The sequence below is a fragment of the Lagenorhynchus albirostris genome, chromosome 2 (genome assembly GCF_949774975.1).
Source record: "Lagenorhynchus albirostris chromosome 2, mLagAlb1.1, whole genome shotgun sequence".
Taxonomy (NCBI): Eukaryota; Metazoa; Chordata; class Mammalia; order Artiodactyla; family Delphinidae; genus Lagenorhynchus; species Lagenorhynchus albirostris.
The window spans coordinates 133,448-194,395 of record NC_083096.1 but is presented as its reverse complement, the minus strand read 5'-3'; the positions used below and the strand labels follow the sequence as shown (position 1 = coordinate 194,395).

Here is a 60,948-nt window from a genome sequence, read left to right as displayed (position 1 = left end):
GGAAAACCTGCAGCGGTAATGACTTCCTGCTGGTAGAGCTCAGGAAGACAAAGTTAGGGTCACCCACCAGTGCCCCTGGATTCCTGCACCTGTTTACCCACAAGACACTAGCCATGTCATTTGAAAGTATCCTGAAATATTTTAAAACTAAATGCCCAGGGGGCTTCCCACACGCCGCGGAGTGGCTAGGCCCGTGAGCCATGGCCACTGAGCCTGCGCGTCCCGAGCCTGTGCTCTGCAACGGGAGAGGCCACAACAGTGAGAGGCCCACGTACCACAAAAAGAATAAAATAAAAATTAAAAAAATAAATGCCCAGGCTTCCCTGGTGATGCAGTGGTTAAGAATCCGCCTGCCAATGCAGGGGACATGGGTTTGAGCCCTGGCCTGGGAAGATCCCACGTGCCACGGAGCAACTGAGCCCGTGTGCCACAACTACTGAGCCTGAGCTCTAGAGCCCTCAAGCCACAACTACTGAGCCCACGTGCCACAACTACTGAAGCCTGCGCGCCCAGAGCCCGTGCTCTGCAACAAGAGAAGCCACCGCAATGAGAAGCCCGCGCACTGCAACGAAGAGTAGCCCCCACTCGCCACAACTAGAGAAAGCCCGCTTGTAGCAACGAAGACCCAATGCAGCCAAAAATAAATAAATTAATTAATTTTAAAAAACCCAAAAAACTAAATGCCCAGGTGTCTCAGGTGGCTTAAGTCCAGGGTGCCCAGCTGAACCTGGAACTCTGAAAAGTGTCATTTGGTCTCAACTGTGGGGTTTTCTGAGGCTGCCAACTCTAAAGTGGATGTTCCGGTCAAGGGATAAGGGGAGAATGTGTGGGTGGACATTCAAGTGAGTGCTTTGAAACCTCACGTGTACAAAGCTCAGATGTAACCTATTGCCTGTCACTGCCTTGAACAAAACAATTTTCACGGGGTGTCCTGCTGAAGGTGGGCACTTCAATGATCAGAGTGAAGCTGCCTGGCCATGAACTCAACACCATCGTCTCTGCCTTTGCCTCTTTGGCATTCATCCCACCCGCTGGCAGAGTCACCCAGTTACAGTCCTTCCATCCCCCAACTGGATAGAGCCCCTCCGACCCAGGGATTATAAATACATTTGAAACAGTGACATCCTCAGTGTTACTTGTGGAAATGACACCGCCCCCTTGACACCATGCTTCTTTACATCACACCAATTAAAATTAGTCCTTTTTACAAGGTATTTGGATTTATTTCTACTATCTAGACTATTTCCAAGTTTAGACTTTTATTTCTGACTTTTCCTCCTCCCTTTCTCTATATCTCCTGTTAACCTGAAAAATAAAAGAGGCAGTTATTTTACCAGCAAAATGGGTTTACTCAGGAATGGCAGAGAATTTAGACTTGGGACAGGCAAGCTGTGGTGAATCGCAGGTAAGCTGGGAGAGCGCGGAGGGACGTGCTTTCACCAGGTTTAGAAGGAGCTTGGGGACATGTGTTCTGAACAGGACACAGGGGAAGAACAGGGGTCCAAGGCTGTGAGGCTTCTCATTGGCTGCCAGGGGTGGTCAGAGTGGGACCACCACTGGGCAGGGAGGGACTTTCCTTCCCTTTTTTTTTAAGCAGGAGATAAACTGCCTATGTGAAAAATGCCCTCCCTTGTACCAGAGGGAAAAAAGCAACATCTTATCTTCCCTCTTCCTGCTGGTGATGCAGGCACGAGCGTGAAAGGCCCCCCTTCTGGCCTCCCCACTCCATGTAAGATGAGGTTCCTTGATTTCTTCTCACACACACCCCACACACACACACACTCATCTCAGCTCCAGGAATTTAAAATACTCCCAAGGTTGGAGGGGAAGGCCCACGGTCAACTCTAGTTTTCAAGCCATCTTAAGAATCCTGACAAGTCTGCATCCTTTTCCTCTCGGCACCCCTGCCCCATGCTCCCCCATCACGTAGCAACAAAATGACATGTAACTGAAATGACAAACATGGTGAGCCTGGGCAGGGGAGGGGCAAAGGAAGAGGGAGAGTCTTTGTGGGAACAAGATTATCCTCTTGGTGAACAATCAGGGTACCAGGGAGACACCAGGGCCATGCCCAGGCTCATCATTCTTGAGCCAGTGACAAGGCTGTGCAGGTGGTTCCTGCTTTCAAATGACTGAATTGCTTACAAAAGTGGGCTCTGTATAGGACCATTAGTTACTTTCTTTTAAAAATCTTTTTATTATGAAAATATAACGTGTTCAGAAAAGCACACAAAAGATGTACAGCTTAATTTATGACATAACCACTATGCAGATATTTAAAAATTAGAACGTTACCAACCTTGCAGAAGCCCTCCTGACCCTGCCCTTCCAGATCACGACCCCCATCTTTGTCATAAATCAAGTATCCATATGCATGGTGCTGTTTCTGGGAGATTTTGTTTTACCCTTGTGACAAACTGTGGTGTCTCTTCAAAGGAGAAACTCTCCCATCTGGTTGTCTCTCCAAAGGAGAAACTCTCCCGTCTGGTTGTCTCCCCAAAGGAGAAACTCTCCCGTCTGGTTGTCTCTCCAAAGGAGAAACTCTCCCGTCTGGTTGTCTCTCCAAAGGAGAAACTCTCGCATCTGCTTTTTCTCCTTGACCGTCTTGGCTAGTCTTAGTCCTCTGCACTTACATATAACTTTTATTTTATTTTATTACTTTATTTAAAAAAAATTTATCTATTTATTTGGCTGTGCCAGGTCTTAGTTGCAGCACTCGGGATCTCCATTGCTGAGTGCGGGATCTTTAGTTGTGGCATGCGTGTGGGATCTATTTCCCTGACCCGGGATCAAACCTGGGTCCCCTGCATTGGGAGCTCGGGGTCTTAGCCACTGGATCATCAGGGAAGTCCCCTTACATATAACTTTTAGACTCAGTTTGTTGAATTTCACACACACAAAACCTGTTGGGTTTTTGATTGGGATTTTATTAAATTTATATACATCAGTTTGGGGAAAAGTCAACATCTTTACAATTAGTCACGAATTGGCAAAATTTTTCTTTAAGGACCAGATAAATATTTTAGGCTTTGTGGGCTAAGAGGCAAAACTGAGAGTTTTATGTAGGCAAAAACCATCCTTAATTCACAGGCTCTCGAATCTCAATAAATCAGATGTCAGCTTGAATGGATCTGGGCTGTGGTTATCTGGCCCTGTGAATTTGCTTGTTTTCCTTCAACTTCTCTGGGTAACGCCGTATGAGGTCTTGCGTTGCGGGCTTGCAAATCTACTGGCAGCTCCCAGTTGCCTAGTTCTCTCTCCAGCTATGTCTAATCTTCTATTAAAACCTTCCAGTGAATTCTCACTTCTGGTTTCGGATTTTTTTAGATTCTAGAATTCACTTTTTTTTTTTCTCACACGTCTGGTATCTCCTTTGCAGAGTAAGCAGTTACTTTACCGTCTACCTCTGAAAGCTCCTGTTTCCCCAGCCTCAGTGGGCCTGTTCCCATGGCCTTTTGTTTTACTGGTTTTATCATCTTGTCTCATATGCTTGGTTACATTTTATTATATTCAGTATATTGTCTTAGCAAAATTGTTTGCAGAAAGAATTTGAAGTTTAGGATGGTGACATCTTCCTCTAGAGAGGGTTTTTGTTTGCTCATGCCAAAGGCCTGGGGCAACGACCACTTGGGATCACCTTAATCCAATTTCAAGGGCTGAGATTTTGAGGCTGAGCTGCAATCCATCTTAGAAACTTTCTACTCCCCACCCTGCCTCGCCCTGCTTCCGGGGGCAAAGGACCGAGGGCACCAACCCGAAGTGAAGGCAGGCCGCCTGGTCCACACCCTGTGACAGGCCCTGTCCCTGCCTTCTGCAAGGCCGTCAGGACCACCCATCACCCTCCGAACTGCCTCCTCTAAGCTGGGAAACACCAGCAGGAGGAGAGCGTCCATCACGCTAAGCCCACTGCCCGGGGCCTCCATCTTCTCCGTGGTCCAGATCCAGTAATTCTCCAAACTTGTGTTAGCGCCCTGATGCCTCCGGACTTTTAAAGTACGTAACCAGCCTTTCGAGCTGCCCTCACTGGGATGGTCAGTCCACCAGTACTGGGAGCAGAGGTCCTCATAGCCACATGGCGGAGTTCTGAGGAGCCTCATACAGTGCGCTAACAGCAGTAAAGTGTCAGTACACCGCTGTCCACCTTTAATTCTGTGTCAAAACAGGAAGGCCCTGGAAAAATCAACTGCTCCCCCACTGCAGCTGCAGCCTCGATACTCACAGCCGCGGTCGTGGGCTCCCCCTTGTGCCCCGGCGCACACAGCGACCTGACTCACAAGGCTTTCCCCAGAGCCCACCATGTGTGGGGGGCAGGGAGACGACCTTCATTCCACAACAGACACCGAAGGGCTGATTCCTCAGCCGACAGACCCCAGGGTAAATCCTAAGGCGCAGGTTTCAGCCCTCATCTCTGTTTCCAATTATACATTCTTCCCAAGGACGTGCAAGAATCTAATTGTCACTGTTTAAATGCCTTTATTTCTTTCAAATCAAGCTGAAAAGGCAGAATAACAACTTGATATTTTGGCTACTGGAGGAACAAAGTTTGGGAATTCTCAAGAAACGAAACACAAGTGACCAGTAAGTATATAAAAATTTCATTAGAAATAAAATAAATGCAAATTAAAACAATGAGACACTATTTTTCCTACTATTAAAGTATCAACATATTCATTTAAGACAATAAATACCCAGTGTTAGGAACTGCTGGGGAGGAGGGTAAAGCCGCTGTGCGCGTCAGTCAGCAGAGCCGTGAAGACGCACACACCCTGCAAGCCCGCTGCTGCTGACGCAGCCGGGGAAACAGTAGAAAAGCCTGGACAGATTCAGCCACAAGGTTGCACCTTATATCACATGGTTTAGGAGAGGCTGGAGACAATCTAACAGTGGACTGTAAAATAAATTACAGTACAGAAATACAACGGCGGAGATGGATGTCACCTACGTGGGAAGTCAGTATTTTGTTAAATGGAAAAAGCAAGTTATGAGAGTACCACATGATCTCATATTTGTTTTAAAAACCCTACGTTTATTTATACACTACATACTGAAAAACACTGAGAAGAACGTAACACCACACTACCGTCGGCAATCTCTGCATGGTGAAAATATGAATGATTAAAAACATTTTTATACCTACTTTTTTTTTTAACATCTTGGTTGGAGCATAATTGCTTTACAATGGTGTGTTAGTTTCTGCCCTACAACACAGTGAATCAGCTATACATATACACATATCCCCGTATACCTACTTTTGTATTTATCTGCTATTTCTGTGATTAAAAAAGGAAAGAAAAGTAAAAGTCTAATTTAAAAAACGCCTTGCCCAGGTTTTGGCTCATGATATGAGGGGCCACACGTCCCCAGAGGCATCTACGTGGTTTTGTTCCTTCTGACCTGAGTGGATATTCTCACAGTTTTTCTGCAAATGCCATAATCATGGACATCTGACCATCCGTCTAGAAAACAGTTCTCTCATTTTCTACCAGAGTTCGTGAGGCTACGGCCGGGGACGGAAGCCACCTTTCTAGGGGAGGAGGTTGGTGGCAAAACTGTGCCCAAGGCCCGCACTTTAGTTGGGGGGCCCTTAGACCAAGTTCTGGGGAGAAGGAGGGAGGAAGCAACTGGAAAACAGGTCCGAAGGAATGCCTGTAAGGTCTCCACTTAGCCCTCATTTGCATTCTAGGTCTCCTGAGCCTTAGAGGCACGGAAGATGGGAGGATGCCTGGAACCTGGTTTCACAGATTCCTTCTGAGATGGTGAGTCATTCCAGAAGAGAAATGACAGAACTGAGAATCAATCGTACTGAACATCAAACTGTCAGAGCAACCCCACAGCTACAAAGAGAGGCATCTGGATGGAAAGTCTGTATTCTGGGTTAGTCTAGAGATTCCAACTGAATCAGAAATCTGTGAGGACCACGCCCAGCGCATGCAGTAATGATGCCACCATCCACTTAAGAAGTCTGTCCTAGGAGCAAAGAGAGAGTTATATGAGAGTCTTATGAGTCCACGTAAGACAAACCAATGAAGTCATGTATGATGCGGCAAAGGCCCGCCCCCTACGTCCTGCTCTCTCCGCTGACTCCAGGAGATCTTGGGAACACAGCCAGGCCTGAGTTTTCCTCGGGGTAGCTGACAGATGGGGTTGGAAATCTGACTTTCAGCTTACAGGCTATATATAGCAGTGCGGAGCTAACACAAAGAAAAACTACATCAAGATTTGAAGGGAAGAGTGGCCACACCCACCTTGACAATAAAGTCGCTGTCAGCCTAGAGGAGAGGCCCCTAAACGTGGTCTTAGAGGCATGTCCAAAGGAATGTATTTCTGATTAGTGGTTTAAATACTGCAGTTGGGAAATGTTTTACTTTTAGAAAGAATAAATTACTGTAAAGTTAGCCACACAGCAGACGTCCGTGTACTTTCCTGAATGAGAAAAAGGCGGGTTTCAACCGTCAGCACCTCATGAGCACCATCCGTCACGTGTCATCACGGCTAAAAGTTTGCATAACTGCTCGGAGGGTGAGAGTCCCAGGGTACAGGACAGCAGGAGGCTGGGAGGGGAGCAGATCTGTGGAAGCGCCCCGTGTCCTAAACCCGGGGGGAAAGGGGGCTGAGCAAAGGCGGTAACGCCTGTGAACTAAGCAGGAGGCCGGCGCTGAGGCCGTGAGGAAGCACGTGGACGCGTGCTGGACGGGGCGGGCTGACGCCCGTGACTGACGTTAGTGCAGAGAAGGCGACGCGGCCGTCCTTGTGGGGAGTAGATTTTATAGTGGGGGTGGAGCTGAGTCCCCTCCCCTCAGTCACTCATGGGAAACCCGTTCCAAGGCCACATAGAAACTGTTCTTGTCGTCCAGGCAGTGCCAGCCGATGGGGCCGATCTCGCAGTCTGCGCAGACCAGGAACTTGATGTTGCCCACGTCCTTGGTGAAGCCCACGTTCTCGAAAGTGAACATGTCCTCCACCAGCCAGTGGTCCTGCAGAAGGTCGCCCTCAGGGCTGCCGCCGTCGGCCAGCGCCGGCTTCTTCCTCATGGGCGGGAGGCAGAGCTGCGTGGACAGAACACAGCAGAGCCCTGCTCACTCCGCACGGCCGGCCCCCGAAGCTCCCCCAGCCCAGGCGCCCTGGCAGTAAGCCCCAGGCTGCCCCGGTCCTCGCCCGCCTCTCAGGAGAAGGGGGAGAGGCGCTGCCTGGTTGCCGCGGTAACCGGGACGCCCTGGGTCCTCAGGACCAGCCTGTTCCTCCCCGCCCCCGCCCCCGGACCCTCCAGGGCCAGCTCCTCCCGGACACTCGGCTCCCACGTGGCCTCCTCAGGGTCCCCCCCAACCGGACAACCTGCACGAGCTTCCCATGCTGCCCACTGCATGTGTATTCTTCAAAGTGGCTCGGCTGAGGCATAGCTGACGCACACTGCACAGATCCAAAGTGGACATCTGACACATTCTGGCACCCGTATACCGCACACCAACAAAGCTCTACCACGATCAAGAGAACGAGCATATTCGTCACCCCCAAATTTCCTCATGCTGCTCCATTTCCTACTCGTTGTTTCTGAAATCATCAGTTTACTGGCTCAGTTACTTACCAGGGGGCTCCCTCCACCAGCTCACTTTTCCTGTTCATTACCACATCCCCACTGCCTGGAACAGCAAGAGACACAGAGCAGAACGCAAATATCTGGGACAAGGGTAAACACAGGATGTCTGGCTTCACGCTATTCCACCACTGTTGTTACGAAGATACTGGGTTTATCTTATAAAAGGAACATTAAAAAGGAAAATCTAGTTCTAGAATTTGCAATATTCTCTCTAGGACCCTTGCATCTCCCATTCACGAGGAGAAAGCATGCGCACACACGCACGCACGCATGCAATCCCTTTGACTTCTTCCACGTGGTTAGCGGACGCCTCAGCTGCCGCTCACTGAAGGCCACGTCAGCCAAGCTCCTTCCCTGCTCCACACTATGGCTGCCGCCAAGGCGCGGAGTATTTCCCACCCCTTAATTCACTTCCAACGCACCCCCAAACGCTAATAAAATAGGACGGCCTTAATGTGCTAGCCTGGCATTGGCAATGAGGACAAAAGCAAACAATTTAAAAAGTTTTTTAAAAATTCGACTGACATCAATGCTCTGGTGGGGATGAGAACGTCAGGAAGGCCACAAGAGCCGCCAGTGTGTGAAACACCCTGGAGCCCGCACTTCTGAACTCCAGGCCTGCAGACGCTGGTAGGGTATCCCTGGCAGGGAGGAGGGAGCTCTGATCCAGAACATTCCCCCTCCCTGTCCTCCAAGCACTCGGCTTGTTAAAACACATCTGTGCATTTCCCTTTGCTGTGTCACCTGAGGCTTCATCTGAGGACATCATAAAATATGATAGTCCCTCTTCCTGTTATATTGTCATTCCAGCCACTCTTCTTGCCTCATCTGATGGTTAAATGAGTCCCTAATGCTTTGTTTTACCCTGAGTGAAAATGGGAACAGGCAGAGGCAAAGAGAGGTAGGAATCAAAATTCAGGAACCAGAAAACCTGAATTCCAGTCCTATGAGTAATTTTCTGTGGGCCTAAACGTCCCTAGGTACATTTCCAGCCTACCTCCTATACCATCGGTGTGAAATCACATCTTAACTAAATGCAAGAGGAGTGAAATGTGAGGGGAGAAAATCAAAGACTATATAAGCGTTAGCCCTCAGGACATGTCTAGCAAAGGAGCACGAATCCCCCACACTGTCCCCGTTTGCAGTGCATAAGGCCACCTCTGCTGTCTCCCATTTGATTAGTGACTAAAGGGCAGGACTATTACTACCCATTCATTCAAGGGGTCAGTCACACTGGGTCCTGTTCCCGCTCTTCCTCAACATGCCCATTTTTACTGAAATCCTGTTAAGTCAGACCCATGTATTTGCACTCGTCTGTGTATCTGTGCCTGGATCTCAACAAAGTAGAGGACAACGCTAGGGTCACGCTGTGGGATGTATCATGTGGGACACAATGAGGCTTTCTGGACAGACTACTGGGGTGGAAATCTAGAAATTAATACCTAATTTGAGGTGGCCAACTCGGCTGTCTGGGGGCCAAAGTCGCCAGACCCCTGACGAGGTGGGTTAGCTGTGCGGCCAGGGCCCCGGCCAGCACCCCTGATCCCGGCCAGCTCTCTGAGACGCATCAAACACCACGACGCTGAGATTCTGCTGATGTCTCACTGAAACTTCTTTTGCTTTCTTCAAGAACTATTAACAGTACCCGTTAAAAAATAAAATATTTTCTTTCTCTTTGTAAAAATACATTCTCATTATAGAGAACTTGGCAAGCATGCTGTACTATAGATGAGAATAAAAACTGTCACAGTACAAAGTAAACTTCTGTTAACCTTTTTTGTAATTTTTCCCCCTTCAGTGAGTACATGTGGTGGTTTTATTATTTTTTATTATTATTTTTTTAAAAATACTGACATGGGGAAAGAACCCGTCTCATATATATATATATATATTTATATATTTATTTATTTATTTATTTATCACTGCATTGGGTCTTCGTTGCCACGCGTGGTTTTCTCTAGTTGCAGTGAGTGGGGGCTACTCTTCGTTGGGGTGCGCGGGCTTCTCATTGCAGTGGCTTCTCTTGTTGTGGAGCACGGGCTCTACGCGCACGGGCTTTGGTAGTTGCAGTGTGCGGGCTCAGTACTTGTGGCTCACGGGCTTAGTTGCTCCGCGGCATGTGGGATCTTCCAGGACCAGGGCTCAAACCCGTGTCTCCTGCACTGGCAGGCGGATTCTTAACCACTGCGCCACCAGGGAAGTCCTTTGTAGTGGTTTTAAAACCACACAAATGTCCACAAATTCTCTGACAACCTTTCCAAGATGTGGAGACTATGCCTCTCCCCTTGAGCCTGGGCAGGCCAAGGTGGGTGGGACAGGCTAGGTTAGGGAAGGCTGGGCCACTTTCGCAGGTTGCTCTTGGAACAGTTGCTCTGGGAGCCCTGGTGACCCTGGAAGAACCATGGCTACCCTGCGGCCTCCTGGCGGATACCGGGAGGAGCGGCCCATCACAGCCTGTCCCAGGTGCCTGAATCCTCTCAGTCCACAGGCAGACATGGGAGTGGGCAAGCTTCTGAGATGACCCCTCTAACTGCTGCCCCGTGAAACACCATGAACGAGAGAACTGCCGAGCTGGGCCCTGCCAACCCCCAAATTTGTGAGCAAAATAAACGTTCATGTTTTAAGTCACTGTCTGGGGTGATTTTGTTATGCAGCAATAACTAGAACAACACTGCCCAACACACCTGAGGCATGTTCCATTTTAATTCCTGATTTTTCACTGTGATAAACTATACATAACATAAACTGTACCATTTAAATAATTTTTAAGTGGGCAGTTTGGTGCCATTAAGTACATTCACATTATTGTGCAACCATCACCACCATCCGTCTACCCTTTTATAACCACACTTGCCAACACCCCTGACCCGCCCCCGCTTCCTAAACCCTGGCAATCACTAATCTGTTGACCATTTCTAAAATTCAAAAATGTCATATAAATGGAATGACACAATAGTAATCTTTTGGGACCAGCTTTCTTCACTCAGCATAATTCCCGGGAGATTCATCCTCATCCAAGTTGTGGTGCCCGTGGTGTGGCATCATTCACCAGCAGAATGCCTGCTGGGCTGTTTCTGGTTTTCGGCTCTTAGGAATAAAGGTGCAGTGAACATTTGTGCACAGGTTTGGTGTGAACATGTTTTCATCCCGCCAGGGATAAAGGCCCGGAGAACACTTGCTGGGTCCTATGTTAGGTGCATGCTTAGTTTGAGAATAATGTCTCGGTTTGCTCTCATTCTCACCCAAACAGTGCTCTATCCTTTCTCTCCCACAATCTCATCTTCCACCCCCCTCTCCTGCCCCAACTGCCCTCTCCCTCAAAAGGTAAGAAAGCAACTATTCCCTTCTCTAACTCATCACCCTTTCCCTACATTATCAAGCTCTTTGGTGTTTCTTTCCTCTGTGACTGTAATTTTCTCCTCTGCCCCAGACTGCAGGTGAGATTTCACAAAGGACCGAGTCGGGGGTCTGAACATTTTATAAAGAAACCGTTCACAGGACTTAAAAAAAAGGACACGTCGGGTGATCGATGGCGCCTGCGACACACGGATTCGCTCCGCCTGCTCTAACCCTTAGTCTCACGGACTGAGAACTTCACTCCCTCATTTACTTAATATTCCAAAGTCTGTGTCCTCCCTCACGCGCGCGCAGTCTCGGGGCAGCGGGCGCGGGACACGGGGTCTGTGCAGCGGTGTGAACGACACTCCTAGTGATTCACGACGTCGACGGGGATCACAGACCCGGGAGCGAGCGAGCGCTCTGAGGGTTCGGGCCTCGCCCCCAGGACGGCCCCCGCGTCCCGTCCCTCCCCACCCCGTGCCCACCCGCCCAGTCCCTGCGAACCGCCCCCCAGTTTCCCCGCCCACTCCCCCCCCCCGGGACTCCGCGCCCACTCCCGGGGCGGGGCGTGGCGGCGCAGTGGGAAGGAGGCTGCGGAACGTGACAGCTGGACGAAGGGCACCGACACCTGAGCCTGAGGAAGTAACACTCAGGCTCCCTAGAAGGTCGGTCTGCAGCGGCCCGGCGTCGGGACCCCGCGGTCGGCAGGCGCGGCCCCGGGGCGCCAGTGTCCGGTCGTGTGTCCGGGTCCAAGCCGAACTGGACCCGGTGTCGCCGCCCCTCCCCCCCCCGCGTCCCCTCACCTGCCGGCGGGAGAAGAGCGCCGTGCCCGGCTGCAGCACGCGGGAGCCACAGCGCTGGCACAGCACCGCCTTCCGGTTCCGGCCCTCCGCCGACACCAGGTCGCTCGGCGGCGCCGCGGGCTCCATGGCCTCTACCCGGGCCCTTGGCGGCGACGCGCAGCGCGGTCTCAGGGCGACTTCTTCGCACCGCGCAGGCGCGGTCGCGGCGGCGCTCCTTCAGCGCAGGCGCCGCTTCCCGGCCCTGGACGCCAGTGCGCAGGCGCGGCCGTTCGCCGCCGCCCAGGCGGCCGGCGTGGTTTCGTAACAGATGTCTCCTGGGATGTGACAGAGCTTCTGCCCAGGCTCACCTGGGCGTTGGGCTTCCCTTACACTGAGTGAAACCTGAGCCAGTCCAGGTGTGCGTTTAGTCCCGTGAACGACGGGGACGTCCTGGGGTCAGACCCCCATCAGCAAATCTCAGCCGCAGTGGCTCACACGGGACGCGACCTACAGGGACACCTGCCTTGTGGGCGGAGGCAGGCGCCTGGAAGCTTCAGTTGCTGCTCTCTGTTCTTATCATACGGACCACTAACTACGTGGCAAGACGTGGTGTTGACGCGCTTCCAGAAACGTCTCGAGTCCCAGTTTCCCTATGGGTCGGTCGCAGCGCAGTGAAGCGGTAGAAGTCGGAAAGGCTGCCTTCCAGGGCCCACGGGTCCAGGCATGGCCCTAGAGCCACTGCTGGGTCGTTACGCTGTGTCTCACTCTCTCCGGTTCGCCTTCGGATGTCTTACTAGTTGTAGTGCGGCAGGCGTGGCCTTCCTGAGATGGCAGGGGAGGCAGATAGAAGGGGAGCCAAGCCACCTGAGAAACGTCTCATCTACCCAGCACCCCCTGTCGGCGGCACGTTTTTCTTCTTCCTCTTTGTCCTTCATTAATTCAACATTGGCTGAGCAATTACAGAATATGCTACACCCTGAGGATACTACGACGATAGGCACTTTGTACTGGAGAACACAGTTTAAACAGGAAGACAGACCCAAACCCAAGGACATGTGATAAAGACGATCCAGGGAACAAAGTAAATGGAAGCACAGATCAGGGGTAATTCCACATGGGGAGTCAGAAAAGGCTTTACCTAGGTGACACTTGAATTGGGCATTAAAAGGTGACTAGGATTTTGCCGGGACAGCAAGATTATTTCAGATAGAAGGAACAGTGTAATATATCCCCAAGGGTGAGAACAGATTTAGGAATGGTTAAGACCACTGTGGATGAAGCACGTTGATACCTGGGGGAAGTGAGGGTGGTAGAGGCGGCAAGTTCAGAAAGGTGCCGTGAGTCCAGATCACCATGGGTCTAATGTCATGCTAAGGAATTCAAACCTTATAACATGGACAACGGGAATCTATGGACTTTTAGGCCAGAAATATCTGTTTGATATTTACTGAAAATGTGCTGTATGTTTGGTATTGTAATGGCCCTGTCCGTGCTTTAGCAAGATAACTGATGACAAAATGGAGGGGCTAGACTGGAAAGCAAGAGAAGAGTAGAGGTAAGGGTATCAGGAGACGGTGCTCCATGAGTCTGGGCAAAAGATAGGGAAAAAAAATACAGGAATGGATTTGGAACAGTTAAACTCATGTACAACCTAAAAACTAATCGGATGTCTGTATTGTGGTGGAGGTGACAGGTGACACAAGATGAAGGTAGCTTTAGCTTTCAGAGGTTGCATAACTTAGTGGCTGCCTGCCAGTTAACGGGAGCTAGAAAAACAGGAGGAACCACCAAATAAGGGGTAGTTGTGTGTAGGTCCATGAGCAGGGGAAAGCACAGAAGATTGGGGAAAGAGTGGAAAGGGATGGAGGGGGCTATTCAGCTGTGGCTGCCATCGAAGAACTATTTGGGAATTTGGACTGAAACTCAGAAGTCAGCCGTGAAGACAGCCCAGAGCCCAGAGCCATGGGTTCTTCACCCCCTCCCCTCCTCTGCCTCCCCTGGTCTCTTCCTGAGAGAACAAGTCACATGTCTCACAGTTCGATTTAATCGGCAGGCACAATCCCTCTGCTAGAGAAAGGCCGGCCGGCCTCTTTGCTGAACCTCTCTGGCTCCCCCTTCCCTTTGCTCTGGGAGTATCAAGATTTTTGCATTTCTGCAAGCCTTCCGCATAGCTGTTTGCATCACAAACAGCTGTTTGTGGCACAAATCAAGGCAAACGGAAAAAGGACTGGGGCGACTAAAACCCTAAAATTCAAGTGGTTACAAAATGAGCCCAAGATTGCCTCTTCTTTATCCCCTGTGGTTTCTAAGTAAAGTCCAACTGTGAGAGTCCGTGAATATGCAATTCAGTTAACCTTGTATTGATGGGAGTCTCCAGAGATCTCTTACCTGTCTAACAGAGACACAGCAGAGCTAGTTGGCAAACACACAGGTGAACGGGCTGAAGAGACAGGACCTGCAGCTGATCCCTATGCCTGGTCCCCCAAAATGTCTGCAAGACAGGCACTTGAGACCACTGATTTTCAATATTTTCTTAAAAAAATACAAACAAATGAACTTGAGGTCAGTACAACTCAGGGAAAGAGGAAAAAAAGGAATTTCAGAGCAAAGGGAAAATGCATCCTTCCTTAGGTGATCACGTCCCCACACTCCCAATACCCACAGAGCAGGAATGTCACTGCACAGCACAGGGGAGCCTTGGAGGGACAGCGGGTACCGAAACTAACAAAAGGAGTTTAGTTGTCGTTGATTATTCTGTCCTGGGATGAATAAAATCCACTTTAAAGACAGGGAAGGGGGATTCTAATAGCAAAGAACTACATGTACAAAACACAGCAGTAAAAACCACACCTTAGCAGAAGTATGTTCTTAAAAGAATGAGGGAGTAATGAGGCAGCTGAACTTCTAGGCAGCTGCCCCCCGCCCCTCCCCCACCCCCTCTAAACAGTATGGACGCATAACAGTGGAGTGAGTAGCACTTGCTTCAACAGAGGAAGACCTTCCCCGTATAGATGAGTCACGGCAGGGAGGACTACTGTGAAATCACAGGAACTTCTGGTTTATCCCTGGCCCACTGAAGGCCCATTCTCCTCCACCTCTGCTCACCTAACATGTGCTGGCTCTGTCACTCTCTCAGTCCCCAGGACCCACAAGTACCAGGGGACCACGGAAAGACCCTCAAATAACACTCCCTCCTCAGCCTTCCGGCTGTCGCAGGTTCACTCCCATCCCACCACGTCCAGCTCCCTTCCCACACTCTACACCCAGCTCTGACGCCAACCCTGTCCCCCTGTCCCCAGCCCCCAAAGTTTTGACAGGGCTCTTTCCTCTGTTTCCCTCCAGATCGGAACTGTGTTGCCCCTGCTACCTGTAGACTAGGAAAGATATTTATTGTTGTGAAACAAGAGTTGGTACCCTTCCAATGATCGAGGCTGGATACCGCCCACACCCCGGCGCTGCGCTCATACCTTAATTCTCTGCAACACGCGAGGCACAACTTAAATGTATGTTCTCCCAAGCGCACGCTGAGTCAGAAACAAGGGGAGAGTGCCCCCGCGGCCGGGAGGAGAGGTGGTCTGGCCTCCCACACCCACTCAGTGTGCAGCCTCCTCCCCTGAGGATCTGCAGCCCACCCTCCTCGGGGAAAACCACCAGTGCGAGGGGCGTCAAATAAGCACAATCATCGCGGCACTGGTGCCTGTAATCACCCTGTGCACACAGTGAGAAGCAGACATTCTGGAAAGGATCCTTGGTTCCCTGCAAACTGTGTCGGACCGGTCACTTCTCGCGGAGAACACACACACCAGCGTCGCAGCGCTGGGTTCCCATGGAGGTCACGACCTCCCAGCTGTCGATGATGGGGTCGTAGCACTCGATGCTGCTCAGCAGGGAGTTCCCGTCGTAGCTGAGGGGGAAGAGGCGGGACTGAGCTCTGCAGCCGCATGGCCCCCTCCCGCACAAGGCGTCTCCCTCCCGGACCAAACCCCATCTCCACCCCCGATGCGGCTCGGATCACACCGCTCTAGATGCCTGGTTTAACCCTCACCCTGCAATTGCATAAAGTCTCCCCCGAAGCACCGTGGCCCCGACGTAGCATCGCGGGGTGGTCATGCTAGTGACCGTTGTCCAGGAATCGGTGCGAATGTTGTACGCTTCGACAGAAGAAAGGTGGGCTGTACCATCGAATCCCCCAACCACATAAATATGGTCATTCAGCAGGGCTACTCCCGCACCTGGGGAAGAAAAGGTACAGCAAATGAATACTGCTAAGCTCAGGATCTGAATTCTAGAAACAGAACACTGTCACTGACGGCTAGCTGAATTCCAGAATGGCCGAGGGATGGGGACGGGGCCAGACAGGCCTGGAAGAATCTAGTCCTGCACAGGTTACCCGCCTGTAAACCCTCTTGAACTGGCTGTCATCTTCACCTTCGTTAATTCACAGCCCAACCCTTATCAGCAGAAAAGAAGGAAGTGGAAAAAAGAAGGCAATAAAGGGAGGAAAGGGGTTGTGACTGGCTCTGGAGCACATCTTGCCCAGAGGAAGGGTGCTCTCCTTACCTTACCCCAGCCCGGGGGCTCAGGAAGCCCCTTCGCTGCACACGCACATTCCCTCAGGCAGTGTGCCCACATGCACAGAGCTGGACTGGCTGCTAGGATGCAGGGAGGGGCCCAGATGCAAAAAACGAGTAAGACAGGAAGCCTTCGCCCTCAAACTGTACCCTAGTCAAAGTTTAGGCTGCCTTTAGTCTCACTGTATTTAGAGACAACAGGCTGGAGAAGAATGGACCTGACTCATGTTCCCCTCTGTCTCCAGTGAAGACGGGGCTGCAGCCCTGGTCCGATGCCTGGCCTGTGGCTGCACCCTCACTGCACATACAAGGTTTGGACAGCTCCGTCTGTTGCCCCCCAAGATCTGACTGGTCTTACCAGAGCGCTTGGTGGCCATCGGTGTGACATTAGTCCAGTGTCCTGTATGGGGATCATATTTCTCAACTGAATTTAAGATATTCAAGCCATCATATCCTCCTGAAAGACAAAGCAGACCCCACTCCAGAAAGAATGGTAAGTCCTGATGCCCATTCCCATTCTGCCTTTCTCGAGTGTTTCAACTAAGTCTTTTAGTTCCAGTTCTCCCTCAAGGGTTCCAATAATCCAAAAAGAAATCTGGCAGTACCCTGTTTTCTGCTTCCATGAAAAGGAGAATCCCAGTTAATGAAAAATATACTGTGGCAGACCAGGGTTTTAGTGGAAGGAAGTCTACGAACTTCATTCTGGTAAAAAGGATCCCACCCCGAGGCTGCCGCCCATCAGTTCTCCCCGCGTCCCAGCCCGCACACCTAGGCAGTAGATGACCCCGCTGGCCACCACGAGGCCTGCGCCTTCCCGGGCCGTCTGCATGTCTCCCAGCATGCTCCACTGGTCGATGTTTGGGTCATACCGCTCCATACTGGTGTGACGCCTGCTTCCGTCAAAGCCCCCAGAGACATAGATCATATCTGCTCAGAATGAACAAGTCACAGCTATTAGAGAAGGAGAGCCTTCTAGTAACTCTTTTCTCTACAAATCTCCCACAACTCTTTCCAATGTTTGGGGGCAAAAACAAGTGTTTTTTTAAGGGATAAGTCAATTAAGTCCTTTTTAAAGAGGACAGCACAATCGAGACATGTAAAAAGAATGGGGTAAGATGGAATCTTCAGAAACATCCCAAGACTAGATGGGAATTTGCAAAAATACAACTAGTGCCAATTCCCCACTCAGCACACTGGAACTTGATTTACCAACTCTGTTGTCAGCGTTGAAACACCCATGGGTATTTCTGAAAGCAGAAAGGCGTATCTGATCTTACCAGTAGCCTCCACATTTCATAGAGAGGTATGAACCCCGATCCAGCCACCCCAAAATGCAAACACTGCCCTGTGCACCAGCCTACCTCCTAAGGTGGTGGCTCCGGCCAGGCCTCGTCGGACATTCATAGGGGCCACAGAATACCAGACCCCATCTTCGTCTGCTGTGTAGTCTAGACACTCCACTGAGCTGAGGCGGGAACGGCCATCATAGCCGCCAATCACGTAGATCCGGTCGTGGAGGGACACTGAGGCTACGTAGCGTCTCTTCCGAGTGATGCTCTAGGATTCAGGAGGGAAGAGGTGCCTCTGTCATTTCAGTCATGCCAGTCTTAGGCCTCACCTTTTGCTGTCCTTCCTGTTTTTATCTGCGCACCTCTGCTTCTTCACCTGCCACTGTGAAGCCTTCTGCGCAGAGGTTCATCTGCTGTCTGGATGAAAACCTCTTGCTTGTTGTGATGCTCTTACAGATTAAAGCCTTCTGTACATTTGCCTCCTTCCAAGGCTTCCAAAGGACCTAATCTCCTCCTGTTATCCAGTATCCGATTCCTCTCTATTCCATAAGGCACTGGGCTAAAGACCGGTATCCTTCCATAAAGTAGAAAGCTATTACCACAGTGCTATCTAAGGGCCAGGACCTGAAGACCCGAAAAGTTACGAGAAATGATCAAAAGATTTCCAAGTTTTCTCAGAATTACTATTGTTCATTCAGCACTGAAACAGAGACACACCAAAGGAGAGAGATACAAACTTCCAAGTTCCACTGGATGCCAGTTCAGCTTAGCACAGTTTAACACAGTGTTCAGGTTAACAGGGCACGAGGGTAGCACCCTGCGAGTTGCACAGGCAGCTTGGGAAGGCGCGGGAATGGTGGCGGCCAGCTGAGTGTAACTTGGCACAGGGTCATTAATATTTCTTATGTCTAATTAGTCAATAACTAACTACTGAAACTAACTGCTGTAAGGAACACGATGCTGTTACCAGGCTTTCTACTCTAAGGGCTGGATTCGTTATGATCTGGAGCCAGGGACTGCATTGAAGCTCTTTCCCCAGGCTTGGTTCCACCACTACTTACTGGCAAAAAGCTCCACTCCTGAGTCTTGGGGTCATACTTCTCTACCACGTCGATGGGAGACTGCTGGCTTCCGAAGCCCCCGACCACCAGCAGCACTTCGTTGGCTCCTGAGGACAAGGGAGAAGGAGAGAGGTCACTTCCCCATCGCTGCTGGGTAACTCCTCACAGGGAAGGAGAAGGAGAAACAGGGCTAGGCTACCTTGTTCTCTGCAGCCCAGAGAAGCCATCTGAAATAGGAGATTCATCATAAGGCTGCCTAATAGGAAATTATTTCTTCCTGAGAACCTGAATCTCTGAAATTTAAATTTCTGGACAACATTAAAACTCCGGAAGGCAAGCGTGAACACACCCTGCACCATTTCAACCCATCTAGACAACTCTGGCTGATTTCACAACAGGCTCCAAGTGCAGGCTGGAGGCTGGAGGAGCTCTCTCTGCCCTTCTCACCCCGTAAAACTCAAAAGGGGAGTTTTTTTGCCATGGCAAAGAATGCTCTCCTAACCTTGTCCCCAAAAAGTTGAGAGTTGTGGCTTAGGAACCAAATGATAGATTAAAAAAATCTTTTCCATGACTTTTATTTTTCCAAATTAGCCAACTATACGACCACATTCCCTGCTAATTCGTCAAAACTGCCAGGTAATCATAAGACTAGGCTTTTAAAGGGAGTCTTGTTCTCTACTATTTTCCCAAACAAGGCATTTTGATAGCTTTTGTATCGTCCCCTTTCCCCTAAGGACTTATTTGGTTAATCTTATTCTGATAATATTTCTTTTGAGGAAATCCCCCGTGTATTGTGCTACTGGAGAGAACACTTATCTGGAGCATTTAGGGAAATTCAGTCCCCAGGAGGGCATTTTGTTGACCTGGACTTGAAAGAGCAAATGCAGTACCTTTAAACTGACAAGGAATACAGACCAGCCCCTAATGAAGTCACGGCTGTGACAGTCATCCACAGCGGCTATGACCGTCAGGGGAAAGCTCACATACCGCTTCAGAACACTCAGCAGGAAGCACGCCACCATCACTTATGAAGTATTCTCGCAGAAAAATTGAGGCTGAATCTTGAATCTTATCAAGCGTCTAGTCTAACCACCAGTTTACAGGAAATATAGGGGACAGAAGAATGTGTTAAATGAGACTACTTGGATGCAGTCAACAAAATCTAGACTGTGGGAAATTCTACAGGTTTCTTTAACAGATAAATTGCAAAGGGAAACCAAAGCAGGAGGGAAAAAACTATGGATTAAAAGAGACTAAAGAGGACTTCCCTGGTGGTGCAGCGGTTAAGAATCTGCCTACCAATGCAGGGGACACGGGTTCAAACCCTGGTCCAGGAAGATCCCACATGCCACAGAGCAACTAAGCCCGTGCGCCACAACTACTGAGCCTGCGCTCTAGAGCCTGCGAGCCACAACTACTGAGCCCACGTGCCACAACTACTGAAGCCTGTGCGCCTAGAGCACGGGCTCCGCAACAAGAGAAGCCATCGCAATGAGAAGCCCACGCACCGCAACGAGAAGCCCACGCACCACAACGAAGACTAGCCCCAGCTCGCTGCAACCAGAGAAAGCTCACGCGCAGCAACGAAGACCCAACGCAGCCAAAAATAAATAAATAAAGCCCAACAAAAAATATGTGGAAAAAAATAGTTTCAAAATAAAATAAAAGAGACAAAAGAGTGCTATGAACTCAGTGCAACGTGTGGGCCTTGTCTGGATCCTGATTGGAGCAACTGAAGTATAAAAAACAAAGAAAAATCAATTACGGGAAAACTGAGGAAGTGTGTATGTGTACTTGATATCTGATGAAGATAAATACTTGGCTGTGTGTTTCTTATCTTTTAGAGATACACACAAAAGCATAATATATATGGATGGAAGTTTATCCTGTCTGGGATTTGCTTCAAAATACATAGGCTATGAGTTGATAATTGTTGAAACTGGACAATAGGTATGGGGGAAATCCTTATATTATTCTGTTTTTATACATGTTTGAAATTTTTCTTAAACCCACACATAAAGCACGGACTTTAACCTCCCCCTCTGAGAGGGCACCTGTCTGTGAACTTGCCAAATAAAGTATGTGGCCCCTTCTCCAACGTGAGCAGCCATCTTCTTTTAGAAAACAAAGCATTTGAACAAAGGGCCCTTTTGTATGATGCAGATTTTATTTCTGAAATCCCTCCAAGCTGGGGCAGGCCAGGGCCTGCGTTGGCAGCACTTCCCCGCCATCTGCCCCTTTCTCCCCCTCTGACTTGAGCAGAGGAGGTGAGACAGTGATGAGTCCCGAAAGCACCCACAACAACCGAGGGGATTTTCTATGCTTCGCACATTAAAAAAAATACCATTGATTTTCAGCTTTAATTCAAACTTTAATTCAGCTTTAATTCAAACTCTGGAGGACCAATAGTGCTCCCGTGGCTCCAGCCTTCTCAGTAAACGTCCTGGTAACCTGCATCCACAGAGGAACGTGGGCAGGGTGTCAGCGTAAGTCGCTCAGCGACTTATGGCTCTGAACCCTGGGGCTCCTAGACCACTAGAAGCTGGGGTGTCCAAACCTCTCTGCAAGGAAGGCCTATTTTCATTACTTTCCCTGAAAGATCCTGTGTTTTGAAAGACTGCCTGCCACGTGAGTTTAACTTCCCCACTGCGGCCGGAGTTCATGTCAGTGCCGACAGAGCTTTTGATAAGGACAAGAGGGCCAGTGTTTTAACACTGAAAACGTGTCATTTTAGTCAGTTCTGATGTCTGTTTAGCCTGTGTAGCTTTTTCTAGCACAAAAATGATTTTCTTTTAAAAAGTTTAAAAAATAACTCAAGGGCTAGTATGACTGTCATCCTCACTCACATGTTACCCACCCTTTGGTTCAAAAGATTTAAGAATATTATGTCTTGTGATTATAAAACATATAATATATAAAATACATTTTCACTGTTAAAAAGCTTAAAAAGAAAGTGTTATGAAAAAATTTAGCTATAATTCCACAATACAAAGACACAGCAAAACATAAGATTATTTCCTTCCAGCTTTGTTTCTAAATATTTATAAAACATAAATGGGACCATACTGTAGTGCGTCCTGTTTTTATTTCATTTTCTCAAAATATTAACAAAATCCTTTAATATATGATTTTAATGTTCTTAGGTATTTCAGGAGTTCATGATTTGGGGTTATAAATAATCACATATAATCCTATGATAAACATCCTTGAATATGAAACTTTTCCCAGTCATTTTCTTAACACAGTAATGGGAGGGCTGCCTAGTGAAGAACATGAACCTTAAAGAAGTCTTTGGATGTATATTATAAGATACTGAGGTTGAAACAAATTCCATACCCACCAACACTCTAAAGGCGCCAATCCATTCTACTCTCTGTAGCACTGGTATTGTCTTTTTATTCTTTGATACTTTGGTAGGCAAAAAATTGTATTTATTGTTTTAACTCTTGCCTTAGCACTGCTAAGACTTTATAACTACTTCGGCTGAATCTCGCCCCCTTTATTTAGCAGGACTCCGCTTCTATGAGCCGCACACTCAAGTCTCTAGTGTTTCTTTCCTGTGTGCATCTTTATGAGCTGTTTGCACGCAAATGACTTTAACCTTGTGCTGTGGCTGCAGATTTACTTTCCTCATTTGTCTTACAATGTTGTACATGATTTTTATTTAGTCATGTACACTGGCCTTTTCTTTTGCAACTTCTTCTATTGCTTTGTGCCTAGAAAGTCTTCCTCCCTCAGAGGAACTCCTAGGGTTTCACTGTCTTTGGACCCTCAGCTCGGACCACTACTCCAGCAGACTTACTAATGTGAGAAAGAGCCAGGGGAAGGGCTGACCAGAAGGAAGCCTGTTTGTTCTCTGCCAAGGAATGGGGCACTTGCCAAGTTAGATTTTTATCTTTATGATGAGGAAAATGTGTCTAAAACACCTGGTAAGAGCAGTGTGAAAAGGCACATTACTCACACCGAGGCCTCCCGACAGTGCCAGTCACTGTTTTTTATTGGGGGGGGAGGGGAACGTGTCTGCGCTGGGGTGTTTTGTTGGAGGAAAGTGCAGACAGGCTGCAGGACTGCTAAGAACAGGTTCAGGGACCGACATTTCCACGTGCTCAGAAAAGAAGCCAGTGACAAAGTAGGAACTACAATTTCTATTACATCTTTTATGGGAGAGTAATGGGTAAGATTAACAATTAAAACAAAATCCCCACACATTATCTGGCATGCTATTTTTCCTCAGCTGTATATTTAATTTCCTTATGCTGTACGCAAAGAGCCATCATCCTGGTAACTGACTTAGCAACCTCTACGAATAGAGACGGGCAGAGGACAGGATGGCTGCAACAATTTACTTCTCAGGTACTAACGTGGAGATGCTAAATTAAGAATCTCATAGGGAACAGTTTCATTATTTCCTTCCTAGAACTTTTGAGAAAATGACCTCGAAACTATGAGGGCGTGTAGAGTCATATTCTAATCCCTCAAGGTCAGGACAATAAGCAAGTTCTCCGAGCAAGTAGGAGCTTTCTCCTGCCTGTTCAAAGAAAAGCAGGAAATGCACCCTAAAGGACCTTCTGGGTTTGGTGGTTCACACAAATTTTTATTGGACTTAGTTCGATTTAACAAGCGATTATGTACTGGTTGGGACACTTCTGGCTCTACAAGAAAGAAACACATCTTCTGTATTGGAAAGAACTCTAGTGGCTGAATTTAACTCCTTTCATATGCCGAAGAAGAAATGGTAATCCAGAGAAGCTGAAGGACTTGTCCAAGTTCAAACAGCACGTTAGCAGACTAACAGAACCAGGAGGAAAACATCAAAGTAAGCGAAATGTCTTACCTCCTAGTGCCAGATTCTTTCCTCTACATCACCGGCTCACCTGCTACTTACAGAATATATATCTGTTATCTTCTCTGTCAGCTTATGGTAATAACACGGAGGTATAGAAACAAAACACTAGTAGTTAATATTCCCCCGTAATCTCACTTTATTAAAGGTTTAGTGTTTATCCTGTATACATATCGTTTGTTTACGCTCAGGCAAACACACATATGTAGGAGGTTTTGCTTCCTTCTTTTCCCCCACTCAGCGTGCACAATTAATCTTACGTGTATCTGACTCAATGCTTTTAACAGTTTCGTGACATTCCATGGTACAGCTGTGCTATAATTCAGTCAAGCATTAATCCCCCTTTACTTGGCGTTCAGGCTGTATTCATTCTTTTCTGTACATTAGCAATTTATAGTAAACGTCCTTATGCATATGTCTTTCCTCATATGTGCTTATTTCTGTACTGACACGCTGTTTCTACAGTACAGATTCCCGGAGGTGGGACACACAGGGTGTGCTCATTTTAAACTCCAGTGACTACCTTGTTCTGATCTGTGGTTCCAGACCTCCTAGTGGAGCATCTTTTAAGTGCACGGTGTTCCCTCACGCGTCCTCCTCTGTGTGCTACCTGTGCACCTCCCGTGCCGCCTTCTGTGGGGTCACTGCTCTTTTTCTTGTTGATACATATGGGTTCTTTTTACAGTAGAAATGTTAACCTTTTGTCATACATATTGAGTATATTTTCTCCCAGTCCCCGTCTCTTGACTTTACGTCTTTTGCCATCAATTTAAAAAAAACAAAAACCCCCAAAAAACTGATGCAGTCAAGTAACCTTGAAGAGTTCTAGGTTTCTCTGTTTTAGTTCAAAAAGGGGAGTAGAGAGAAGGGAGGTTGCTCTCTCATGGACACAGAATCTCAGTTTTGTAAGATGAGAAGAGTTCTGGATACGGGTTGTACAACCGTGTGAATGTATTTAACACCGCTCATCTGTACACTTAAAACGGAGAAGATGGTAAATTTTACGTTATGTGTATTTTACCACAGTTAAAAATAGAAAAAAAAGGCTCCCACCCAGAAGTTAATCAAATAATTTTCGTATAATTTCTTCTAATATTTTCATGATTTTTCACTTAGCCCTTCAATCTTTTAAAAAAAATTTCCTTTTGTATTTTTTCCATTTACCTTGTGTTGATTACATATCTCTGTATATAACAAGCGATACAGATCACATTTTGTCATCTCCCAGGAATTAACAGAACAGTATCCCTTTAAAAACAACAATAACAAAAAGTAGTATCTCTGGGTGGTGCAATTATGGATGACTCATTTATTTATTTTTTGCTTCTCTGTATTTCTAAAACTGCTACAGATAGGTACTACTTATGTGATTAAAAAATGAGATAAATCATCATTCTACTTAAATCTATCAATGAAAGGCTTAATTATCAATTAACACCTTAGCACACATGAGTCCACAGTCAGATAAGAGCAAAAATAGGAAGTGATAAAAACAAGATACCACCCCATATACACAGAGTAATTTATAACCTATGAAATGCTATTACATACAGTACCTAGGATCCTGGGACAGTGAAATGGAAATGACGTAACATTTGAGCACAGATTACATGCCAGCTGCAATGTCAGGCATCTTACATGCGTGATGTCATTGGGCCTCCACAATAACCAGTGTGATAAGACATTAGCGTCCTCATTTCAGAGGCGGAAGCATCGGCTCAGACAAGTGGACACCCTGCCCAGGCTCACAACCAGCCAGTCACTGGCTGGGCTGGGATCTGAACCCAGGTCTGTCTGCTGACATGATAGCCTCCGTGCACAGCACTCACGCGTGCCGAGAGCCGTTCTCAGCCTTTCACTTGCTCTTCACGACAACCTTCAAGGGAGGAGCTATGATGGCCCCCATTTTATAGATGAGGCAACTGACACAGAGAGGCTGAGTTTCCTGCCGAACACCTGGCAAGTGGTAAATGGGGACCTGCACCCAACCCACAGTCTGGCTTGAGTCCAGGCCCTTGACCACTGCATGCCATTGCCTCTGACCACCCTGGACTCCTCTGCAGTTCACCACGCTGCTGCTTCCCCTTCCTCTTCACGTGGAGAAGGGCAGAGGTGGGGGAAGCAGACCACTTACTCACTACATGGCATTTGAGATATTTCTAATTCACAGGCTCCAAATATACTGAAATAACAGTGGTAACTTATGTCGCATAATACTTGACAATTTATGAAGTGCTTTCACACACTTTATCTCATGTAATCCTCCAAAGAGTTATGTGAAATAGAAGGGAAGATATCCTTGGTTTATAGGAAAGAAAGCTCCGGGTGGTAAAGGGACTTGTACAAATTGACACAATTAATACAAGATGCCCGCTTACCTAGACGCGCCCTTGTCCTGGGTCCCTGCATCTGACTGCGCAGCTCAGGCCTCAGATGAAACTTCTTTGCTTCATCAACGAGGTCCCTGCACTGTAAACTACAGCGGATGAAAGGCTGAAATACAACAGGTAGGAGAGTGAGCTGCAGGACCACCTCTAATAAAAGCATAAATGGCACATATAAAGAATTAAATTCTTAACACAGAAAACCAGTTTCCAAAGCCCTGTGGTTCCAGGAGGGCTGCTGGTAATAATTATGCTATGGGCTTCCGGAATGATTAAAAAAAGATTTTTTGAATAGACGTTACGTGATTCAAAGGTATGTGTGGGGTATGTGAGTGGACTATTAAGGAAGAAATTACAAACAGGAGGCAAAGAATTTGAGATGTGACACTAAGCACAGGCATCTTTTCTAATGCAAACGACTGCAAAGCTGTGTCTATAATTAACTTCCAAAGAGACCAGGGTTGGGCCAGAAGCAGGCGCCTGTCTGGGCCTCACCTACACATTACAAATCAGCGGCCCCCAGGGTAGCGTCCAGGTAATGTGCATGGTGAAGGTCAGAAAATGCACCACCGAGATCGCAGGCTGGAGAAACACTTATAAACAAACACGATATGATCCAAGCTGATATTATTGGGTTGACCAAAAAGTTCGTTCGGTTTTCTCCTAAGCTGGCTCTAGTAGCACTTAGCTGACTTTAACTTCATTTGAAACAATATTTTTAGATTGTATTGTGACAGCTGTCATAGCGTGCATTAAAAAACACTTATCACAATTGGTGAATTTTTCTGTAGCCATTTTAATACTGAAGATGGAAGAAAAAAAGCAACATTCTTGGCATATCATGCTTTATTATTTCAAGAAAGGTTAAAAACGCAACTGAAACGCAGAAAAAGATTTGTGTAGTGTATGGAGAAGGTGCTGTCACTAATCAAATGTGTCAAAAGTGGCTTGCGAAGTTTCGTGCTGGAGATTTCTCACTGGACAATGCTCCACAGTCTGGGAGACCAGTTGATAGTGATCAAATCGAGACATTCATTGAGAAAATCAACGTTATACCACGCGGGAGGTAGCCGACGTACTGAAAATATCCAAGTCAAGCATTGAAAATCATTTGCGCCAGCCTGGTTACGTGAATTGCTTTGATGTCTGGGCTCAGTATTAAGTGGAAAAAAACCTTCTTGACCGTATTACCGCAAGCGATTCTCTACTGAAAGGTAACAAAAATGTTCCGTTTTTAAATTGTGACGGATGATGAAAAGTGGATAGTGTACAACAATGTGGAACGGAAGAGATCGTGGGGCAAGCGAAATGAAGCACCAGCCAACCACACCAAAGGCCGGTCTTCATCCAAAGAAGGTGATGTTGTGTATATGGTGGGATTGGAAGGGAGTCCTCTATGATGAGCTCCTTCCGGAAAACGAAATTAATTTCAACAAGTACTGCTCCCAATTAGACCAACTGAAAGCAGCACTCGACGAAAAGCATCCAGAATTAGTCAACAGAAAACACATAATCTTCCATCAGGATAACGCAAGACTGCATGTTTCTTTGATGACCAGGCAAAAACTGTTACAGTTTGGCTGGGAAGTTCTGATTCACCTGCCAGACATTGTACCTTCGGATCTCCACTTATTTTGGTCTTTACAAAATTCTCTTAATGGAAAAAATTCCAATTCCCTGGAATACTGTAAAATGCATCTGGAACAGTTCTTTGCTCAAAAATATAAAAAGTTTTGGGAAGATGGAATTATGAAGTTGCCTGAAAAACGGCAGAAGGTAGTGGAACAAAACGGTGAATATGTCTTTCAATAAAGTTCTTGGTGAAAATGAAAAATGTGTCTTTTATTTTTACTTAAAAACTGAAGGAACCTTTTGGCCAACCCAATAAATGCATCAAACTCCTTTCATGCTGGCCTCACCAGAAGTCAAAAATAGAGACTAGGTGAGCAAAGCATCTTTTCCAAGGCAATTTGGAAAAATTTCTGTTTAACAGAGAAGGGGACAAAATTTATCATCCGATGTTGCTTATGCAAAACACTGAGGAGCACGTAAAATGAAAAGACAACAAAGCACAAAATTAAATTAAGCCATAGACTTTCATTTCTGCCAGGAGACTGACCAGCCAAGCGACCGCCTGCAGACTCCCCGCCCCAGGCCCCCCGGGACATGCTTCCCAGGATGCTCGTGCCTCCTCTGAGGTGACCAGTTCTGAGTTCATGACATGAAGCTACAAGAGACGCCCACCGCCCTGGGTCCTGTGTGGCTCACCTCGGCATCTATGACATCCGTGATGTACCTGGGCGTCAGCAGGGGCATACGGACGTACTGCAGCAGGTCCGGCAGAGACTCTTCCCGCCCCTCCCTGGCGTGCTTCACCCAGTTGATGACGGCCTCGAAGACCGGCTCTTCAGAATCCACCTGCGAGTGCGTGACCACATGGTGGGGCTGCTCTGTAACCTCGCTTCCCTTTCCTTCCCGCCCCATTCCCGCCACCGTTATTTCCCATCTCCCAGAAATAAGTAGGCTCTTGGGAAAACAATCATTTCAGACACAACTTGCTGATATCATGAAGAGAGTTATAGTCAGATTCGGTGGAAAAAACCTAAGAGAGAGAGTACCTAATAGACCATCAGTCACAAATAAGCTTTTAATTCAGAATTTTCCCCATTCCTGAATTTTTTTCTGGTCATTTCTGAAACTTCAGCAGGGGAAGGGGGAATCTGCTGCCCTACTTGAAACTGGCTCTTTGTTTTAAAAAGAAAATTTTATTTTTATTTTTGGCTGTGTTGGGTCTTTGTTGCTGCACGCGGGCTTTCTCTAGTTGTGGCGAGCGGGGGGCTAGGCTTCGTTGCGGTGCGTGGGCTTGTCATCGCGGTGGCTTCTCTTGTTGTGGAGCATGGGCTCTAGGCACACGGGCTTCAGTTGTTGTGGCACGCGGGCTCAGCAGTTGTGGCTCGCGGCATCTAGAGCGCAGGCTCAGTAGTGGCACACGGGCTTAGTTGCTCCGCGGCATGTGGGATCTTCCCGGACCAGGGCTCGAACCTGTGCCCCCTGCATTGGCAGGCAGATTCTTAACCACTGCGCCACCAGGGAAGCCCCCGAGACTGGCTCCTAAAATAACTTATATTCATAGGTGTTGTCTAAGGACCTCCGTGCTCACTCTCGGACCCTTCAGCCAAGGCTGTGAGCAGGAACTTCCCTTACGGCATCGTAAAGAGTGCAGGGTCTGCAAAACACTGTCAATTAGTATTTGAGCAACTACTCTGTATTAGTCACCATGCTATTTGAGATGACACATATAATTAATCATTTGGGGAACTTAGGTCTAAGCTACATAGGACAGACTGGATAAGACACACCCTAGAAAACCTACATTACGTCCCTGGACAAGCACAAGGTACAGTAACACCTAGTACCTCCCCGAGACTGACACCTGAGGACTAGGCCTGTGTCCCTCCATCAGCCCCTGGAGTGTGTCTGTTCTGAGATAACTTTCAGAGTGTGACAGTGCCCAGACAAAGACATCACTCTGTGGACTTCTCTCAAGAGCTGAAAATACAGAAAATGTTTCAGAATGTTCATTCATTTGATGGATTTACCAAACACCTACTAGTGCCAGGAATTGTGGAGGGTAATTATGCAATGGTGAACAAATCAGACATGAACCTTCCTCTTAAGTGGGGAGATAATTGTTAAATCAGAAAAACGAACAATCCCATTCTGTCATTATGTACCACATAGGAAAAGTACAGGGGCTATGAGACAGAATAACACGAGATTTCTTCATTTAGGCTGATGGGACAGGGAATGCCTCCCTGCAGGAGCAATAGGTTTAAACCTGATGGAAGAGTAGCAGTTAGCCTCGGGGCAGACAGAAAGCACTTGGAAAAGCCCTACAACTGCACCGTCCAACACAGTAGCCATGAGCCACATGTGCTATTTACATCTACATTAATTAAAATGAAGTTAAATTAAAAATTCAGCTTCGGGAATTCCCTGGCGGTCCAGTGGTTAGGACTCCACGCTTCCATTGCAGGGAGCACAGGTTCGATCCCTGGCCGGGCAACTACGATCCCGAAAGCCGTGTGGTGTGGCTAAAAAACCCCCCAAAACCCCCAAAGTCTGTCCTTAATAGCAATGAACGTGGCAAAAAAAAAAAAAAAATTCAGCTTCTTAGTCACACTGGCCACATTTCAAGCTAGTGGCCAGTGAACTGGACAGCACAGACACAGGTCCTTTCCACCTTCACAGAACTTTCTATTGGACAGCTTGGGAAACGACAGAGGCTGGTGTGGCAGAATGAATGAGGGAGGGGACGAAAAAGGTCAAGCTGGAGAAGTAAACAGAGCATCAGGAGACTGGATTTCACTCTAAACCGTTAACAGGCTTCAAGTAGGCCAGTGTTGGGCCACACTGATGTCTGGTAAAGATTACTCCGAGAGCCACGGGAGGGCGGTTTAGAAGGGCTAAGAGCTGGGAGGCCAGTTAGAGGCTACTCTGGTCCATCAGGCAAAAGGTGATGATGCTTCGACTACAACAGTGATGACAGAATCTGTGTAAGCAAATTTATGGGAGGTCAAACTAACCCAGCCTACTCACGGTTTACATGCAGGTGAGGGTGCAGAAAGGTGGTCATGATTTTTTAGATAAACTTTGGTTAAAGGCAAGGATGACAGGCTAATAGTTCTGAACAGCTGCATGCTAGACTCTGACACATTCTAGGTTTAAATTAGATATATCCATTTAAAATGGGTTTTTCAATCATGAGTAGAGATCCTTGATCTTACTGAGGACAGAATAAACTAGAATTGCAGAGAAACAGCTAAACTGGGAAGAAAAAACCCCCAATACTAATGCTTCACTATGGAGAAAATAGTCTCCATAATAAATTTTCCCAGAGACTTCGTTTATGTATCAGGCACTGACATTCTTATTTAACGCTCAGAACAGCCCTACGTAGTAAGTACGACTGTTATCTACATTTTATGGGAGAGGGATCTGAAGGTCAGCGGTTAGGGGACACGTGTCACACAGCCAAGCCCAAACCCCAGCGTGACCCTGAAGCCCGTGCTGTTTTAAACAACGTGACATGCTGCCTCCATTGTTTCAAGTACTATTGTTTTACATGGTCCAGAGGAAGCGTTAGCCCCAGGGCCAGACATCTGGTTCCTGCTTCTGGCTGGTATATGAAAGAGAAAAAATGTCATTTGCTGAAAAAAAGCAAAGGCCAGTCTCGCTGGACACTTAAGGAAGACCGTACAAAAGAGCTCATCCCGGCTTCTGCAGAGGTCAGTTGTTTGCCCTCCCTGTTCCATCCGGTTTTATCCCCCAGTCTCCACTGTTCTAAAATAAATGGTTGCTGTGACTACTTCCAGATCTGGTCAAATAGAAACACAGCTCACAGCTCCGTGGTGAAGAGAACAGACTGTGGATGCAGATGGGCGGCACAAGTCCTGCCCCTCCCAGCTGTGTGAGGGTGGTGACTAATCACAGCGCCAGTTTCCTCCTCTGAAAAATGGACCCAGTTCTGAGAATTGAACAAGATTTACAAATGCCGGACTTCCCCGGCAGTCCAGCGGTTAAGATTCTGTGCTCCCAACGTAGGGGCCCGGGTTCGATCCCTGGTCAGGGAACTAGATAGAGCCTGCATGCCGCAACTAAGCCCCGGCGCAGCCAAATAAATAAATAAATAAATAAACGTTTAAAGTCGTTTCTCATTATTATCTCAGAATGAGAGAGGAAAAAAAAAATAAAATAACTCTTCGCCTCCTTAGAGAATCGAATGTCTCCTCACTGGGGAAAACAAACCCAACAGGTGGACTCCTCCCCAGCACTTGGCTCTGCTAGGTGTCTTCCAGAAGCTCCTAACCAGAGGGCTGGAGCCCTGGAGAGGAATGCCTGGCTGCCGCGACACGCACAGCCCCCGCTGCACTCACTGCAGCTCCCAGCCTAACGACAGATCCACACGCAGCACCCCACCCCCCACCCCCGCTCTGCTCAGCGGAGGACGAAGGCTCGCTCCCTGCTGGGCCACGTCCCTGGGCGCTTCGCACACGCACACGGAGGCGGGACCCTATCGCTTCAACGCCCGGTCTGCAGGGCCCTCTCCTCCCACGGGCGCTGATGAGCTGCCTCTGGCTCACCATCTCCAACCTGCTGCCCCGTCCTTTCTGACCCGCTCCCTTTACGATCCCGTTTAAATCCAGAAGGTTTTCTTCTTTCCTCTATGGAATTTCCTCGCCTTGAACAGGCTCATTATTCTCCTGACACTCAGTCATCATTTTTGTCTTCCTGTTTGTCGCCACTACTACACTGTGAATTCTCTGGAAACAAGACTGTCTCTTATGCACTCTTGGCTCCCCAGCACCTGGCATGGCGACGGTTATACAGGAAGATATTCTTGGTAAATGTTTTAAAATGCTTATTCCATACTGTTTAATAGTGATTCTTAACCGCTGGGATCACAAATTTCATTGAGGGAGGTAGCGAACTCCCTTCCGTAAATAGGCAAATACGTTTGGCATGCAATTTCAGGGACATTTAATGAAACCTCAGAGCTTAATATGGGCCCTGCTACAGAAGTACAACAACTCCGCCTTGCTTTCTGGTCTTCTGGCCCAGTCCTGACAAGAGCTAATGCCAAGCCAAGTCTGTACCTGGATCTCATCACACTTGATGAGCTTTTCCACCTCTCCTTGACTGAGAAGAATGAATTCTTCATGCTGCACCACTTCAGGAAAATGCTTCTGGCTAAAAACCTCAGCTGCTTGCATCAGATCAACACAGTTGTGAGTTTCCGCAAAGTCCCTGATACCCAGGCAGTTAGAAGGGTCCAGCTGGCTTTCCAAGAACTCACAGCAGGCTTGCTTCACGCCTAGAACAGACAAAAACAGTGAGTCCTTGAGGACACTCGGCCAGGTGGATGGGCCTATATTCTTGGATCACAACATCACGTTGTATCAGAGGAACCCTGGCTCAACACCTAAGAATCAGGTTAGAAATTTTATGCTTTGGAAATTCAAATCCTATTTTTGTCTTATGTGCTGTGTGGCCTTCTGCAAGGACTTTACAAATGTCTGCTGCTGCATTAGAACAAGTACGGCAAGACGAATTGCTTCCGTGGACACCGCCACAATTAAACAAACATGCCTACAAAACTCCTGGGAATCAAGCTATAAAATGAGCTTAATTTAGCACAGTGTACCTAATTTCTACTCCACATGAAAACTTACTAAAAGACTCCGGTGAAGGAAAAATAGGAGATACGGATAACAATCTCACATTTGTCTAACTGAAAAGCTCAGAGTATAAAATTAATGTTGGAGCTGTGCACTAATGCAAAAACTTCACACTGTTTCAATCATGTATCAAAAACTGAAAATAACAGAAACAGAACTGGAGGTTAGGACAGACAGGTTGGGAACTGGAAGGGGGATCATCTCTAATCCTGTGAAAACTTTACACTTTCATTTTTGTGTGTCAATTTAATTTTTTTTTTTTTTTTTTTTGCTGTACGCGGGCCTCTTACTGTTGTGGCCTCTCCCGTTGTGGAGCACAGGCTCCGGACGCACAGGCTCAGCGGCCATGGCTCATGGGCCCAGCCGCTCTGCGGCATGTGGGATCTTCCCGGACCGGGGCACGAACCCGTGTCCCCTGCATCGGCAGGCGGACTCTCAACCACTGCACCACCAGGGAAGCCCCAATTTAAATTTTTAATAGATAATTTAAATGATTCAACAAACTAAAGGTACAGAAGGGTTTATATGAATAGTCCCCCTAGCCTCCCTACCCACCTGGCCATCTAGTTCCCTTCCACGGAGGCAACGACGCGTATCAGTTTTCTGTGTTTCCCTGCAGGACTGCTGTGCACATACATGGAAGGAAAGGCATCTATTATCCCCTCCTCCCCTTTTTTAAAAACAAAAAGTAAATGCTCTCTCCCAAAGAGCCAAAGACTCACATTTGGAGGCTACTCTATACCGCAATTGAAATCTCAACTTCTGTGCCATGGGCAGTAAACATGAGGCCCACAGTCTGTCTCCTTAATTTTCACGATTAAGTTTACATCACGAATTTTAAACATCTCCAGGGTCACTGTGGCACGAACAACTTAGCATCTGTACCTTTCAGCTGAAGCAGGCAGGCTGCAGGGAGCAGTTCCTGGACATTCTCCACCGTCACGTGCACGGTCTCTGTGTACACAAAGTCCAACAGGATTTCCATGGTCGAGGCAGTTAAACCCTGGATATCTACATACGGCTTCCCCTTCTCTGAAAGCTGAAAGTTCAAAGGGTATGAAATCACGGTGGTTATAATTCCACAAGATTAAGGCAGAGTCTCATATACAAAAGCTGGAAGGGACATTAACAATATTAACTGAATATAAGGAGGAACCCTGGCTCAACGCCTAAGAATCAGATTAGAAATTTTATGCTTTGGGAATTCAAATCCTATTTTTGTCTATGTGCTGAAAGATCTAAAAAAAAAGATCGACTATTTTGTTTGATTTGTACAAAGCAAACACGGCATATATTTGTAGCTTTTCAAATAGGGGGGAGCTATGTGTAACCCAAGAAGATACAGAGATGACACCTTCCTGGAATATTAATTTTACTTGTGAATAATTTTAAATGCTGCTTTCATATTAAAACAAATACAGACGTAACACCAGATAGAACCAAAAGTTGCCATGAGCATGCCACTAGTGTCCATGAGCTTCTGAGATTAAATACAAACTTCGCTGAGATTTCGTGCTTGTAGATGCCCCAGGAGTTGCAGCTCCAGACCCTCCAGGATGAGCCAGCACTGTCCTATCCGTCCCTAGACAACACGCAGGTCATCTTGAGAGGGCTTCTGCTGTACCACTGAAGACAACAGGATTGTTTGATACTTTTTCAAATACTGGGTTGACTCTCTTTTGGGATTACCGAATTACTGGTGGTACATTTAGTCTAGACTATATCCTTGGAGTTATGAGTACAGTTGAGGCCAGATAATCATAGAAAATGGTTTAGCTAAGGGTAGAAATCTTCAGTTTTACAGGATAGTTAACTATCTGAAAACTGATTACCTTACAAAAATTTTATTAGATTGTAATCTTAGTTTAGAGATTCCAATTACTTACAAAATTCCAGTGCACGTCCATTATGAACTAAATGTCTTTATCATCAGCCCAGAATAATAATCAGAAAGTATTCTCTACCAAAGCCAAGAACAAAATAAATCCCTAACAATACAAAAAGTCACCAGTACATTATTTTGGAAAAACATTTTACTAACATTTAACACAGTATTTACAAACAGAAACAGGAGTACATTTATGTCAGGAATTTCTTAGTCAATAAACTATATTCCCATTAGCCAAACAGCTTAAATATATAAATGAGATCACTATGGAATAACTTAGAGTAACTGTAGTATTTCGCATTAATATTTGCTTTACAACTTTTCAGGGTGCCTCTCATTTACTATTATTTCATCTGATTCTCACAGCAACCTGGTAAGGCAGTTAGGTCCGATATTACTGCCCTTTAAGACATAAAGGATCTAAGGTTCAGAGAAGTTATGTGACTTAACCAAGGCCTCAACTAATAAGCGACAGATCAGAGCCAGGCCTCCTGCCTCACCCTGTGCTCTTTCAGTTGCACCACATTTAAGGAACAATTTAGGGATGGAAGAGAATGAAGAAGCCATCAAGTTCAATCACCCTGTTCTACAGACAACCTAGTGAGGTTAGATGGTCACCAGGGTTCACACAGAATAACTAAGAGAACTGAACCTAAAATCCAGGTCTCTCCCACCTCCTAGAGAAATGAAAATAAAAACAAATGGGACCTAATGAAACTTAAAAGCTTTTGCACAGCAAAGGAAACTACAAACAAGACAAAAAGACAACCCTCAGAATGGGAGAAAATATTTGCAAATGAAGCAACTGACAGAGGATTAACCTCCAAAATTTACAAGCAGCTCATGCAGCTCAATATCAAAAAAAACAAACAACACAATCCAAAAATGGGCAGAAGACCTAAATAGACATTTCTCCAAAGAAGATATACAGATTGCCAACAAACACATGAAAGGATGCTCAACATCACTAATCATTAGAGAAATGCAAATCAAAGCTACAATGAGGGGCTTCCCTGGTGGCGCAGTGGTTGAGAGTCTGCCTGCTGATGCAGGGGACATGGGTTCATGCCCCGGTCTAGGAGGATCCCACATGCCGCGGGGCGGCTGGGCCCGTGAGCCATGGCCACTGGGCCTGCGCGTCCGGAGCCTGTGCTCCACAACGGGAGAGGCCACAACAGTGAGAGGCCTGCATACCGCAAAAAAAAAAACAAACAAACAAAAAACAAAAAAAAGCTACAATGAGGTATCACCTCACACCAGTCAGAATGGCCATCATTAAAAAATCTACAAACAATAAATGCTGGAGAGGGTGTGGAGAAAAGGGAACCCTCTTGCACTGTTGGTGGGAATGTAAATTGATACAGTCACTATGGAGAACGGTACGGAGGTTCCCTAAAAAACTACAAATAGAACTACCATAAGACCCAGCAATCCCACTACTGGGCATATACCCCGAGAAAACCATAATTCAAAAAGAGTCATGTACCACAATGTTCATTGCAGCTCTATTTACAATAGCCAGGAGATGGAAGCAACCTAAGTGTCCATCAACAGATGAATGGATAAAGAAGATGTGGCACATATATACAATAGAATATTACTCAGTCATAAAAAGAAACGAAATTGAGTTATTTGTAGTGAGGTGGATGGCCCTAGAGTCTGTCATACAGAGTGAAGTAAGTCAGAAAGATGAAAATAAATACTGTATGTTAACACATATATATGGAATCTAAAAAAAAAAAAAAAAAGATTCTGAAGAACCTAGGGGCAGGATAGGAATAAAGACTCAGATGTAGAGAATGGACTTGTGGACACGGGGAGGGGGAAGGGTAAGCTGGGACGAAGTGAGAGAGTGGCATGGACATATATACACTACCAAATGTAAAATAGATAGCCAGTGGGAAGCAGCTGCATAGCACAGGGAGATCAGCTCTGTGCTCTGTGACCTCCTAGAGGGGTGGGACGGAGACGCAGGAGAGAGGGGATATGGGGATATATGTATATGTAGAGCTGTTGTTCAGCTATACATATGTATAGCTGTGATTCACTTTGTTATACAGCAGAAACTAACACACCATTGTAAAGCAATTATACTCCAATAAAGATGTTAAAGAAAAAAATCCAGGTCTCTGGAACCACTCCTTTAAACAACTTAAATGCAAGGGTATGCAGAACAGTATGGAGGTTCTTAAAAAACTAAACATAGAGTTATTGCACTCCTGGGCATGTAACCGGAAAAGATGGAAACTTTAATTTGAAAAGACACATGCACCCCAATGTTCATAGCAGCACTATTTACAAGACATGTAAGAAACCTAAGTGTCCATCAACAGATGAAAGGATAAAGAAGATGTGGTGTGTATACATATATTGTGTGTGTGTATATATGTACACACACACACACACACAATGGAATATTACTCAGCCATAAAATAGTAATAAAAACAATTGTGCCATTTGTAGCAACATGGATGGGCCTAAAGATTATCATAGTAAGTGAGGTAAATCAGACAGAGAAAGACAAATACCATATGACATTACTTCTGTATGGAGTCTTAAAAAGTGATACAAATGAACTTACAAAACAGAAATAGACTCACAGACACAGGAAACAAATTTATGGTTACCAAAGTTGGGGGGAAGGAAAATTAGCAGTTTGGGATTAACAGATACACACTACTATATATAAAATAGGTAAACAACAAGGACCTACTCTATAGCACAGGGAACTATATTCAATATCTTGCAATAACTATAATGCAATAGAATCTGAAAAAGAATATACAACACACATGTATAATTGAATTACTTTGCCGTACACGTGAAACTAACACAATGTTGTAAATCAACTATACTTCAATTAAAAAAAAACAAACCTCAAGGGGATAGGAGGATGAGTGAAACAGATGAGGGAGATTAAGAGGTACAAACTTCCAATTACAAAATAAATGAGTCACAGAGATGACATGTACAGCATGAGGAATAAAGTGAATAATACTGTAATACCTTTGAACAGTGACAGATGGTAACTAGATTTGTTGCGGTGATCATTTTATATTGTATAGAAGTAATGAATTACTATGTTGTGCACCTCAAACATAGTGTTGTAGGTTAATTATACTTCAGTTGAAAAAGACAAGACCATTTGACACTTTCTTGCCTGATGTCAGTTTTTAAAGAAAGACTATAAAATAATCACTGGTGAGAAAAAAAATAAAAGAGAGTTCTTTTACAGAACTCCACACTAATTCCTGAACGTGCAGAGAAAGAGTGAAGACAGGATGCACAACATGTAGTGAGCAGCCAGCAGTCCGAGTCCTCAGTGCTTCCTGCTGGCAGCCATGACATTTGCCCAGTTAAATAAACACCACCACTTCTGGTGCTCCTTGGGGTACCGTACAGGACAGGGTCTGTAATGTCGCCCTGCACAGGGTCACTTTAAAATTAGCCTGGGGCTTCCCTGGTGGCGCAGTGGTTAAGAATCCGCCTGCCAATGCAGGGGACACGTTCGAACCCTGGTCTGGGAAGATCCCACATGCCGCGGAGCAACTAAGCCCGTGCGCCACAGCTACTGAGCCTGTGCTCTAGAGCCCACGAGCCACAACTACTGAGTCTGCGCTCTAGAGCCCGCAAGCCACAACTATTGAGCCCAAGTGCTGCAACTACTGAAGCTCACGCACCTAGAGCCCGTGCTCCGTGACAAGAGAAGTCACTGCAATGAGAAGCCTGCACACCGCAAAGAAGAGTAGCCCCCCGCTCGCTGCAACTAGAGAAAGCCCGCGTGCAGCAACTAAGACCCAACTCAGCCAAAAATAAATAAATAAATAAATATTAAAAGAAAAAAATTAGCCTGGGTCTGCTGGGGCGACCTGTCAGGCTTCCGCATTCTCCCTACCAGCCATGTGACTGAGCGCTGGTTCAGCAGCACACACGACTCTGGCTTTACAATTAGAACAGCAAAATCAGAATCAAGCTAAGTTAATTTAGGATTAAATCCCCTCTACCATTTACAGGCTATAAGGCATTTAGCACCTGAGACCTTATTTCTTCATTTGCAAAATGAGACGGTAACAACCACCCCTGGGGTGAGTGGGAGGCGACACCTAACACAGCATCTGCCCGTAAAAGGCAGTTACTGACATTCTCATGACACGATCTCTCCCACTCAGGTCAGCAGCAACACCCGCACTGATAAAACCCTGGTGGTTGAGAGGATTTTTTAAAAAGTGTTACTGTAATGAAATACGTCAGCCATACATATAAGTAGAGATAAACGATATAATCAAGTGGTGTACTCACCATTCAAGCTTAAAAAGAAATGAAGACAATTTATTTAAAATTAAAAAATCAGACTTGAGATATTGGGAGCTGAGGTCTGCAGTGGTCCCCTCTGCTCAGCTGAGTCCCTCACGATTCACCAAGCAGCCTCCTTCACATCTTAGCTGTCTGGCCAGGCAATTACTAAGGCAGTCTTTTTCCTAGTACTCTGAGAGCACTACCTCTTTTCTTGCCAAGCCAACCTGTTTCTAATTCCCTTGTTAAAGGCTTGTGCTCCAGAGCCAGCATATTTTTCTAGGTGATACTTCAAACACCCACAGAGTCAGGCACTAAGCCCTCTCCCTCTCATTTGCAATTACTCTAAAGCCTTCACTGGTAGAATGAAGACTGATTTTCTCCACATATTGTTAGAAGGAATGCGATGAGGACTGAAGCTCACTCCTCTTTCCTTCCCCCCTCCCTCCTCCCCAGTATTCACTTTAAAATATTAAACTTTAGAAGAAGGAAAACAAATTTAAAAAACAGTAAGTAGCGCTTCCCTGGTGGCGCAGTGGTTGAGAATCTGCCTGCCTAATGCAGGGGACGCGGGTTCGAGCCCTGGTCTGGGAGGATCCCACATGCTGCGGAGCAACTAGGCCCGTGAGCCACAACTACCGAGCCTGCGCATCTGGATCCTGTGCTCCACAACAAGAGAGGCCGCGACAGTGAAAGGCCTGTGCACTGCGATGAAGAGTGGCCCCCGCTTGCCACAACTGGAGAGAGCCCTCGCACAGAAACGAAGACCCAACACAGCCAAAAATAAATAAATAAATAAATTTAAATTAAAAAAGGCAGTAAGTAAAATCCAATAGCTGGTATTTGTTTTACTACATGCTAGACATTGTTCTAAGCACGTCATATGTAATTTTCTCAAGTAACTGTAACAGTAACCGTATGCTATTGTGTATTACTATTATCCCTCATTCAGAGAGGAGAAAACTAAGTGGCAGATCTTATCCAGAGTTGGCCCATTTAACACCATACTATAGAAATTCACTATTACATCAAACTTCTACTATTTTATTCAGTGAAATGAGACAACTGTGAAGTGACATGTGTGAGGTTCCACTTGTGAGGAGATGACTCACCACTTACCTCACTGGTGAACATGGCACAGAAGTAATCGCTGCAGGCAGCCAACACAATCCGATGGGCAGGGAAGTCTTTCTGTTCCACTCTCAGTGTCACATCACAGAGGGTATTGCTCTTCCTGAGGGAGTTCATGGAATTGAGGATGGATTTAGCATGAGTATTTGTCATTATGTCTTTGGGGGCCATAATGCCTCCCATCAGGCAATATGGAGAGAGAATGAAAGGGATCCTTGGATTCTGCAGGTACAAGAGAGAAAAAAAAAAAAAAAACAATGAGCATATTTGAAGGACTGGAGAAACTAAATATATTCAATTAGCTTTACAAATTAAGGAGGCTCCATCAGACTCAAACATCCACAAGTAGGAAGCACTCCTATTCCTGGTATTACCAACACAATCTAGCCACTAATTATCCCGAGTAAAAATGATCTCTTCTTCCTCTGAATTCCATTATCATCGAGTACCCAAACCACTTGACATTTATTGTAATCAGTATGCAACTGTACTGTAAGTAGAAAGAGACTATACATTTCCTGCCTATCTTCACAAGGCTGCTGTCTCACATGATAAAGTGAGAAGATAAAATTTCTTAACGGTGTGACATCGCTATTTTTAATATAACCCTAACCCTTAAGTAGATTAAGTAGGTAAATATTTAGAGGGTGGGGACCCTGTTTTATATATTTTTTTCTCTCCTAGCAAGCGTATAATAAATGGTTAGTAATAGAACACAAGAAAAGAAAAACTGCATATTCAACCTAGGGCAATAAAGGCCAGTATCAGTAAAAATAAACTTTTTTCTAAAGAAGCACACAAATAATTATTTATGATGACTTCCAACTATATCTGGATTTCTTCTTAAAGTGAAACTTCAAATGAGGACCCAATACCTATACTGAATAATGGAAACCATGCAAGCTTATTTATGAACTTTCTCTTAAGCTACTGAAGCTCTTCTATAGAAGGGTCTCCTTACTCTATTTGTAAACATCAATCAGCATTAACAAATCAATATTTGCAGTAATTCTATACTGAGAGAGAGAGACTTACTAGGATAGAAACCTATCAAAACTCTACTACTAATTTTACGGCCATAGCCAGTCACTTGTAAAGTTCACCTGTATGCATCAATTAAATGAACTCAGTAATATCAACAGGTTACATATAAAAAAGAATCAATGTAAGAAGTACTTTCGTGGTTGTTGACAGGCTTTAGTCACACTATTTTTTTGTTGTTGTTGTTTATTTGCTTCCAGGACAATTTCTGGGGAATGAAATGGGGTGGTTATTAAGAGAGTCTGTCTTATGTGGAATCCAAAACTTTCTGAAAGGATCCAAGAAAATAAAATCAATCTATGGTTTTCAAGAGTCCACAACTCACAACCATAATTTCATATGAATAGGAAAAACGAGATCCTAAATTCTCATCTACTCCTGTTTATACTTAGCGTATTAGTCTTCTATGAGCGCTCCAACCACTCCGCAAGACCCATTTTACAGAAAAGGTGATTCATCAAAGCATAAGATGATTTTCAAAAAGATTTTCCTTAAGTCAACTTAGTTTCAGCTCTGGAGATGTGAGAAAGGTCTGCACAGACCCCCCCCTCCCCCCTTTACGGTGAAGACCTTCTCGGGGGGTTACGACCTGGCTCGGCCTGTCAAACCAACGCTACCCCAACGCGGCTTGGTCTCCCTCCCGGGGTTCTCGACCTCCGCCCTCCGCCCAGAGGTGACCTGGCCCAGGGCTCCCGCCAGCCTCCCGGTGGAGCGGCTGCGCCGCGGAAGCCTTGGGCGGCGTCGAATTGCGGAGGGGCCGCCTTCCCGGCGGGCGAGGAGCGATGCTGTCCTACCCGACAGCCTGCAGGCGGAGGTCGGGGCGCTGCACGCCAGTAGACTCCTCCTCGCCCGGAGGGGACGACGGTGGGAGGGACGGGAGGGAAGGGCCTCGGCCACCGCCCCCGGGCCACTCACCTGCGCTCCGGCCCGTGGGCTGGGCGCGGGGCGAGCGGGCGGCCCGGGAAGAACCCAAGCGCCGCCGCCCCGACCCGGAGGCTCCGGCGCGGTCCCGGCGGCCGCGCGCGGTGATGACGTCACGCCCGTTCTGTCACGTGAGTGTCCACGTCACGTGACCCGCGGGTGTGCATTGCCGGCTTGTGCGAGTCTGGAGAAAGCAGCGAGGAGGGTTTGGGTGACTGGGGGCGGGGAACTGGGGGCGGAGGGGGGTTCGGGCGCGAGGGCCTGGGTGCAGCCCCAGCCAGGTGACCGGCTGAGACGATGTTCCCCAGGGCCGCGAGGCGCGGCGGACTGAGAGGATTCCAGAGCTTTCTAAGCTAAGGGGCTGACTGTAGGGCGTGTTTTACCTGACAGGTATTCAGGAGCCCTCTTACATCGAGAAAACCCACGGAGGCTTCCAATTTCTTCACTTCCATTGTCCACAATGGCCTTTTCGGGCCGACCATCGCTGTGGTGAGAATCCTCTGAGTCCTTCGACCATGGACTTCAGCGTTCTCTGCATCACAGTCGGGCCTGTCATCACCACTGGGTGGTTCTCCTCTGCTTCTGCACTCCGAGACAGTTAAGTGGAAGGAACTGGCGGTCTCTAGAAGCTGCACACTGCGAGGGAGATTGCGAAGGATCTTCTTAGAAGTCCCGGGAGTCCTCATCTCCCTATTCCGCTTCTGCTGCCTTTCACAGCTCTTGGATGCGGAGCTTCTGATTGATTTCGGCGCACTTATCTCAGTAGCTCAGAAGGGAATGAGGTTCCTTGATTCAGTTCATGTGAAGGTCCAAACCAGTTGTGTTTGTACCGTTTTCCTCTGTGGGGCCTTTGATTCTTTAGGGATAATAAAACTATAGCCAAGTGGGTAGCAGTCTAATTTTACGTAGTGTTTCCATCTCTCATATCGTATCTCTGATCTAAAATTCTCTGATTTACATATTGTGAGTGCAGGATTGGTACAAGTTTTATGGGGGGCATTTTGGAAAAGTTCACCAAAATGTGATGAATGCAGATATCCTTTAACAGCGATTTTAATAAATCTATCCTGTGTATACATTCACACACATGTAAAATGATGTGTGTGCAAGGTTGTTTGTAGATTGTATTGAAAACAAGTTTAACGCCCATCAGTAGGGGACTGGTTCAGTAACGTATAGTACATCCATACAGTTCAGTACCATGAAGTTGAGAAAAGTGTGCATACTTTGCTATTAGTTGTGTAAAAGGGTTGGGGAAATATAAATAGTCGTACTTGCCTGTATATGTATAAAAATTGCATTTGGAATAATACAAAATAGAGTAGTAACATTAGTTTCTTTGGAGAGAGGAACTGGTTGGTTGGGAGACAGGGCGGGAGGGAGATTTTTTCCTCTGTATATTTTTATGCCTTTTGAATTTTGCATCATGTGAATTAAAAATATGTATAATTTAAATAAAAATAATACCTTGTTTTCTGGTTGCAGAATAGCACCCAGATGCTTTAATGATATTGCCTAATTCCTGGCTGCTAAACTGAGTTTTTCCAAATATGAGAGAGAACTTAATAAAAGAGGCTTTGTTTAGAATATGCGCACTCCTTTTCCTGAGAGTAAAAGATGGAGAAACTGCTAGCAAGAAAGCCAGCACACTGTGGGAACTAGTTCAGGCTTCTGTTTTCTTCAAGGGTACAGCCCTAGCATGTTCTGAGTGCTTAAGTTGTGGGAACACAGTCCTCAAGTGAGAATATTTCGAGTCGTTTGGACATCTGACTCAGTACGCTACAGCCCAGAGTGATTCTGAGTTTCTTAAGTCTGTTGTTGGAGGGCTGTGTCTGCATGAGGTGAGTCAAATCACCCAGGTTCCACACATTGCCCTGCCTTTTTGTTTGGACTCCAGGGATGACTCTGGGTGTTTACAGCTACTGAAGGGTTTCAGTAAGGGAAAACGGGGATGTGCTGTGGAACTCTAGATCAGGTACGTAGAATATAGGTCAAATCTCTAAACCAGCTAGGCAGAGTGCATTGCATTTTTGTGCCACCAGAGTATGGCAGAAATGAGAATGTGCCTCTTAATTACTGAATGTAATCACAGCAGGGGCCCAGCTGCTGCTTTGAAATTCATCATGAATTTGCACCCAGGCCTACCTCATGCCTCCCAAGGGCTGGTTCCTGCCCCTGACCAGTGATAACACAGATACTAAGGCAGGCACTTTCTGGGGGAGATGGGACTCCTCTGTGAACCGCTTTTACATCAAGGACTTCTCCCAAACTTCTCCAAAGGTGCTGAACCTTTTTTAGATTGCAAGACAATAGATGTTCTATAGCTACAGATTAGTCTCTTCCCTAATTGTTTACTTATTGATAGGAAGAGGACAGAGTCAGATTCTTAGCTTTTATTCTTGGCCTCTCTTTAATCAAAACTTATCAATGTTTCTGTCATCACTTACTTTTCTCCTATATTGCCTGGCACACCGCAGGTCCTCAACAAGTATTTAGGAAGTGAATGAACCATAGCATGCAGTTAGAGAAAGAAGGTAATATTCACCTGCTGCTAGTTAGCAGTTTTGGTAAAGGTAAGGGATAGTGAAATCAGGATTTTTAAATGATCTGAGGCTTTAGAACCTGGGGTTTAAGTCAGAATGATCTGGATTCAGATACTGCAATCCTGTCATCTTGTGAAAAAGTTTTGGCCTTTGGGGGCCTTAATTTCTTCATCTGTGGAATGGGATAATACCACCTACTTAACAGGGTTAAAAATAAAGACAAAATAACATGAAAAGTACAAAGAAGATGCTCAAGACATCAAAGAAGATGTCTTGCTCAGACTGTTTCCCTGGTCCTGTCTACTGGAAGATGATGAAGCACATACACATGGGGTCTCACCAATTGCTGGGGGGTCTCATATTTCCTCAAGCACAACATGGATGGAGTTGGACCAGATGTGGTCTGTTTCCTTCCAGTTCTTTCTATACTAGTGGTTGCAAACTCAGATGCCTCCGGGGGCCAAGCAGGTGACCACACTGCTGGGTAGGGCCGAGGATGAACCTGAGAGTGCAGCCCTCTGTAAAGACACAGCCGCTACTGGGCCGAGGTTGACTGTTTCCAAACAGGTCACGTTTGTGAATGTTTGCGGCCTGCAGGTCAGCAGTTTGAGACTTCTGCTATCAGCTCCCTAAGTACTTTTTTAAATTTAAAAATGTTTTGTATTAAACAGATATACTTATTATATATGCAAGAAAAAGTGATCACAGAATAAGGAATACCCAGGTATGCACCTCCAATTTAATAAATATAAGCTTTACTTTAGAAATATCCAGTATGTTACCCTGTCCTTTCCCCTTCAGAGGTAACCATTTTTCTGAATTAACATTTCCTTTTTTAAAGTATTTACCATGTTTATACCCTTAAGCTATCATTAACTTTGCACATTTCTGAACAGTACATCAGTGCAATCACACCAGATATATTACTCCAAGCAGCCCCACTCCCTCCTCCGAATCTTGAGATTCAACCATGTTGTCATCACTGTAACTAGCTCTCACTGCTAAATAGTGTTTCATCATAAGAATAAACCAAGATTTATTTTTCCACTCAAAGTTCTGGATGGTTGGCTTGTCTGCAGTATGTTGCTACTAGGCAAAGCTACAATGAATCTGTTAGTACAAGCTGAGTTTCTCAAGGGTAATGTTTTTCAGAATGTGAGTTGTGACCCATTGGTGAGTTATGAAACTTAGTGGGTCAGAACCAGCATTTAAAAAAAAAATTATTTTTGCCTGTGTCACTGTGCGCGGGCTTTCTTCAGTTGCGGCGAGCAGTGGGTCACTCTTCATTGTGGTGCATGGGCTTCTCACTGCGGTGGCCTCTCGTTGCGGAGCACGGGCTCTAGGTGCGCGGGCTTCAGTAGCTGTGGCTTGCAGGCTCTAGAGCGCAGGCTCGGTAGTTGTGGCACACAGGCTTAGTTGCTCTGCGGCACGTGGGATCTTCCCAGACCAGGGCTCGAACCTGTGTACCCTGCGTTGGCAGGCGGATTCTCAACCACTGTGCCACCAGGGAAACCCCAGAACCAGCATTTTTTTAAATGAAGTAACCTAGGATAGATATCAGATGCATCTCACATTGTATTGTTTCATGTAATGTTTGAATGTTGTAACATGTATACTCCACCATGTCCAAAGTGGTCCTATGGTTCCACCAGCAGCATCTGGTCTGCTTCACATCCATACCAACACTCAGTCTTAGGACTTTTAATTTGTGCCAATCTGGTAGGAGTAAAATGGTTTATCAGTTTGGTTTTAATTTACACTTCCCTGATTACCACTGGAGGTAGAGATTTGTTGGCCTAGTTGGATTAGTTTTAAAAGGATCACTTGTTCTCCTAGTTGTACAAACTTGACCCTTAAAGTGAACCCAACTCTGCAACTCAATAAGATTCCCATGTGGGGACTTCCCTGGTGGTCCAGTGGGTAAGACTGCACGCTCTCAGTGCAAGGGGCCCGGGTTCGATCCCTAGTCAGGGAACTAGATCCCGCATACATGCTGCAACTGAGTCCACATGCTGCAACTAAGAAGTCTGCATGCTGCAACGAAGATCCCTCGTGCTGCAACTAAGACCGGCGTAGCCAGAAATTTAAAAAAAAAAAAGATTCCCGTCCAATGCCTACACTAGCTCAGAAGTGACTACTGCAGGCCTTTTGCATCCAATGAACAGAACTCGTTGTCAGGCTGGGGAAAATTTGCAAAGGCACAAAAAGGCATGGAATAACCTCTTGAAGAGACCTTAATCAGGGCAGTTTTAAAAGAACTAAAGTCTAGAGTATTAATATCATGTAGTAGACCCTTGATGCTCACAAGGCAGGTATCTTCTTTTTTTTTTTAATTTTATTTATTTATTTATGGCTGTGTTGGGTCTTTGTTTCTGTGCGAGGGCTTTCTCTAGTTGTGGCGAGCGGGGGCCACTCTTCATGGCAGTGCGCGGCCTCTCACTATCGTGGCCTCTCTTGTTGTGGAGCATAGGCTCCAGACGCGCAGGCTCAGTAGTTGTGGCTCATGGGCCTAGTTGCTCCACAGCATGTGGGATCTTCCCAGACCAGGGCTCGAACCTGTGTCCCCTGCATTAGCAGGCAGATTCTCAACCACTGCACCACCAGGGAAGCCCGGTATCTTCTAATTACTGAACTCTACTGCAGCACGACACCAACTTCTCCAGGAAATGTCTGTGCGCTAAGTGGAGACACGTAAAGCCGCCTGGAGCAGCACGTGCTAGGAGTTCAGTTAGGCTCATTCGCTGGCCCGCACACACCAGCCTGTCAATACCTATGATTCAGATTTGTGCCTCAGCAGAATCTGCAATGATTTTACTGGTTTTAATCCTTTGGACTTAATCCTTTGCAAATAGCTGAGACCACACATGTTAAATCTTTGAATGCCAAGTGTCTTCTGTACTCTTTTATTATCATCATAGTCTTTGCATCAAGATACATAGCAATGATAGCAGGTTTCTTTTTAAAGCTTAGTATTAAATATTAAATATCTTTCCCCACTTTAATTTTACATTACTCTGCCAAGAAAACATTAAAACTCAAGTTATTTGAAGCCTGGACACACTTCCATGATTAGCCAGCTGTGTAAAAGTTGGTGGCTTTGCTCTTCCTGCTGTGTGAGCAAGTCCAGGCCCTAGAAAGATGGACGAGGTTGTAACTGTTTCTCAAAAGTGTGCTACAAAAACGGATGGCCTGTTATAAGCCAGGTTACAAAGTCAAGACAGGGGTGAGGGAGGGACAGTTTCTTCCAGAAACAGAATTTCTGAAGAGTCCCAGTCCATCATTTTTCCCCAGAACGGTTGGAGGAGGGGTAAACTCTCAACATGAGCTTCAAAGCCCCGTCTCTGTGAGGGGACAGTAGTCGCCTTACCGAGGGGCGTGCGGCCACGTCTGCCCATCCCCACTGCTCTCAGCGAGGGAATGGAGAGTTTATTGCCCGGTGAGTGTGAAGTGGGCTGAAGCTCGGTTGGTTCTGAATTCTCTAAGAGGTTTCTTCTAGAAACAAGACAACTCAGACTCTTCCTCTCACTTCAGCAAAGAAGTTATTTTAAAAGCACTTGGGAAGTTCCTGCTGTGCCCTTGCGGGGCGGCTCAGAGGAGGGAGTCGTCAGTACAGCCCCCTTCCAGGCCGTATCGGAACTCCTGAAGGTTGGAGACCCCGTAGAAGTGGACGAAGGCGGCTGCCACCACCAGGACGTGGAAGATCTGATGAGACTGGAACTGCAGGAACACAAGAGAGGGGCCTCAGGGTGACGGCACGGAAGGCTGGAGGCAGTGGAGAAGGCACTCGCCTCTCCTCGTTCCTCCCTAAAGTTTTTTACATCATAAAAGTGATAGATTTGTTGGAGAAAAAAAATTTTTAAGCCCTGTCAGGGATACGCCAAAATGTTACTATCGGTCACTCCCCTCCCCGCCATTCTCCCACCTACATGCATGGACATGCATGTAGGAACTCGTGTGCACCCCCAGACACTACCTGACCCATGTCTCTCACTGCCTCTGACTCCGAGCTCTACCTGTGGGCCGGTCTCACCACCACAGGCCCCACTGAAGTGTCGTTTCTTACCCATATGTCGAATTTTCCAGGGAAGAAGCGCTCAGGAATCCGCGCGGCATAAAGGCCGGCTCCGGTGATGTACATCACAGCCATGAGGAAGAACCAGCCCATCTGGCCCACCGTGGTGGCCTTGACAAAGCCCTCCGCGATTGTAAAGTGCATGGTGGGCACGACGCCGCTCAAGCCAAGCCCCAGGAACACCCCTGAACAAAGCAGACACAAGAGCGTCAGGCATGGAAACAGTACCGCTTGGAAGGCACTGCTGTCTCACTCTGATGAGCTACTTTCTGGTGAACAGTACATGTTTATTGGAAATTTAGCACAAGATGGAGAACACTCAGCAGACACTTCTTTAACATTCAGAATGGGAAGAAGGCTGTGTAGATGCTGATATAGCTATTTCCTCCTAAGGAGCGCCAAGAACAAACGTCTCACATTCTTCACTATCCGTGAAGCAGCCGAGGCGACCACGTAGGTCAGAACTTCCTGATGGCTGCCTTGGGTACAGAACCGACATGGTGAGGCCTCAGGTAGTTTGCCAGCCAGGGAGGAGCAAGACAGGTTTCCCATTAAGGTCAGGACCCTGACCTCCTGAGGAGACAGAGAGACCCAGACTGGAAGTCGTCAGTGGCCACTGGACACAAAGTAAGTAAACGGACGGACAGAATGGGTGCCGGCTCAACACCACGGCCATACACGCAACCGCAGGGCAGGGACTGCCTCTCCGTTTCTGCAGACGGCCTTGGTAAAGCATCAGTCTGGCACATGGTCGGCGCTTGATGAATACTTAATTATTTTAAATGACGGTTAAAACACAGCAGATGTTAAGTCTAAAGGGACCGAAGACTAGTGCTAATCGATGTGTTGCTGCGAGTAATAAAGCTTGAGTCTGGATGAGACAACAGGAAGATGTTTATGCTCACAGCCATCATGTTACTTGGTAACAGTGTTTATGCCCAAGGTATTTTACTTACAAAGCCAAGCCTTCCATTCCTTAGTAAAATAACTTTGGGTGGTTTAATTTTAGCCCCTTGGTTTGAGCTCAGCGACCCTCAGGTTACTAAAATGACTGCTTTGTACATTTTTTAACTTCCTCAAACCAAATATAAGAGCAGTCATTTCTATACTTGTAGCTCATTGACCAGGTTGGTAATTATCTGTCCTATTAACATTTTACTGAAATAGTATGAAACCTGGGGGAGAACTGAGCTTTGAAAATGCACGCTGTTTTGAAAGTTCTAAACACAGATCAGTTCTAAACACAGATCAGTTCTAAACACAGGTCAGGGCCCAGGGTTGACCCCCTTGGACTCAAGGTCCAAATACCTATGAGGTTTCCGCTCTGTCTTCCGACCCACCTGCTCTTGTCTGCCGGTGCTTAGGAGTGGCAAACCGGTCCCACTGGGCCACAATGATGGCAGAGATGCCCAGGACACAGACGCTGGAGAGGTAGATGAGCCGTGGCTGCGGGGAGCAGTAGAAGGAGTAATAGAGCCAGGGCACGAAGCTCCCCATGATGAGCAGGGCGATCCCTGAGTAGTCCAGCCTGAAAAAAGCCACAGAATGAGCGGAGCGGTGGGAGAAGTGAAGAGCTCCTAGGGCTTTCTGTTCTCCAGCGGCTCTCAGACGTGACCGCCCCCAGCCCCTCACTTCCCATACGATCTGTCCTATATCCTGAATCAAAACCCCATGAGGTCAAGCACTTCTATTTTGCAGTGGAAAAGTCTGAACTGTATCCCTTTCCCCTGGCTGTGAACAGCTACATCCCCCTCATGGATACTTAAATTCAGGAATTCCACCATATTCCAGCCAGTCTCCAGCTTCCACGCAGGAAGGGCTCTGAGTATTCCCCCGTTCGGATAGGTTGAGTTCTAAAAACAAAACCCTTAAATTGGGAGTATTATTAAGGTGTACTGTTCTGTTTTAGTCGACTTCTTAAAGATAAAAATGTATTCTTGTTACTGGTGTTACTGAGAAAAACAAAATAACTCACCATCACCTCCAAAACCACCACCACCAACAACAAAAAAAGCAAACAAACAGAACTCCAGGCTCAGAACTGGGGAATAAGGAGAGCCTTAGAGGATGGACATCTGGGGCTTCCAGCAATAGGCGGGCAGCAAAGATAAGCTTCACTGGACCGGTGGGTCGGAGCTCCAGCAGGACGGAGCACAGAAACTTTGCCACGCCCTGAACGGCTTGGGCCACCAGGAAGGTAGGACAGGACTGGGTACTCGGTCCGAGAGAGCAGCCCACTGGTACTCCAAGTTTCACAAAGGGCAGCACTGCACAGGGAGAAAATATACCCACAACTGGGCTCCATCTGTTAAGGAGGCTGCAGTGAAACTTCTCATGAAGGACTTAAAAGAAAAGTTTCCTGATCCTCTTATACCAGCAAAACAGAAAGCCCTTCCTCTGGCACATCAGGGAATCTTTAGGAGTTGCTGGAGTTTCCAGGACGCTGCCAGGACCTGGATCACAAGGTGTCCCTACCGACGTTCTTCTCACTCACTTGGAAAAGGTCCGAGAGACCTTCTCTGAGTGACAATAGACGGTGTGAAAGAGCCAGGAGAAGCTGAGGCAGAGCACCGCGCCCAGGAAGAACATCCCGAACACCACCTTCTCCTGAAGGGGGGCCATGAAGTACATGTTTGGTCTCAGCATGGTCAGGATTCCCAGAAAGAGAAACAGCACAAAACCTACAGGACGGAGAGAAAAGAGGCCTGAGGAAAAAGGGAACGTGTGATGATTTAAGCCAGCATTAAAGCTACAGGCTGAGCTGTGGGCACCGCAGTCGACAACTTCCGGAGAAAACGGCACCCGTCACACAAACCCAGACAGAAAGAGCATCCTCTGAAATGCTGGCGTTTTGTTTCTACCTCGGGGACTGTGAAGTGGGAGGAGCTGCCTGCACCGGGGATGGTTCTGACCACAGAAGACGTCATCTCCTCCGCTTCTAGCCCCCCCACCCCCGCCTTACAGACCAGCGACGAAGGGCCCAGCAAGCTCACTGGTAGTTTAAAGGCACGATGCCAGCTGTCAAACTGTCACAACAACGTTGCTTTTCTTTCCCATGGACAAAGGCTGTACAAGTGCTGGCGTTTAAGGAGACAGAAAGTCCAATCCTCCACCCATACCACTCACCAAGCAGGTGGGTCCAGATGTTGCCGGTCTCCGTGTGGATGCGGAAGATGCTCTGGAAGCAGGCGCGGAAGGAGGGCATGGGCGGCCTGTGGCCGTGCAACAGGTAGTCGTTGTCCTGCAGCCAGTCGGGGAGCACATCGTATGGGATGACCCTCCAGCGCCCCTCCCAGACCTGCAACCACACACTCTCTGAGCGGGGCCCCGAGGACGCGAGCCGCCCCAAGGACAAGGGGTGAAGGAGAGCGTCAGGCTGGCTCCAGAGGGGCCCAGGGAACGGTGGGGCCAGCCTGAGGCCAGAGAAGCCAAGACACAGCACGAGCGAGGTCGCCCCAGGACCGACGACTTGTGAATGGCTTTGTTCTGTGTCATGATAGTTCACCTGGATACGCTTAGGTAAGTAGATAAGTGTTTCTCAGTCTTTAAAGAGAATATGGCAGGACCTCCCTTCAGCTACTTGAGTTTTAAAATTCAGTAGATGTAGTGAATGAAAACAAGGAAATAGAAATTATATATATGGTTTTAAAAATATACATTTACCCCTCTGCCCTCTGCCCCCAGAGACTCTGGTGGCCGCCTGTCCATCCTTTCCCCCCTTTAGATACTACGTTCTCACTGGGTTGAGCCTATGACTTTTCAAAGCAGGGCTTCTTAACCTGGGACGTATGGACAATGGACTGTGTTGGAAATTTGGATGGAAAAAAATTTTTATTTTCAATCACTTCTAACTAAATTTAACATTTCCCCCAGTTGTAAGTGTGAGCAAGTCTAGTATTAGAATTTGTGACTCTGTCACCAATAGAAATCACAGATATTTTCATGCACTAGTTTTGCAGATATCAAAATATTATTTCTACTGATTACCACTTAGAAATGATAAATTCTAATAAAATACATTATAGCTTGTCATGCATAGCTAACGTATTAATAAAGGTGCCGTGTTACTATATCACATTCTAACATTTTGATGACTGCCAAAGGGACTAATAGCAAAAACAGGTAAGAACTCCTGTTTTAGAATATATTCTGAGCAACGTCAACACAGTAGGCAGTAAAAATTTAGCCAGATTCCCCTTGATTTACTTCACCGTAAAGGAAAGCAAGCCCACGCACAGGAGCGAAAGCTCTTCCCCCCAGGGCGTGCCCGCTAGGTGCGGGGAGCCCAGGTGAGCCTGCCCTCCCCGTTCCAGGACAGGACCTTGTACACAAACTCCTCCATCTTCTCCATGGCATGGTGGGCTTGCAGGGGCAGCGTCAGCACCCGCACCTCCTCCTCCTCTTCCTGAGGCACTGCGCGTGCCCGCTCTTCTTCGGCCTGCAGGAACGAAGGAAACACACACACACCCCAGGAGTTCCCTAGTCCAGAGTGAGCGATCCAGAGAAACCCCAACTCACTGCTCTCTGCCCAGCGTCTCTCCCACACACCGGCCTTGTGGCCTTTTCTCCTACGGCATGACAGTGCACGAGTTTACAACTCCGTAAATGCTGGAGCGAAAGCCCAACGCAGCACATGGGGGACAGACGGATGGAGACTGGCACCCGAGGCACACGGGACTAGCGCACCAGGCCTACATGCTCTGCAAGTCCCAAAAGCCCACCCTTATCGCTAACACAGTGGTTCTGAACTTGCCCCATTTTCCTGAATATTTCTCTCTTCCAGATCACTGAATGCTCAAAAGAATGAAAAAGACGGAGTTTCAGAGATTCCCCTAACAATTTAAATCTGTGCAGTTCTCTGTTCACTGGCTCTGGGGGTGCCACGGCGACTGAAATTCTGCATCCACAGCAGCTCCCAGGAGGAGCAGGGCCTCAGAACTGGTTCCGGAAAGAAGCTGCAGGCCCTCCTGAGCTGCACAGAAGCCTGACACACAGCGTGCAGTCCGACAGCCCTCGCCTCCCAAGGAGAGGCTCCGGGCCGTGTGCGGACAGCAGCTCCTCCTCCCAGCTGTTCTTTCCCCTGTGATGCTTCCTCTTAGATTTCGCGACACAGACTGATGCAGACCCGTCTCCCCCTCCGTAACGGAGTCCTTGGTTTCACTCAGGGTGGCAATGCTACTGCAACTTTGCTCAGGCAAAATGAAAAGACCACACCGATGTGCATGAAGCGCTGCCAGGTGCTTTCAGGAAGGGTGGGCCCTGCTCCCCCAGCCCCACCCCTCGGTGACACAGTAAGAATGAGATGGAAGAGCAGGACAGGTGCCTCCCGGGTGCAGCGTCCATACCAGCCTGTGGCGGCTACTTCCAAGACTCTCTCTCTATGAGAGAGACTTCCACCTTGTCAAAGGTACACGTTGGCTTTTTTTAAACATCTTTATTGGAGTATAACTGCTTTACACTGTTGTGTTAGCTTCTGCTGTATAACAAAGTGAATCAGCTAAACATATATATACATCCCCATATCTCCTCCCTCTTGCATCTCCCTCCCACCCTCCCTATCCCACCTCTTTAGGTGGTCACAAAGCACCGAGCTGATCTCCCTGTGCTATGCGGCTGCTTCCCACTAGCTATCTGTTTTACATTTGGTAGTGTATATATGTCCATGCCACTCTCTCACTTCGTCCCAGCTTCCCCTTCCCCCTCTCCGTGTCCTCAAGTCCATTCTCTACATCTGCGTCTTTATTCCTGTCCTGCCCCTAGGTTCTTCAGAACCATTTTTTTTAGGTTCTATATATATGTGTTAGCATACAGTATTTGTTTTTCTCTTTCTGGCTTACTTCACTCGCTACAGGGGTTTTTGTTTGTTCATTATACGAAGCCTAATCTTGCCTGACTGCTTCCTTGCTTCAACCACAGACAGGCACTGGCCACTTGCAGGATTTCAGGTCTTGTGCTAAGCACTGGGGTATAAGCAACCGCTTAGTGGGAAAAACAGATAAAAAGAGCTACACTACAGCGTGATGAGGACTGGGGTAGGGAGAGTCCCTTTGGGAGACCAACAGGGGAGAGGCGGGCCCTGGGGGGACAACTTACTTTGGTTGGGCTGGCGACGCCCCGCTTGCCCTGCTCCTCTAGCAGGGGGCCCAGCTCAGCCAGCTCCACTGTGTCCGCCTCCCTGTTCCCGGCAGGAGCCCCACTGCCCTGGGCCACCACAGGTCCTTTGTGAGAAGACATCTGGCTGGTACCTCAATGCTCTGCTGGCTTCAGCTTGGGGAAAGGGTGGGGTCTCTCAGCCCCAGGGGGCAGAGAGTTCCTTGTGATGGAAGACACTGAAAGCAAACACAAACACCAAACACAATACACAGGGACTAAGACACAGCCCCTGGACTCACAGCCCCGCCAGTCCTAGAGGCCAGTTAAGTGCTTTTGTTCTCCTCTTAACTATCACCCTTTACTTGGAACCTCACTAATCTTAAAGATAAGGCTGAAAACCTAGTTGCTTGCCTCCAAAGGATTTGTTTTTTGCACCAAACGGGTCACCACAGAAGAGCAGCTACCCACCCGCAAGTCCCTCCCACGCGCACGGAGCGGAGTTTAGCCCACCAGCCCCAGAGCTAGTCTGCCCTGCAAAGTCCTGGCCCTGAGACTCAGGAGGCAGACGAGGAGGCCGACACCTGCTGTGACCGCTGCGAGGCCCCCGGCTTAGACGTGAGCTAACTGCCGACTGAACTCGGTGGGCCTTACCTACAAATGCTGACACGTGTGCCTCGCACACAAAAGGAACTCGGCTGTGGGCTAGGTGCCCAGTGGTTAGTTTCTCTGCCAGGTCTACTACTTCTCTTATAGGATCACAGCCCGGGTTCGACACCTGGACAGCAAGCTTTCCACACAGCCGCCCCTCACAGCAGCAATAACTTGCCTGGATGCGGGAGGCTGAAGGCAGGAGGCAGCCCAGCCTTGCCCTCTGCCACCAAACAACCGGCTCAGCGAGTTGTCCCAGTAGCCATAGCTGATGACCTACGCCCCATTCAGACGAGTTTTTCAGAGACCTGAGACAGGCACATAGATCCTGTAAGGAAGTAGTCTTTAATCAGGTCCCAGGGAGATGAAGGCGTATGGAAAGGAGGGGAAAAGTGCCCCAAGATTTCCAGCCCCGCAACAAAGGCGTTTCCTGCTCGCAGCAGGAGGAGCCAGAATATCCACATTTTCTTGCACTGGGGTCACCTGAGCCCCGAAAAGCACAGGGCAGTGCAAAGAGAGCCAGGCAACACCTGCACTCGGGGCGAGCTGCATGACGGGGAGGAAACGGAAGCTCGGGCAACCCACACCTTTCCTATGGGCAGTCAGCACAGCCCTGCGCACCGTGTCCGTCCCCGGTGGCTGTTCACAGACATCCACCTTTGGCATCTTGTACCAGTTCTTTGTTTACCCAACAGTGATCTCAATTCCTTCTCAGGGATTATCATGCGATATATGCAGTCAGGTGAGGGCAATCGTCAAGTTTGAAAACAGTCATGCTACGCTCAACACACCAAGCACAGCTGAAAGCTACTGGCAGAGCTGGTTCAAGAGAACAGATGCCCATAACTCAGTGCACGCAGACCTGTCTTCGGTGTCAACACACAGGCAGTTCCTCTTCCTCCAAATGTGCAAGACTCTGACAAGAGAGACGCCAGCCCATAGTCATAGCCAACAACTGAGCCCAAGGAGAACAGGAAATTGGAGGCCTCTGAAACCTCAAGAGATAGGCAACCCACGTAAGCAGAAACATTGGGAAATCTTTCTCAATAAGCTGACCACAAAACATATTTCCTCAAAGTGAAGTACTACTGAATAAACAGCTTAAATAAGAAATAATTTATACTGGGGCAAAAACATAAATAGCTTTGGGCATCTTGGAGAAGTCCGAAAAGGGGAATATACTCAGCTATTCTAGAATACTGCTGCCAGTATTTGAGGGGTGGCCATTAAGGCTTAAGCCAGATATATAGATACAGATATTCTCGGGTTCTGGGATACAACACTACATGGATCACAAATTTATACATATCCCTGATTTTGGTCAGAACACGTATTTCAAAATGAATGAATGAATGAATGAGGCAGCATTCCAGGCAAGAAGCATACGACCTATTAGCTTCTGTTGCTAGCTAAGGGTTTATGGACTTGTGCTTGTAGGGCTTCCTCCTGTCCCTCTCCCCAGAGTAAGCCAACACATTCACTGAATACTTAACAAACGTATTTAGGGCCAGCACCCTAAGGCACTTTAAGGTACTGTGCAAAATACAAAGTTGAACAAGTTAAGTCATTGTCTTGGAAGAGCCTGTAATCAGATGGCATAAGGTAATCTGTGATATGTACAAAACCAGTGATACAACTGCACTGCTCCAGGAGGACAGTGGACGGAGAACCCCTAAACTAGGATGGCCACACACTAAGTTCAGTTACTTTGAGTGCTGTCATGTCACCACAGTGAGCAAAGTCCACTGTCCAGCTGGGTCTTCTAAACTGTAACAACACAGGGACAGGAAAGGGAGAGAGAGGGGTCGGAGGTGTGGCAAGAAAGAAAAGCCAATGATGAATGCTAGGACCTGAAAATATCACTTGACAGAGTGGGCCACTCACAAACAGCTGGGAATTACTGCAAGCAAGCGTTTCAGTTTCTACTATATACCACCAGCCTCCGCCCCTAAAGTGTTAAGACTGACTCTGGGAACCTCAGGAGAGCGGAAGGTACTTCAGCTTTCTACTAGCTTTCCTATCCTTACCTATTTTAGAGGAAACACATTTTCCCTCAAACTCGCCACACCCAATATAGCAATTATAATTGGGCCAGACTGCACTGAGTGCATTTTTGATGGGATTTCTTCAATTCACGCTGATAAATCTTTACCACTAAGCTTTCCAGCTGGATAACCCTATGACACTAGAGAATAAAGCTGTGGAGGCGGGGAGGCACTTGTGCTCCTATAACTAAGATCATCTGGTGCCAAACTAGGGAAAGGACTGATTCTTAACTGCCAGCATTTACTGGTGAGTTTATTTAGCTCACACTTTTGGAGACATTTATTTTGTGAACCAGTTCCCAAGTTTTCCAGGCTACAGCACACTCCTTCCCTGGAGTCAAAGGCACAAAACTTCTTCTAGGAGTTTTTAATCTGGGGTCTCTGGGCGCTCAGAGGTTCCATGGGTAAGCTCTATCTTAGGCCTACATGACTCACATTGTTCTAAAGCAAGGCTAGCCTAGCAGTAAAGACAAAGAACACAGCCATCTTCTCCTCTATCTGCTCTCTTTCTTAGGGAAGGTGCTTTCATAGCACTGCTGGGGGGTAAATGAGTCAAGGCAAAGACTTATGTTTGAAAACTATCAAATTGCAGTAAGGGAGCCTCAGCTTTCCTATTTGATCACAGTGTCACTGACTTAGAGTCTGCAGCGAAAAATCACAACGTAGCTTTCTTTGTAGCTCTTCTCCAGATAAAGCTATCCCAACAGAAGGGGTCTGTTTTTTTTTGATCCCAGAGACAGGTAAGCTTTTCAAATGCCATGACAAAAAGAAAAAAAGTAAAGTATACAGGAATATGAAGGCATTTCGTACCAGTCCTTGTTTTTAATACCTGGCTTTTAAGTAAATTACACATATATGGCCACTATAGTTACACATTATAGTGATAACTTTATACTGTGAAAGCCCCGATGAAACAAAAGCAAACTAGGTGCACGTCTAAAAGCCAATCACTTGGAATCAGTTTGCCTAGAGGGCACTTTCAAGGATCTCTTCAATCCAAGATAGCTAAAACTTTATGAACATTAATCACGTCCCCAACATTTCTGAGCGGGAAAAGGGAATCAACTTTGAGTTCAGTGAGAGGAACAAAGTCCAGTGGGTGCCATGAGGGACAAATGGACATTAAGGACAAAATGTAACAACTTTGATGAGTACCAGCACCAGAAAATACCCCACTAGTATTAATAAAGCTTCTGGATTTAAAGATGACTGTTTAGTTCACCAGCATGATCACAAGTAGATGGGACAGGAGACTGTAGCAAGCGTGTTAAAGACTTTCCGTGTGGCTTTATAGTAAAGGAGTCAAGGAGATTTCTTAGGGAAAAATAGAGAAAAAACTTTCGGGCCGAGAACGAAGTTCAAATGTCTTTTATCCATCTGCGAGTACTATTGATTATACACAACACACGTGGCACTGTCCGGCTACAGAGAAGGCAAAGAGACCAGTTAGTGGCTTCGCATGGCTGCTGGCCTCTATTTTAAGAGGAGGCAGTAACTTCTGTTTTCTACTAAAACCACTACAAGGCTAAATGCCATAAAGTGCTGGAGGAATTCAGAAGAAAAGCTCAATTTTAGTTGGAATAATCAGGAAAGGTATGGTGGAAGATTTTAAGAAAGGATCTTGATAAGTAAAGATGCGATCCAGGCATTCCAGAAGGGTAGTGCTATGAACCTAGGCAGGCTTGAAAGAACAAAGTCCCCAGGGCAGTGAATAATCCACCTTCCATAAGGAAGTCTTGGAAAGGTAAAATGAGGCCAGACTTAAGAAACTGGAGACAGCCTAAAAGCCCACCTACGGTGGTGCACTTTATCCATTAGCAATGGGGAGCCTACCGGGTTAAGGCTGCGCCCTTGTCTGAGTTTCCTTCCTAGTTGCAGGCAAGTGTTTGCTTACAATTTCTGTTTATCCCCTGGGGATCATGTAATTTCTTGGCCACTGAGCATGGAATGCTTTCTGATTCTACTCAGAAGTTAGGTATAGTTTTGTGGAGGTCTAACCCTAAGACGTTGCTCACAGGGAACAAGATTGATTCCCCAAGTATCAACCACTATAAGGTAACACAGAAGTTACTCCTGGGATAAAGAAACTTAGTGGCTGCAAATTGGGAACTATTACCCTGACGCTGCAACCTGTCTGACACCACCCTGCCTAAGTTCCTAGTACTGTATGGATGCTGAAAAACCTAAGGAACAACAGTTGCTCCATCACCGGTGCCACAACCCCTATTAAGAGAGAAAAGCTGGAGACAGATCCCAAGATCACTTCGTTTCAGAAAAGAACCAGCCATTATAGCGTTCGCTTGAGTTAAGTCAGTGGCCTATATAGTCCCTGCTGTGTTTTCTAGCCTTTCTTCTACATACTGGGGGGAAACTGGTTAATCCAGCTAAGTACTTAGTAAGCCTCCTGTTGCTCCTCTGACACCTGAAACTATGTAAATGAAATTCGCCTTGTCAGTTTCCCTTTCGCCAATGTAGCACCAGAAACCGAGGAGAAACATACCTATTTTCTTCAAACTCGAAGGCTTGACCAAAAATCTCAAACATAGGATGGCATCAATGAGAGATTTCTGAGGGAATGAAATTCCGTTTTTCCCTAACGTACTTTAGGTTTTGCTCACATTGCAGCTTTTGGGACTACCTTAAACAAAGGCAAATTGTCCACCAACGTCCCCTTCTCCCCCATCAAGGTGGGCGCACACTCACGGTCTAGGAACCTTGGAGCTCCTCAGGCCACCACAGGCGGGTACTCCCAGCCGAGAGGCGGTTCCGCGACCCAGGCCTGCAGCCCCTCCGCGCTGGCCTCGCGCGGCGTTGGGACCAGGCTCAGCTCCGGCCTGGCGGGCCCGAGTCGGAGCCCAAATCCGGACGTCTCACCCCGACGACTGGGAGGCACGGCAGCCACCGCCGCGGCTGTTGGCAGCGGGGGACGCGGCGCGCACGGGAGGGGCCACGAACGTGGACACCCGACGCGGAGTGGCCGGAGGCGCGGCCGGCTTCGGGCGGGGGTCTCGGGGCCCTCGGAGCCCTCGGGACGCCTGGGCAGGCCGGCTCCACGGCTGCCGCCTCAGGCCCACGCCGAGGCCCCCGGGGGTCCTCGCGCTCCGGTCGACCCCCGCCCTCCCACCCGCTCACCGCGGAGCCCCGGGAAACTTACGGCAGGCGGCGGGCTCTG

At 47.1% G+C, this 60,948-nt stretch overlaps 3 protein-coding genes across 11 annotated transcripts in view; all 3 read right to left on the bottom strand.

The window, feature by feature from the left end:
• Positions 1-4,572: 4,572 nt before the first annotated feature.
• RABIF (RAB interacting factor) lies at positions 4,573-13,312 on the bottom strand. The gene is made up of 2 exons (XM_060125805.1): positions 11,737-13,312; positions 4,573-7,046 (listed from the first exon to the last, which is right to left on the bottom strand). Exons 1-2 carry the CDS (start codon positions 11,860-11,862, stop codon positions 6,801-6,803), a joined length of 372 nt encoding a protein of 123 aa, XP_059981788.1. The 5' UTR covers positions 11,863-13,312; the 3' UTR covers positions 4,573-6,800.
• A 919-nt stretch (positions 13,313-14,231) lies between these two features.
• Positions 14,232-42,827, bottom strand: KLHL12 (kelch like family member 12). 5 transcript variants are annotated; one of them, XM_060125771.1, is made up of 13 exons: positions 42,370-42,469; positions 41,590-41,662; positions 40,402-40,635; positions 33,987-34,140; positions 32,520-32,737; positions 28,132-28,281; positions 25,858-25,972; positions 18,637-18,743; positions 17,648-17,843; positions 17,055-17,213; positions 16,645-16,743; positions 15,761-15,947; positions 14,232-15,619 (listed from the first exon to the last, which is right to left on the bottom strand). In XM_060125771.1, the coding sequence occupies exons 3-13, from the start codon at positions 40,594-40,596 to the stop codon at positions 15,493-15,495; spliced, it is 1,707 nt and encodes a 568-aa protein (XP_059981754.1). In that variant the 5' UTR covers positions 40,597-40,635; positions 41,590-41,662; positions 42,370-42,469; the 3' UTR covers positions 14,232-15,492. The 5 variants fall into 5 exon arrangements, with proteins under 5 accessions (XP_059981754.1, XP_059981762.1, XP_059981773.1 ...); XM_060125779.1 differs by having other exon boundaries at positions 42,249-42,375; XM_060125790.1 differs by lacking the exons at positions 41,590-41,662; positions 42,370-42,469 and adding an exon at positions 42,763-42,827 and having other exon boundaries at positions 40,402-40,645.
• A 4,963-nt stretch (positions 42,828-47,790) lies between these two features.
• The window catches only part of ADIPOR1 (adiponectin receptor 1), a 13,277-nt gene continuing 119 nt past the window's right edge, over positions 47,791-60,948 (bottom strand). The window contains exons 1-9 of one of the 5 annotated variants that reach the window (XM_060125753.1): positions 60,931-60,948; positions 55,910-56,059; positions 55,084-55,319; positions 53,312-53,428; positions 52,117-52,288; positions 51,485-51,671; positions 50,331-50,518; positions 48,982-49,175; positions 47,791-48,635 (exon numbers count right to left, since the gene is read on the bottom strand). The exon at positions 60,931-60,948 is cut by the window's right edge and continues 100 nt beyond it. In XM_060125753.1, coding sequence (XP_059981736.1) covers positions 48,507-48,635; positions 48,982-49,175; positions 50,331-50,518; positions 51,485-51,671; positions 52,117-52,288; positions 53,312-53,428; positions 55,084-55,224 — 1,128 coding nt within the window. In that variant the 5' untranslated portion in view covers positions 55,225-55,319; positions 55,910-56,059; positions 60,931-60,948 and the 3' untranslated portion in view covers positions 47,791-48,506. Of the gene's footprint in view, positions 48,636-48,981; positions 49,176-50,330; positions 50,519-51,484; positions 51,672-52,116; positions 52,289-52,653; positions 53,429-55,083; positions 55,320-55,909; positions 56,060-60,479; positions 60,699-60,930 lie in introns of those variants that run through there. The other 4 variants (XM_060125744.1, XM_060125758.1, XM_060125760.1 and 1 more) reach the window with 4 other exon arrangements.

What these genes read in the sequence shown, in the direction of transcription:
- RABIF (XM_060125805.1), bottom strand. Translation starts at nt 11,862, where the DNA reads ATGGAGCCCGCGGCGCCGCCGAGCGACCTGGTGTCGGCGGAGGGCCGG. An exon ending in CGCTCTTCTCCCGCCGGCAG is followed by an intron (nt 7,047 to 11,736) that starts GTGAGGGGACGC and finishes CTGTCCACGCAG; the next exon opens with CTCTGCCTCCCGCCCATGAG.
- KLHL12 (XM_060125790.1), bottom strand. Translation starts at nt 42,827, where the DNA reads ATGGAAGTGAAGAAATTGGAAGCCTCCGTGGGTTTTCTCGATGTAAGA. An exon ending in AGAGGGCTCCTGAATACCTG is followed by an intron (nt 40,646 to 42,762) that starts TCAGGTAAAACA and finishes TTTTTCTCTCTT; the next exon opens with GTACCTGCAGAATCCAAGGA. An exon ending in GTGCCATGTTCACCAGTGAG is followed by an intron (nt 34,141 to 40,401) that starts GTAAGTGGTGAG and finishes TTGAACTTTCAG; the next exon opens with CTTTCAGAGAAGGGGAAGCC.